Source organism: Hibiscus syriacus, unplaced genomic scaffold (genome assembly GCF_006381635.1).
Source record: "Hibiscus syriacus cultivar Baekdansim isolate YM2019G1 unplaced genomic scaffold, ASM638163v2 tig00110156_pilon, whole genome shotgun sequence".
Classification (NCBI taxonomy): domain Eukaryota; kingdom Viridiplantae; phylum Streptophyta; class Magnoliopsida; order Malvales; family Malvaceae; genus Hibiscus; species Hibiscus syriacus.
Window position 1 is genome coordinate 2,397,245 of NW_024062606.1, and position 72,089 is coordinate 2,469,333.

Here is a 72,089-nt window from a genome sequence, read left to right on the forward strand (position 1 = left end):
AGAAGACCTTATTTTCATGAAATTTCTAGTTAATTTGTCATTTATTAAGCTTAAATAAATATAAAATTCATTTAATTAGGAAATGACAATTTTACCGTTAATGAAACTTGATAATTACATCCATACCAAGCCACAAGTTGGTTACCATATTCCAAAGTTAAAGATGAACAAAATATTATACACTTGACAACTTTATCCATGCAACTTTCTAAGAATTTCAATCTTGCCATTTTCTTCCAATGGTTCTTAAGGGTAAAATATTCATTTTTGGGTCAAAATACCTAAATTTTGAAAATTACACTTTTGATCCCTAAACGTTTAAAGAATTACCCTTTTAGCCCCTAAATTTTTCCTAATTTATACTTTGGCCACTAAACTTTCAAAATTTATATTTTGGACACTAACCAAAATTTGGGTATTACACACGAACTAAGTTCTACCATTTTGAACTATCATTAGCTCTTACAGACCTTAATCGGGTCGAATCTGATCATCCAATGTAACATCCTCCATGCTGGGTTAGTGATTAATTTGTAAAGTTTCAGCATTTGGTGATTTAAAGTATAATGATGGAAAAGTTCAATGACTTATTTGAGTTATTTTGTGTAGGATTGAATTATAAAGAAGGAATATTAGAAGGACAAAATGGTCTTTTTTTATAGCAATATAATTATTTGGGGTTAGTATTATATTAACCACGTGGAAGTATAGGAAATTAAAAACAACCTTCTAGAGTCCTCTTCTTCTTTCTTCTTCTTCATACGTGAGACCCAAGCTAAGGTACGATTCTCTTGTTAGTGAATTTCTTGATGAATTTATGGTTGATTCATGACCATTGGGCAATAGTTAAGCTTAAAGGAAGTTTAAATTGTTTTAAAACCTCAAGATGAGAAGTATATGAAGAATTAAAGAAAGGAAGTAGAAAAGTGAAATCTTAGATTAGAGTTCATAATAAGAATTGGAAGTGAGATTTGACTTGTCATCAAGTTAATTAAGGGATAAGAAGTGTTAGAATAGGAATTTGAACATGTTGCAAAACTAGTATAATTTTTGCAACTACATAGGAATGACTAGATTTGGAGTTAAAGAAGTGATTATGGAGTAGAAATAAGTTTAAGTATGTGTATTAAAGTTATGAATATTAAAGGAAGTGAAATAGGAAGGTTTGAGCTGAAATAAGGTGATTTTCGAGCTCAAAATAGGATTTCTGGGCTAGGGTAATCGGTACCCATTCAAGGGGAATCGATCCCCCCTCAAACGAATATGAATTTCCAGAATGCTAGAGGGGAATCGATATCCCCATGGGAACCGATTCCCCCATAATAAAAAAAAGAAAAGAAAGAAGAGAGACTAAACTATCAATCCCTTAAATTGGTAGGCTATTAGAGGTTAATTTCAAGACTTAGGCATCTGATAATCATCTTGAAAAATTTGCTTATGTAGATATTGAGCCTAATCGAGTTCCGGAACCATCGACAAGTAGGATCAATCGAGGGAAAGACAAAGAAATCTAGGTGAGTGCATATGCATAGCATGAATATGTATTTTATTCAGTTCTAGACTTGTGATAAGTCTAGATTCAATATTTTGATACATAATCGTAGTTCATATGATGATATATGACATGAATCCATACCATATGCATTATGGGACATGAATATGAAAGAAAAAGTTATATGAGCTATATGATAAAGGTATGGAAATAATGTCAACGTGATATAAATTAGATAAATTGTGAAAGCCCATGTTATGTAAATGAGAACTATAGGTATAGTTGGCATGCCAAGGGTAAAGGGTTTATGTGGTCCTTCGGGACATATATGTATTCTTTGGAACATGTGTGAGGTCTGGTGAGACACATACTTGATCCTTGGTATATGTATATGATTCTTAAGGAATGATAGAATGATATGTGGTCCTTCGGGGACATATATGTATTCTTTGGAACATATGTGAGGTCTGGTGAGACACATACTTGATCCTTGGCATATGTATATGATTCTTAAGGAATGATATGTGGTCCTTATAGACATTATTAATGGCACTACGGTGCAATTCTACGCGGCACTCCGGTGCAATTCTACGTGGCACTTAGGTGCAATTATATGAGCTGTGGTAACAACATAGTGCACAACCTCACAATACTCACATACCTTAGGTTCTCTGTATGGTACCATGGGCTAATGAACTTACTAAGGCAAACTTATGAATGTGAATTTGATAAGTATATATGTAAGAAACATGGTTTTGGTTATTGCATTGTTTACATACATCTTATTATTGCAACCCATCTCATTTTGGCAATTACTTTATATTTATTGATATTATTATTATATTGCCTCACTAAGTCGATGACTTAGCGTGTGTGTTTCACACGTAGGATCTGATAAAGTAGACGATCGAGGTTAAGCAGCTGGACAACATTACTCTTACAACTATCATATCAGAAGCAACTTAATCAGTAGGTCATTTTGTTATGAAAATGGATGTTAGCATGTAATTAAAGAGTTAAGCTGTGTATACTCTGAATATTTTGGTAAACTTATATTACTATATGTATATTATTGTATTTTTCGTAATATAAGTTCAAGTATTTTACTATTATTTGTAATGAGTTGTGTTTTAAAAGTCAATGTAATATCTCTGACTCGTATCCGGGTTGGGATACGGGTTGGGGGTGTTACATTTAATGGTATCAAAGCTATGGTTTAGCCGATTCTAGGCATAAACCAGAGTCTATAGAGTCTTTAAATGGAATACATGCTAACAAATAGTGAGAACTTCTGATCTGGTATAGTATGAGTATGTTGTTTTGCTAATAGAACAATGTGTTTATTCTTATTAGATGTCCGGACATAATAGCTCCCGAAGTGAAGCGGGAGAAGATAAGCCTGTTGGAAGCAGTAATTCACCTGCCCTGGCCAGGCAAGGTGAAGAACAGACATCTCAAGGAGTGCCTGTGCAAGATCAAGATATGTTCTTCAGAACGTTAGACGATATTCTAACGCGTCTTCAACCTCCTGCTCTACCAACTCAAAGGATGAATGTAGCAAAAGAGTTGAGAGGTTTAGGAGCTCCCGAATTTAAGGGAGAAACCGAAGAAGGTCCGGTTGCGGCAGATTTTTGGTTAAATGATTTAAAAATCATGTTGGATGGTCTCCACTGTTCTGAAGTGGAGAAGTTAGATGGAGCTGTCTCGTTGTTGAGGGGTCAGGCGAGAATATGGTGGACGAACGTCACCATGAAGATGCCAGTGACCAATTGACTTGGTCTTTATTCTTAGATGAATTTAAAAATAAGTACATTATAGATCAATTTATTCGACAGATGAAGCAGGAGTTTTTGAATTTGAAATAGATGAACCGCTCTGTATATGAGTTCAACAAGTTGAGTAAGTTTGCATCCGAGCTTGTGCCTACTGAAAAAGAGGCTTGTGAATGGTTTGTGGAGGGTTTACGCCCTAGATTGAAAGAGATGTTGATAGTATTGAATTTGTCCTCGTTCCAAGAGGTGATCAATCGTGCCAAGGCTCTTGAAAGAGCTCAGAATGAGAGATTCAGAGATTTTAGAGTTCAGACATCAAAGAGAACGTGTGCTTCTTCTAGCTCAGTACCATCAAAAAGGGGAAGAGACTCAGGATTTCGATCACAAGCTAGATCATAATCAGTTGCATCATCTGCTAGGGGAGCAAGTCAGGCAAGACCTAGACAGACGCAGTCAGTGGGATCTGGTGTTGGGAGATCTACTCAGAGTCAAGCGAGACAGTGTCAGCACTGTGGGAAAAACCATTTTGGGGCTTGTCGGATGGCTGTTGGGACTTGTTTTCGATGCGGAGATGCCGGACATTTTATCCGGGATTGTCCATTGATGGTTGGTGAGTCTGCACCCTCTGAAAGAGTTGGTTCTTCCTCACAAAGAGGACGAGGAATAGGCAGAGGAAGGAACCCGTCTGAATTCTCTGCTCAACCTGAAGTTCGATCAACCGCACGGGTGTACAATCTAAAGACAAGTGAAGACCGTGATAACCCTAATATTATAGTAGGTACTTTTCAGTTGTACGATAAATTAGTATTGGTACTGATTGATCCGGGTTCTAATTATTCTTATATTACAAGTAAGTGAGTAAAGGAATTGAGGATTCCCTTGGAAGCTACGAGTAATGAGATTATAGTAACAACTCCGTTAGGCCATAGTGCTCGGGTGAATAAAGTCTGTAAGGGGTGTCCCATAAAGGTTCAGGGAATTGAATTCCCTGCTAATCTGATGGAATTACCCTTTGACGAGTTTGAAGTGATTCTGGGAATGGATTGGTTGTTCCGTTACTATGGAGATGTTAATTGCAGATTGAAAAATATAACCCTGAAAAGTCCAGAAGGAACAGAGATAAGTGTGAGCAGTGAAAAGTTTAATCCCTTAGAAAATGTAATGTCAGTAATGTCAGATAAGAAGATATTGCTACAGGGATGTCAAGGATTTCTTGCAAATGTGATAGATTTAAGAGCTATAGAGAAAGGGCTAGAGGAGATTCCAATAGTTCAAGAATTCCCTGAAGTTTTCCCGGCTGAGTTGCCAGGATTACCTCCAGATAGAGAGGTAGAATTTCAAATTGAAGTAATGCCAGGAACCGCTCCAATTGCAATGGCACCTTATCGGATGGCTCCGAAAGAATTGCAAGAGTTAAAGAATTAATTGCAAGAGTTGTTAGGAAAGGGATTTATTCGACCAAGTGTGTCACCTTGGGGAGCTCCGGTGTTATTTGTTAAGAAGAATGATTGATCAATGCGTCTCTATATTGATTATCGACAGCTTAATAAGGTGACCATCAAGAACAAGTATCCCCTTTCGCGCATTGATGACTTGTTTGATCAACTAAAAGGAGCTTCGGTATTTTCGAAGATCGATCTACGTTCAGGTTATCATCAATTGAAGATTCAGGAGAAAGATATTCCGAAGACGGCTTTCAGAACGAGATATGGTCATTATGAATTCATCGTAATGCCATTCGGAGTAACGAATGCATTAGCTGCTTTCATGGATCTCATGAACATGATTTTTCAGCCCTATTTGGACCAGTTTGTTGTTGTCTTTATTGATGACATATTGGTTTACTCAAAGTCCATTGAAGAGCACAGCGCACATCTGAGGCTAGTTTTGCAAATTCTCAGGGATAAAAATCTCTATGTGAAATTGTCAAAATGTGAATTTTGGCTAAACGAAGTAATTTTCTTGGGGCATGTGATCTTGACAGTTGGGATTAGAGTAGACCCTCAGAAGGTTAAAGCTATAATGGACTGGGAAGTTCCAAAGAATGTATCTGAAGTTCGAAGTTTCCTTTGACTTGCCGGTTATTATCGAAGATTCGTTAAGAATTTTTCGATGATAGTGCTGCCTTTAACAAAGATGATGAGAAAGAATGTACCTTTTGTTTGGACTTCTGAATGTCAAGAAAGTTTTGAAGCTTTAAAGAGAATTCTGACGGAAACTCCGATATTGGTTCAACCAGAATCTGGCAAGAATTTTGTAGTATACAGTGACGCATCCCATAACGGGTTGAGGTGTGTATTAATGCAAGAAGTGAAGGTGGTAGCGTATGCATCGAGACAGTTGAAACCACATGAAAAGAATTACCCCACTCATGATTTAGAAATGGCTGTTGTAGTATTCGCTCTCAGGATTTGGCGTCATTATCTTTATGGGGAGCGTTGTTACTTATATACGGATCATAAGAGCCTGAAGTACCTGATGACTCAAAAAGAGTTGAATTTGAGGCAACGTAGATGGGTAGAGTTCTTAAAATATTATGATGTGATAATTGACTATCATTCTGAAAAGGCTAACGTGGTAGCAGATGCTTTGAGTAGAAAGACGTTTGCAGCTTTACAAGCTATGGATGCAAGATTATCTTTAACGGGAGACGGTGGTCTTTGTGCAGAGTTAACCCTTAAACCAGCATAGTTGGAACGAATAGGAGAATTGCAAAGTAAAGATGAAACGTGTTTGAAAAGAATTGAGCAAGTAAAGAGCAAAGAGACTAAAGACTTTGAGATTAAGTCAGATGGAAATCTATATTGTAAAGGAAGAATTTTAATACCCGACAATGACGACTTGAAGAAAGAAATATTAACAGAGGCTCATTGCAGTCCGTTAACGATGCACCCGGGTGGAACCAAGATGTATATGGATTTGAAGGATCGATTTTGGTGGTCATGGATGAAACGAAGCATGACCGAATTTGTGTCTAAGTTTTTGATATGTCAACAAGTCAAAGCTGAGCATCAAGTTCCGTCAGGATTATTGCAACCACTTTTCATTCCTCAATGGAAATAGGAAAATGTTACGATGAATTTTGTTTCAGGGTTACCCTTGACTCCGAACAAAAGAGAATCAATCTGGGTAATTGTTGATCGATTAACTAAGTCAGCGCATTTCCTTCCGGTTAGAACGGATTTCTCTATGGAAAAGTATGCAGAGCTGTATATTAGAGAAGTTATTAGATTGCATGGAGTGCCTGTTTCCATAGTCTCTGATCGAGACCCTCGATTCACTTCTAGATTCTGGAAATCTTTGCATGGAGCGTTGGGGACTCGTTTAAACTTTAGTACGGCTTTTCATCCTCAGACTGATGGGCAATCAGATAGAACTATTCAGATATTGGAAGATATGTTTAGAGCATGCGTAATGGAATTCAAAGGATCATGGGAAAAGTATTTACCGCTGGTAGAGTTCGCTTATAACAATAGTTATCAGTCTAGTATAAAGATGGCCCCATATGAAGCATTATATGGAAGAAAATGGCGTACTTCATTAAATTGGTATGAACTCAAAGATCGAAGTGTTCTTAGTCCGGATTTAATTCAAGATGTAGAACAGAAAGTTCGAGAAATTTAGCATAACCTCAAAGTGGCCTCTGATCGGCAAAAGTCCTATTCTGATCTTAAAAGAAAGGAGATTTAATTTGAAGTTGGGGATAAAGTGTTTTTAAAGGTATCTTCATGGAAGAATGTGTTGAGGTTTGGTCGGAAAGGAAAGTTAGGTCCCCGGTTTATTGGACCATATGAGATTGTAAAAAGAGTGGGACCCGTAGCATACCAATTGACTTTAACACAAGAAATGAAAAAGATTCACAATGTATTCCATGTCTCAATGCTTCGGAGATATCGATCGGATCCCTCCCATATCATAAACCCAGAAGAGATCGAGGTACAATCGGATTTGACTTATGAGGAAGAACCGATTCAAATTTTAGCTCATGAGGCTAAGCAATTGAGGAACAAGACTATCCCATTGGTTAAAGTTTTATGGAAGAATCACAAAGTAGAGGAAGTAACATGAGAGCGTGAGGAGGATATGAGGAATCAGTATCCCCATGTATTTTCTTATTAAAAATTCGAGTATGAATTTTCTTAAGGGAGGGAGATTTGTAACATCCTCCATGACGGGTTAGTGATTAATTTGTAAAGTTTCAGCATTTGATGATTTAAAGTAGAATGATGGAAAAATTCAATGACTTATTTGAGTTATTTTGTGTAGGATTGAATTATAAAGAAGGAAGATTAGAAGGACAAAATGCTCTTTTTTTATAGTAATATAATTATTTGGGGTTAGTATTATATTAATCATGTAGAAGTATAGGAAATTAAAAATAAGCTTTCAGAGTCCTCTTCTTCTTTCTTCTTCTTTATACGTGAGACCCAAGCTAAGGTAAGATTATCTTGTTAGTGAATTTCTTGATGAATTTATGGTTGATTCATGACCATTAGGCAATAGTTAAGCTTAAAGGAAGTTTAAATTGTTTTAAAACCTCAAGATGAGAAGTATATGAAGAATTAAAGAAAAGAAGTAGAAAAGTGAAATATTAGATTAGAGTTCATAATAAGAATTGGAAGTGAGATTTGACTTGTCATCAAGTTAATTAAGGGATAGGAAGTGTTAGAATATGAATTTGAACATGTTGCAAAACTAGTATAATTTTTACAATTACATAGGAATGACTAGATTTGGAGTTAAAGAAGTGATTATGGAGTAGAAATAAGTTTAAGTATGTGTATTAAAGTCAGGAATATTAAAGGAAGTGAAATAGGAAGGTTTGGGCTGAAATAAGGTGATTTTCGAGCTCAAAATGGGATTTCTGGGCTAGGGGAATCGGTACCCATTCAAAGGGAATCGATCCCCCCTCAAACGAATATGAATTTCCAGAATGCTAGAGGGGAATCGATACCCCCAGGGGGGAACCGATTCCCCCATAATAAAAAAAGAAAGAAAGAAGAGAGACTAAACTATCAATCCCTTAAATTGGTAGGCTATTAGAGGTTAATTTCAAGACTTAGGCATCTGATAATCATCTTGAAAATTTTGCTTATGTAGATATTGAGCCTAATCGAGTTCCGGAACCATCGACAAGTAGGATCAATCGAGAGAAAGACAAAGAAATCTAGGTGAGTGCATATGCATAGCATGAATATGTATTTTATTCAGTTCTAGACTTGTGATAAGTCTAGATTCAATATTTTGATACATGGTCGTAGTTCATATGATGATATATGACATGAATCCATACCATATGCATTATGGGACATGAATATGAAAGAAAAAGTTATATGAGCTATATGATAAAGGTATGAAAATAATATGTCAACGTGATATAAATTAGATAAATTGTGAAAGCCCATGTTATGTAAATGAGAACTATAGGTATAGTTGGCATGCCAAGGATAGAGGGTTTATGTGGTCCTTCGGGACATATATGTATTCTTTTGAACATGTGTGAGGTCTGGTGAGACACATACTTGATCCTTGGTATATGTATATGATTCTTAATGAATGATATGTGGTCCTTCGGGACATATATGTATTCTTTGGAACATGTGTGAGGTCTGGTGAGACACATACTTGATCCTTGGCATATGTATATGATTCTTAAGGAATGATATGTGGTCCTTATGGACATTATTATATGGCACTACGGTGCAATTCTACGCGGCACTCCGGTGCAATTCTACGTGGCACTTAGGTGCAATTATATGAGCTGTGGTGACAAACATAGTGCACAACCTCACAATACTCACATACCTTAGGTTCTCTGTATGGTACCATGGGCTAATGAACTTACTAAGGAAAACTTATGAATGTGAATTTGATAAGTATATGTGTAAGAAATATGGTTTTGGTTATTGCATTGTTTACATACATCTTATTATTGCAACCCATCTCATTTTGGTAATTACTTTATATTTATTGATATTATTATTATATTGCCTCACTAAGTCGATGACTTAGCGTGTGAGTGTTTAACACGTAGGATCCGATAAAGTAGACGATCGAGGTTAAGCAGGCTGGACAACATTACTCTTGCAACTATCAGATCAGAAGCAACTTAATCAGTAGGTCATTTTGTTATGAAAATGGATGTTGGCATGTAATTAAAGAGTTAAGTTGTGTATGCTCTGAATATTTTGGTAAACTTATATTACCATATGTATATTATTGTATTTTTCGTAATATAAGTTCAAGTATTTTACTATTATTTGTAATGAGTTGTGTTTTAAAAGTCAATGTAATATCTCTGACTCGTATCCGGGTTGGGATACGGGTTGGGGGTGTTACATCCAAGGTGGGTAGAATCGATACTCTACGATACCATGGGGTTAAGTATCGATACTACTATGAGTATCGACACCAAATATGCATTCTGTTGCTGAAATTTAAGCCCAATATCAATAATGTTACCCTGAATATCGATATTGTAAGGGAAATATCGATATTCTCCCCAACAGTATTGATGCTCCTAGTTGGAAATCGCTAATTTTCATCCCAAATCAAGAAATGTCTTATTTAGGCTCGAGAAACACCTAAAAATCATCTCTAATGTCTTAGTTTGGTTCCTAATCATGTGCTAAACCTTTAGGGAGTTACTTAGGGTTATAAAGTTGCATAAAAATGTCTTATTTACACCTAAAATGTGATTTAATAATGAATTCAAAGATAAACCCTAAAATATTCAAATATCTAAATCTTAGCAAATTCTTTATATTTATGAAAGCCTTAACACTCCAAAGGATTAGAATAGTGGAGAAATGAAGAAGAAATGAAGGGAAGAGGATGAAATGAGAGATATAAAGCTCTTATATTTTAAAAAATGTAAAATTATGTTTTTGGTCCCTTCTCATCTCTCTACCATTCAAAAATCTCATTTTTGAGGTTAATTGGGCCCGATTCCAACCTAATTAAGCACAACGATTTTAATTTAGAATTTCACGAGGTCCACTTACCTATCGAGTAAATCCGAAAATACTAACCCGAAATTTGGGGTGTTACACGGGCAGTCACCCCCTGAAATTTTAAAATTACCTTATATTTTAGATTTTTTCTATGTATTTTCTATTGAAAATCAGTTTTCGCTCTCTGTAATTTTATAAGTTTAAGTGCGCTCCCTAAAATTTTATAAGTTTAAATTCGCCCCTATCATAAAATCTCTTGTTAGTCTCTACCATAAGGTAATGTCATGTTATCATTAAAAATAAAAATTATAACGTTAGTAGTTATGTTTATATTTTAGTGACAGGTGACCAAAACAGAATCAAAATGTAACGTCAGATTCAATTTTGAAAAAAAATAGTTAGGTAACCAAAACAAAATCAAAATATAATGTTATATATGATTTTAAAAAATAGTTATGTGACTAAAACATAATCGGGAAAATAAATGAATGACTAAATATATAGTTTATTCTATTTATTATATTTTAAGTACAAGGTAGTATTTGTTCGTAGATAACTCTTCATCAATTGACATCGAATGTTCACACCCTTACATTCCTAATACAACCCAAAAACCTTAAAGAATAACAACAATTCTTTTATCACTGAGGTGGCTTGATTCGTATCTACTTATTAGGTTAAAATCCTATGTAAAATCCTATAAATGGCACACATATTGCTACTTAAATTAACCATAACAACCACCTTCAAAAACAATAGGAAAAAAAACCATCCCTACCCACTTTTTCACTGCCTTTTTTCCTGCGTAAAAAAAAAACTCGTACTCTCACCATCATCATCTCTTTATCACTGTCTTTCGTCAAAGGAACAAAAATTAATTTTTGGATTGGGTTTGGCTTAATTTGAAAGAACATGAAGCAGAAGATGGGGTTGAAGAAAGGGCCTTGGACTCCAGAAGAAGACCAAAAACTCTTGTCATGCATTCGACAGCACGGCGATGGAAGCTGGCGTTCCTTGCCTGCAAAAGCCGGTCATTATTCATTCTTTACCTTATGTTTTGCTTGTTTTTCACTTTGATTTTATTATATATATATATATTTATATATATATATATATATTTTTTGTTTATGTATATGTATAGGGCTTCAAAGATGTGGAAAAAGTTGCAGACTTAGGTGGATTAACTACTTGAGACCAGATATCAAAAGAGGAAAGTTCAGTTTACAGGAAGAGCAAACCATCATTCAACTTCATGCCCTTCTTGGAAACAGGTGATTTGCCTTTAAAATTCCACCTTAAAAAGCATCAACCAATTATTTAACATATGCGTGTAGGTGGTCGGTTATCGCGTCTCATTTGCCTAAAAGAACCGACAACGAGATCAAGAACTACTGGAATACACGGTTGAAGAAGAGATTGTCGAGCATGGGGATCGATCCCTTGACTCACAAGCCGAAAACCGATAGTTCGAGCAGTGGTAACCCCAAGGATGCCTCTAATCTTATCCACATGACTCAATGGGAACGTACTCGGTTAGAAGCTGAAGCTAGATTAGTACGAGAGTCAAGACGACGGCTCGTCATCTCGACTTCCTCGGCTCCTCCACCACCACCACCACCGGTGAATAATGAAAATTTTTGTCATGTAACTAAGCCACCGTGTCTCGACGTGCTCAAAGCTTGGCAACGCGTAGTCAGTGGTTTGTTCACTTTCAACACAACCGAATACAACAACGACCTCCAATCTCCGACCTCGACGTTGAACTTCGTCGAGAACATATTGCCGGTCTCGTGCGTCGGATTCAAAAATGACGGGTTTGTTGGTAACACAAATGATGGGAAATGTGTGGATTCAACGACGGATTTGAACGTAGCGTTGGGCTGCTCCCCTGAAAATGCATGGTGGCCGGATATCGCCGTGGAATTGGAAGGGTATTCGGTGGATACGACAACTGTCTGTAATGCCGAGAACTTTGATGTGGGGACAGATTATGCTACTGATTTCGAAGAAAACAATAATTACTGGAACAGCATGCTTGATTTGGCGAATGTTTCACCATCTGGATCATTTTTTATATGAAAAGAAAAAAATATTAAGAGATCCAAACCTTTCTTGTATAATAACGCACGCACCTTAATAAAAAAATATGCATAATTTTAAAATCTGTCTTGTCTACGTACTTCTATATAATAATAATCTATTGATGGGGTGTCAGTTTGCCATATACATATACATGCACAAAGTCAGATAAAAAACCCGATCTGGATCGGATAAAAATCAATCCGGTTTATTCACCTAATCAAAAAATCGGTTCGGATCCTAACCGGTTTGGAGGGTCGGATGGTTTAACCGGTTTCGGTTTGAAAAAATCAGTTTTTAAAAAAACTGGATATAAAAATCGGTTTAAGTGTTGTATAATAAGATTTGAGAAAGTTGTAATCAACCAAATACATTTTCAACCTATTTATACATGTTTAGGGTGGTAAAATTGTGACTTACTAGGAAAAAAAAGGTCAAAAAAAGGGTAACAAAACCCCCCAACAGCTATATTAACGGTTAGTTTTTTAAAACCTCATACCGGATTTTTTTCGGATAAAAACCGGTTTTTTATCCGTTTTTTTTCTAACCGGTTTTTAATCCTGCAAAAAAATCGATCGTCCAATTTTTTTCAAAACCGGTTATACTATACGATTTTTAAATATCCGATCCGGTTTAAAAAAATCGATTTTTCCCAAATTCAATTTCGGATTTTTTTTTTACAAAAATCGAATATTCAAATTTTTTTTACACCTCTACATGTACCTAACCTTCTTTTTGACACACAAGCAGCCCTTGCTCTAGGGTTTCTTTACTATTATTCATTTTAGTTTTTGTTTAAAAAACGATTTTAAATTTTCATTATTATGTCAAACTTTTTAAAATATCAATTCATTACTTCCAATAATCATTTATACATGAACTAAGTTAGTGAATTTAATCGAGCACGAGAACTTAACGATTAAATATGAATTTTTTAGTCAACTTTAATTATTTTACTTTTAAATTTGAAGATTTAATTGATATTTTTAAAAAAATATATATATCTTAATTGATTAGTTTTTCTTGTTTGATACCGGCTTAATTGGTTATATTAAAAAAATTCAAATTCGAGTCTTTATGAATGCAGAAAATCTTCCTTGGGAGACTCACCCACTAAAATCATGTGTACGATCCGGATCAGTCCGGATTAATCAAGGCGAAGCCTTGAAAACCAAAAAGGCAACTAGAAAAAATTCATTAGAGTTTTATAAGTTATAAAATAGTTATAAAGATAAAATTAAATTTTATCAATCTATACTAAATAGTTATTAAATTGTTAAAAAATAATTTTTAAATTTATCATTATTTAATAACGTATAATAAATAATTCCAACGAAACAAGGTTTATAACTTCAGTTATTGTAAACATCATTCATATTTTACGTTAAAATTTTCAAACATTTATAATTTGTAATCAATATAAAAATATGATTGGAAGCATTATATGGAATAAAATGATCCCATAGTGTCATTTTCCATGGAAAATGAGTTGAGTTAATTGAGGGGACAAGAGATTGCAGTTTGGATAGTCCCTGGCATGCATTCTTCAGCCCTATCACTGCCGAGATCAATGCTATAAATAACCTAACCCTCCCTAGCCTACTATTATACGCACCATGTCAACAAATATCTTAATATTCGTTTTTTTAATTAATCATTGATATCTGATTTATTGACCGACTAATCGATATCTAGTACTATAGAAGCGAGGGCGACCCTCCCAACCCAGTTTTCTCCATTCGCAAACGTCATGACTCGAATCCCTGACCTTGCTTAAGGGACTTAGTACCTCGTCCCACTAGACTAACTGATTGTTGATAAAATTCTTAGATTGTTACACTTTATAGAATAAAAGCTATAACTATATCAGTTATTAGATATTATATTTTTTCAATTAACTCCTACTCAATTAATGAACAAATCTACATCAAATCACTGAATAAAATATTTAGAATATTCAAATAAATTGAGAATTATTTTTAATATTTCATATAATTATAAGATATATATTCAGTGTATTTCTAATTATTGAAATCTTTAGGAGAATAATACATTCTTTTATTGCTGAAACCGTTCAATAAATTATTGAATTGATTTATAATAGGAAAATTTTACGACGCTCGACGAACACCGTTGAGCACCACTAATGAATGAGCACCGTGAGCACCATTAATTTAATTTATAAAAATTTAAAAGTCTAAATGACTCAACGTATAATTATAAATTAATTAAAAATATATAGATAAATTATTTAAACAAAGCAAAAAATATTTAGGGTTTTTTAATTTAGGATTGATATTTGACCCAATTATTGTTAAAAAATATGAAACATAATGTAATTAATATTTCATTTTTAACTAATTTATAATTATATATTGAGTCCTTTAAAATTTTAATTTTTTATAAATTAAATTAATAGTATTCAACAATGTTCATAGCTAGTAATACTCAACTATACTCGTGGATGTCTTTACCTACCATGAGCTTACATTTAAAGAATTAGGTTGAGTTAATTCAATATCAATGTGATCACTTATTTTCATCTACTCCCTTGTATATGATACTTTAGCTGCTTGGATTTGACAGTCTAATCTCCATATTTTGAATTTATTCATATCGATAAAGTAATTTTAGACTCTATAATGTATTAATAATAAACATCATTTTAATTTTAAATGATATTAAATTTCGACTTTGATTTTAGATAATCTCTCACCCTCTTATTAAAAAGAAAAAAGAAAAAAATATGTCACCCACCCAAGGTGAAATTTTATAATCGAGAAGCTAATTTATAATTTTACTAGTATCTTAATTTTATAACTTCACATTTTAAAGGGTTGAAATTGAAATTTTTCCATTTAAGGCACCAACACACAAAAGGTAAAATAATTTAACAGTAAAGGTTGAACACCGGTAAAACAAAATTACTCAACCTAAAATGGTAATGTTCGAGACGATAGAATTTCGTGCTAAAACGACTAATCAGCACGGTGGCAATGAAATGAATGAGTTATGGTAAATGAATTTCACCATCGATAAGATCTAAAATAGACTCAATTTATCTATTAATGGTTAATTATATTCAATTGATATACTATTGATTAATTATTAAAATAATAAAATATTACAACTGGTGAAATATAAAGAGATTAATCATGTGTTACAATCATGTCATTCTGCCATGAAATGATTTGATTATTAATCATGTAACAATCAATTAAGTGATATGTTTGTAACTTTTTGAAATTCGATGATCCATTTGTAATCATACTAATAACCGAGTTACACATGGTGTAATTTATCCAATGTTTTATTTATTAAAAAAATTAAATTTTAAATAGTTACAATTAAGTCACTCAATTAATTGATGTAACGATCAAGTAACTTAATTAATTGATTGTAAAAATCAAGTTACGTGTAATCACGCTGACTATAGTCGGTTATCATATACAATGACTGATGAACATAAAAATTCACCATAAGATTCACTTCGATTTCACATGGCTTCGACTCGGGATATGTTCTTCCTCTCATCAGTGGAAGCCTCTCCACTAGTCAAAATTGTGGAATAGGATTCCAAGCCCAAAACCTGAAATGGATTTATCTTCAATTCTTTTGGTTAAATTGAGTGAGTTATTTATGACTTTTTGAAATTGGATGACTTATTTATGATCTTGTTAATAATTAGATGATCGATTTGTAGTTTAGCTAATAATTAAATGACTTGACGTATAATTTATCTAATAAAGAATCATTGAAAATGTTTTCTAAGATATCTTCTTAAGTTCTGTTTTTAACGGTCTATTTTCTCATTTCTGACGATCGGTTAATTGCGTAATTTACTTATGACATTTTGAAATTATGTAACTCATTTATAATTTTACTAATAATTGAAAGATGTGTGGTCTAATTTACCCAAACTTTATTTTGTGTTTGTTGTATGCAAGGAATGTGATAAGAAAAGTCTCGATGTGACCTTTCGACTGTCGATGCTAAGTACATGGACATATTAAGGTGCGTTTAGTTCATAAATTGTAGTATTATTTTTGAGAATAAGATTATTAGAATATAATATTATTTAATATATTATGGAATGTTGTATTGTTGTATTTAGTTTTTTTAGCCGTAATGTAAGATTATTATTTTTGTTAAAATAATAAAATATTACTGAAATTTATATTTTATCAAAATTTTATTGTTATATATTTGTTTTTTAAACAAGTTGAATTCTAAATATTCAAAAGAAATACTTGTATAAAATATCATAGAAAATATATTATTTTATTATTTTTAATTTATATATTTTCTTTAAAAACTTTAAATTCATAAAATTTATATAATTTTTTTATAAAATTTAAAAGATAAATTACTTTAATGAAAGATTTACTTTTATTTTAACTCCTGAACTTCATATAAAATTTTAATTGTGGATTTTTTGTGGATCTCAAATAGTTTAAGGATAAATTTGTAATTTACTTTTCGTAGAATTTTTTTATTCAATGGTTACGAGAAGGATAATTTTGGGGAAAAATTATTTTAAAGGTATTTTAGTCCAAAGTCATGGAAAAAGATTAATATCTAAGGGATTGGGGGAATGACATTCCCGGTAATAAACTCTCAAAATGTCACTGTTGGGAATGTCTTATTACCCCTTATTAGGAATTTTTGCAATCCGAACATGGGTATCACATTCTGGAAATAACTTCCACCCCCGATAATCTTATTTTCCCCCATCCAAACGCACCCTTAAGGTAGGAGGGGGATTATAAATGGTCAGAGGAGGTTAAAATGTAATCGTTAATTTATGCACGAATCGAATAATCTCAGTGATAAAAGAATTGTTGTTATTCCTTAAAATCCAAGGTTCAAACATCATAAATATTAACAATGTGAGCATTTAATGTAAAATGAATGAGAGTTATATTTGAATAGATATAACCTTACACTTAAGTGATGTATCGTAATCAAAATCAATTGACAATTGATCATATCACTCAAGTTCATCAAATTCATTAATCTACGAGTAAACATAATAACTTTATATTTAAAGCTAATATTAAAAGTTATTATAGAGTTTCTCAATAAAACTAAAAAAAGGGACTAAAACTACTTTTATGGTTCATTTCTATTCTATCTATTTACGAAGATAAAAGATTAAAATATAGATTAATAATATCTTGATTATATATTTTTTAATTAAACACCGGTGTTTGATCTATTGATCGATTAATCCAGATTAGGTACGGCAGAGGAAAAGGTGACCCTCCCAACTCAATTTACTCCCTTTATAATTATGAGGACCATATAGTATATTAAAATGTAAACTTCACACATCTTTTTCATACTGTTTTATAACGGGGCATTTACTTTTCGTAATGTCTACGGTTTACTCAAACCGTTATGTATAACTTCATAAATTGTGATTTATTTCAACGGGCCTGTCTGGACCAAAATATTCAATCTGCTGGGACCAATTATACATATTTGATTATGATTTATAAATATTAGTGAGATATCCACGACATAAATTGTTTAAGAAAAAATGGACAGTGTAACTCGAATTGTCTCAATCAATAAAGCCATAATTTTAGGAAAATTAAATGTTTATGTTTGTAGAAGAGCTATCCTATCCTATGAGATCGATCGATTAAATTAGAGTTGCAGTGAATTGTTGTGAAGATATGAAAAATTAGAAATGAGACTTAAAAATGAATGGTTAAACCTTATGATTATGTCCTTCTGAATGATTCAATCTATTGATTTGATCGTTATTAATTTTATCATCGACTAAATCTATTATATGATTGTTATGTCTACTCATCAGTGACCTTGTTGACCAATAAATAATCATCATCATCCTAAGTCTTACACCATTATTCAAGACCGTATATAAATCCCATGCAAAATAGAAGGGATCTCTCTTTCCTTAGAGGCAGAAAATTCTCTAATATTTATCATTTCTTCTTCAGATTATCATCTTTATTCTCCCATCATAAAAACATTGGTCACTCTCTGTCCAAATCAGGAGGGATGACCGCCTACAACCGTCACAAGTCACATTCTCCCATCAACAAGGTTCTAATCCCACATAATATCAAACATTAACTTAAATACTAATAACAAAATCACACATGAATATACGTTGTATCCGTAAATCTTAGATGTGAAAATTTGTGTAATACATACAATGAAACTGTAAAAAGTTTAAAAAGATAAGAGTTAAATTAGACTGTTTTTCTTTAAACTATTCCATATCAAAGCAAAATTTAAAGTAGTTACTGTTGTAGTGGTGGTTGTGATAGTTATGATTGCTGCATGGGCAGGGCCCTTGCTTTTCGCCCCATCATCCCAAAGTTCCACGAGTATAAGAATAGTACTCATTAGAACCTCACTAAATGTTTACCCACTTCGACATTAAACTCTCTCTACCATATCTAATTGTTAAGTATCCATGCAACTGTACAATCACAATGATAATTGTATACAAATAGAAACCGATATAAAATTTTATGTTACGAGTAAATTTTTAAAATTTTAGGAGAGATAAATCTATAAAAAAATATATAAAAATATAAAATATATGATAGTTTTAAAGTTTTTGGTAGGGTGACTGTCCCATCATGCTCCCTCGGTTCATCCCTACAAACAAAAATAGATTTATTTGAAATTATCATATGTTTTATATTTATTAATAGGAGCTGAAACCCTGTTCGTGCATGCATGCGTGCATTGAATTCTTTGAAGGAACGAGCTTTGATCGAACGGAAAGCCGGTTCGGTTTGCATGCGTTAATGGAGAAATTGGCGAAGATGACAAGTTGATGTCGGTGAACGACGGATCATAAAAATAGCAAAGTACCTGCAGGATTTTACCAAAGGTTCGGTGACTTGGTACTACGATGCAGAGACGGACGTAGAATTTTAAATTAGGGACTGGAAACTTATATTAAAAATTTTAGAGGGTATAGAGTTATAAAATTTTAAGAGGTGCAAAATTAGATAATCAATCAAATTATAAAAGAAAAATATAAAATATAAAAGAATCTGAAAATTCTAGAGTGTATAACCGCACCCGAGCACCTCCTTAGTCCATCCCTATTACGATGTATCATTGGAGTTAATTTTGACGTCGATATCGCATAATTGCACAATAGAGCACAGAGCGATAGCCTTTGAACGAAGATCCAGCATTTATATAGGAATTTATAAAATGGGTATCAATTTACGTACGAGGAGACCAATGTTTAAAGGCAAAATAACCTTTCTAGCCCTTCAATATTATCATTTTAGCGCTTACACTTTCATTAAATCTCGTTTGGCTCTCAAACTTGTATTCTTTTTGTCATATTGACCCATATATGACAAAAATGTACGAGTTGTTCAGTTGACAGTTCTTTTTTCATTTATATCATTTCATCAAAAATTAGAAAAATAACAATTTAAATAATTATCTATGTTAATATTTTAATAAGGATAAAATCATGGGCGGAGCCGGGATCAAATATTGGGAGGGACAAAGTGCTTAATTTCAAAATAAAAAGGACTTATTATGTATTTAATATAAGAATTTAGAGACAAAAGTCTAATTTTACTTAAATTTAAAATTGATAATGACCTAAAATGCTATTAAACCAAAAATTTTAAGAGAAACAAGAACCCCTCCCACTCTCTATATAGCCCGATCCCTGAATAAAATATATTTCTATGATAAAAAGATAAAATAACTAAAATTATTTTGATAATTATTTTGACACGAAAAAATAAGGTTGAAATGATATATTTTTACCTTTCATTCCAAAAAATTATAATTATTTTATTAATATGGGTGAATTTATAACACTTAAATTATGACAATAAATATAGTCCCAATATATACAACAGATGTTGACCTCTCATATTTATGGTGAGGGAGGAAGGGAACTTATTTTGAGGGGAAATAGGACTTTGGATAGTTATTTTAGATCGAGGCATGGGGTAGGATTATTTAATGAAACTTATGTATTCCAACCAATGGGGATCATATTTTTTTTAATTTAATTGATTTTAAAATTTTAAATAAATTACACGAATTAAGTGACCTCCGTGGTAAAAAGAATTGTTATTATTCCTTGAGGACTCGAGTTTTAGCATAATATATGCCAGGAGAGTGAGCATTAAACGTAAAAAAAAATTAAGAGTTATATTTAAACAGATAATGCCTATACGAGTTACAATTTTTTTAATTCAAATGATATATCTAATAACAATTATTAACTCAGAATTTATATATTTAAAATCATTTATTATATATGATCTTTTACCGAGTTTTAACAATATTTTGTGTTCAAATTTTATAATGTGTAAATTTTATATGAACTTTTACCTAGTTCCGAGTTAATTAATTTAATTTTATTTAGCTGTTGAATTAGTTATATAGTTTATTATTAATAAAGATAGATTTTAATATATTGTGATTGTCACTATACTTTTGCATAATTATCGTTTGTATTATTGATTTACTCATTTTTTTTATTTTACTAAAAAGTTTAGGTAAATGGTGGCTTCGTCGGGTCATGGTCAGAGTATATTATAGATTATCCACTAAGACTGATGATTATAGGATTCGAACTAGGCTTTACAATCTCAAAATTATGAATCTCAACCACTTGTGTCACACTAGTTGGCTTTGATTGACTAATTCACGTAAAGAACTTTGAATATCGAGAGAAAATATTAAAGGATAGAATACGCGTTTAGTACCTAAACTTAGGTACTATCAGTTTTGGTTCGTTTTAACACCTGAACTTTCAATTCTTTTCAAAATCATACCTAAGTTTAGTTTTTGTTTCATTTTAGTACCCCGTTCAAAATTTAACATTAAGTTTTGATTTTTTTTTTAAAGTTCAGGTATTAAAATGGACCAAAAATGATAATTTAAGTGTTAAACGCGTTAAGTTTTTAACAACAGAATACTAAAATGAAATGAAAACTAAATATTAGGTATGATTTTGAACAATTTGAAAATTTAAATACTAAAACGGATCATTTAGGTACTAAATACGTAGTTTACCCAAATATTAAAATGAAGGGTAAACTAAATATTTTGTAATCTACCTATTCCCATGATTATGTTTCGGTCACTTAATTATTTTATTTTCTCAAAGCCATACCAAATGTTATATTTTTGTGTTATCTTAATCATTCACTGTTAAAAAATAAACATATCTACTAACGTTACAATTTTTTTTTTTTACACATTAACATCACTGTTAGTTTTTGAACGATGGGTAATTAAAATGAATATATATTTTACGAAACGTTTAGATTCTTAAAAATGAATAGTAAAAGTTTTCTTTAAAGATTTAATTAACAGAGGCATTGATTCAAAGATTATTCTAAATTATATTAAAAAACACATTAATTACATTTTTTTAAAGTATAATATTAACTAATATCTATTGAAAGTAGGACCATGCGATTTGTCATGTTTTTTTTAAATCACTAATTAATAAAATTAAACTTAAATCATGGCTTCTAAAATTTTAAAACTAAGTATATTTGATAATTATTTATGTATTTAATTACTATCTAAATTAAAATCAAATATATTTTGACGGAATCTGAGAAAGATTTTTACTGTTGAATTTTATTTTTCATCACCTCTAGGGTTTAACTAACCAAGTTTTCCATGCGTGAAACTTAAGTTATCCGGAAAATGATCACGTGCGGCAATCTTAATATACGACTAAAAAAAGGCTACCGATTTTATTATTATTATTTTTAAAAAAAACCTGTAAAAATTACCATAAACATTATTATTTCTACCGGTTTTGTTATTTTTTCTATCGGTTTTGTTATTATTAGATATTTTACCGGAAATATTAAGAACATTAATGTTTTAGGTAGAAATAATAACAATCCAGGAAATGATCACGTGCGACACCCTTAATATACTGAATTTTAGGTCCTTTGTTTCAGGCAATTGATTCTGGTACCGTTGCCAACTGGCTTTGAAATCGAAGAAAAAAACTGAGCATCATCTTTAATGTTAATGCAAGATTCCTTGGGTAGATATTATTCGAAAAAAATCAGAAATTATTTCAATTTGATTCGATTCATAATTTCATAAATTTAAATAGATCAAAATTTTAATAATTTATCTGTTGAATTTTAAGTTCGAGTCGAATCCTTCAACTGTACATGCTATATGCATATCATATAAAACCGTTAAATTGAAATCAAATAACATCATAATAATATAAATATTTATAATTAAATTTAAACAGAAATTGGTTCAAAATTTTTGAACCCAACTCGATGAAATACTCACTCAAGTGACATTTATAACAAACTTCGGCAATCAGAATTTGCTTCCGTCCAACATTTTCCAAACAGAAAATACTCCATTATTACATCTCATAACCAAAAGTGAGTGAGGATTTAAGAATCTGAATTTGCACACCTAGTTCATAATTGAATTCGGAACAAATACACGAAATCTATTATCGGAAAGCTTGCTTACGTATTCACATTATCGTCCGTACCAACAGTCGGGCCGGTGGTGACGGGAAGGACCGAGGAGTCCATCATCGGTTTCATCGAATCTTTTCAATGTCATGTGTTGAATATATTCCAATGATGATCGAAGGTGCGGTTTACTTGATCTTTTCCAGCGTTTTGAGTATATCCAAGAAGGAAGGCCTTTGGTTCATGTCAGCAGCCCAACACTTCTCTGTTAATCTAAGAAAGATTCAACAAAGAAAACAACCAGAAAAGGGGTCACTAAACATCTTCGAAATCAAAGGCAAAAGGCCAAGGTATAGGTCCGACATGGATACGATCATTTTCGTACGTATTTCAAGGGTTTTACCCCGGTAACTACGTCCGAAAGAATGCAGAGTTGGAGCAACATAGGGCAGTATTAACATGAGTCGAGATGCTAATTAGTAATAAATAAATAGCAACCATATGGAAATCTTCATGCAGACAGAGAATTGTGTGGACGGCTTACTCTCTCAGTTCAGGGAGGTACGATTTTGATCGAAAAGTAGGTCGGCGTCCATCAGCGACGTACTTAGCTGCTTCATAAGGTTCATAATTTGACAATGGTGGTTCTCCTTCAAGCATCTGCTCCAAGTAAGAATAACGTGCATTAGTATTAGTCTGAAAAAATACTATATGACCAACTTCATTTCGAGAGAGGAGGAAGATTACCTGATAAAGTATCATCGCGAAAGAGAAAACATCAACCTTTTTATCATATTTCCGGTGCTTGAAAACTTCAGGAGCCATATAACGATCTATTCCGAATCAAAGTGAAGAAAGTAAGTATCCGAGGATCATATTTTATCATAAAGGAAATATATAAGATACTCACAACTCCCGGTCTCGCCAGTCATTTTGTACACATCATGAGAATTTCGAACTCTGACGAGCTTGCTCAGTCCGAAGTCTCCAACTTTCAAATGGTCTGCACTTGAGTTGACCAAAAGCACATTCCTGATAAAAAGAAATAAAGTTTCACGTGAAAAGGTCAATGCAATTCAAAGTTTTCGATTATGGAAGCAAAAAAGAAAAATAAATCAATTAGAGAAATGGAGAAATTATTTTGTATTTTCAGAGAAAAGCAGAAGTGCATTAAACATTTGAAATTCAAGAGGTAATTTTTACACCATAGGCGTGCAGTCACTGTAAATGCATAGAGCCTCGAACCAATAGCTAGTAGAACAAGAACAGGATTGTTTGCACAAGAAAACTGAAATAGCAACCGACTCACCTGGGTTTCAGATCTCGATGAACAATGACATTTGGCTCAGTGTGAAGATAAGCCATACCCCTGGCAACAAATTTTGCAAAATCCCGATTAGCGAAATGGCATACATATGAGAGAAAATTCAATTTTGTCAAGTAGCTAATACATATTCTGTAGAGTAGCTCGGAGGAGTTGTTCAAAACCAAAGAAAACTACAGATTTTATCGTAATTAAGAAAAAGATGTGATTTATGGTATGCTCCTACATTTTTCAATCTCTTTCTCCAGGTTTTATAATAGACATCAAGAGCATGATACGAAGAGCTGCACAGACTATACAACTTAAAATAGAATCTTTATCATATACCTAGCAATATCCAATGCAAAGTTGATGGCTGTTACTGGCGGAAGTGCACCCTTTTCCCTGAGATGCTGATGAAGATCACCCTATGATAGCACATAATATAATTAAAGTAAAATTTAAGATTTCTTATAGAATATTGGGTAAACTACGTGTTTAGTACCTAAATTATTAGTTTTAGTACCTAAACTTCCAAAATTTTCAAAACCATACTAACGTTTAATTTTTGTTTCATTTTAGTACCCGCTAAAAAATTAACGTTAAGTTTTGAAAAAAAATTGAAAGTTTAGGTACTAAAACGGACCAAAATTGATAGTTTAGGTACTAAAATGGACCGAAACTGATAGTTTAGGTACTAAATATGTTAAGGTTTCACGGCGGGGTACTAAAATGAAACAAAAACTAAACGTTATGTATGGTTTTGAAAAAAATTGAAAGTTTAGGTACTAAAACGACCAAACCTGATAGTTTAGATACTAAACGCGTAGTCTACCTAGAATATTCTACAGAGAGAACTGAACTATTGGGAAAAAGAAAAAAAAGACTGCATTCACATACCCCTCTTAAGTACTCAGTAATTAGCATAAGAGGCTTCCTGTCAGTTACAGCTCCAAGGAATTGAACTATATTAGGATGGCGGAGCTTTACAAGTAAATTCACTTCATGTCGGAAATCCTGACTGAATCAGAACAGAACGCACACAAATGCATTCTTAATACAATAAAAAAAAAAACAGGATAGTGAGGAAATTAAGCATAGCTATGACAAGCACCAAAACCCTGTAAAGTGAACTTCAAAGTTGAAGCTAATTACACCAAGGAGAGGTATGATTCATCAAAGTAAATGCTTCATGCATTGTTGAATGAACTCAAGTGAAATATTTATATTTCTTCAGGTCACTATTCGTCGTCAATGAGAACATAGGTTTGAGCATACGATATAGACTAAAAAAAAGGTAACCATTCATCAAAAAGGGTCTCGATGCAAACTATAGAGATTATATATCTGAAACATAGAGGCCTTACATCACCAATCTGTCATCTGAGAGTGATGGAAGAATGCGTTTGACAGCTACAGGCGTTCCTCGCCAACTGGCTTTCAAAATCTCACCAAATGAACCCTGGCAGTATGAAATATAATCAGTAAAAGCACATATACCAGAAAATACAAGGAAAATGAATGAATGCTACTAGCATGCTGAATTGCTGACAACCAGAGTATAAGCAGCTCATATATAAATTCAAGTTCCAAGCTGACAGATGGAACTTACATGTCAACGAGTCACATTGACTACTAAAACTCTTAGACATATAACAGCTAATTTAAACTTAGATTAGCCCAAAGAAACATATTCTGAAGTATCAATTTAATAATAATCAACCTTTCTAAGAAGTAGAAAAGGGTGTACCCAATAGATTATCTCCAACTACCGAGACATAGTATCATGCTTCTATGGAGCATGTCCTGCTAGGGACAGTGTTGATGTAATTGCCCATGATGATTATTGATTGGCAAATTCAGACAGATTAAATCTCCATTTCATCAAATGATCACGAGAGCTGCTTCTTAATATGCTAGTCATAAGAGAATATTTATTATATTCTTTAGGAAAACACCACATATCTACACCCGCAACAAGCACTCTCTGGTTTGACTAAAAACCACTTGCACTCTTGACAAAATGATAGAAGACAACAGATCCTAGTTATGACAAGTGATTAAGGCTCTGCTAGGTTGGGAGGACTGAAAGGTGGAAGAAAAAAAGTTTAAACCGATGGTTAAGCACATTGGAAGGCAGTTATGAAACCTAAAAATTGGATAAAAAAAATATTTTAGGCCTCTCCTTTTCCATCCTCCGTACCAGGCAAACCTAAAATCAATATACATCATATGCTAAAATTGAAGCAAGAAGTTTCCAAAATAGGGTTTTGCACTTAAAACAGTTTGTAGGCAAGCTATGCTCTGCATGTTAGTAACATTAAGAAATTGAAAGCATACCTTCCCTATGATATTTGAATTTGAAAAGTCCAGCTCAGAAGGGTCAATTTCCCAGTCGCACTTGTTTGTTAGAGGGGGTGGAACCGGCTTTGGTTCAAAATGGCTTCCATTTTGGCCCTGAAAGCAATGAAAACTTTAACTTTCAGCCCATAAATGCAGTTAAAAGGAAAATTAACAAGGTCCAAAAGTGTTTCCATCAATTGAACCTGTTTAACTAGCTCCAGTAAAACCAGATCAAAAAGGGTAATGAGGAAGAACTGAGAGCCAAAATCAGTGTGCATTTACGTCTTAAGAAAATTGTTCATGAATTACCGTGAAGTGTAAACATCATCGGGTATGGATGTGGAAACACATATACAAGCATATATGATAGACAACTTCAGCAAACTTAAAGTTACTGACACCAAGGATGTATTTTTAGGCGTTCAAACAAATAATGCTTAAAGATGGATAACTAGAAAAATAGGGAACGCTATTGGAAAGTTAAAAGCTCCTCCACAATTTCAAGTAAGCCCCCTATATCTAAAACTTTGATTCCTTCCTTAGACAAACAACCAAGTTTGAAAAGTATAATTATTATGATCAAATATGATTCAAAGAGCGAAGTGGTATTCCTGGAACTAATCATTCATCATGCTGTTAAGGCCCATTACAATGATGGAATGCAAATTAGAGAACATGCATTTTAAGAACTCTAAAATTAGACCAAGTGTTGAAAGAGAATAGCTAAAATAATCTCAATAAATGAAAAATTGCAAAGTAAAAAAAATGTTGAACTTACGAAAGATAATCCACCATTCGATTTCAATAGCTGGACCATGTCACGTTTCTTAGCTCCTTCAGCATCAGCTAAAGGCTACAATTAACGGAAAGGAAAAAGAAAGAAACAAAGCTTCAAGTTAAAGAGAAAAAAGCTGCGGAAACAGTAAAAGCCTAAGAATAAGAGAAAAATAAACAAAAATGAAAAGTTGAATTGACACCGTATTCTTCCATCGATCTTGGGCGTTAACATCGGCGCCATAATCGATAAGGCACTTGGCGACTTCGACCCAACCGTGGAGTGAAGCGACGTGGAGAGGCGTACGGTTATCATAGTCCCTAGCGTGAACCAAAGATTGATCTTCCTCGAGAAGCTTATGGACGGCGCCTGCATCGTTCTGATGAGCGTGCCATAGGATCTGCGAAGTCCTACTCACTCTCGCCTTCTCCTTTTGCTTGTCCGCCGGCGATGCCGAGCAATCTTTCCCACTCGATCCCTGCGCCGGGGACTCCCCGCCGTTTGCGTGTGAGTTCATAGTCAAGATCTGCTCTCTTGTTGATGAACTGCGAAGTATATTTACTTTGTTATTGTTTTTTATTTTTTATATTTATCCAAATTTCGATTTTCCCGAAAAATCACCATAGGGAACTATAATTCCTTGTCAGACACCGTTCATATATTATTTCTCGATTTAACACCCTTTGCAGAAAGACGTACCTTTACGTTGGGCTTTACGTTGATATGACGTCACGTGGGGTAAGACGCACTCCTGAAGCGCGTATTATGCTGAGTTGGATATACGTGGCTAAAGCACGGGACAGAGAGCCTTTCAATTATTTACCTGAATTTCTCGGCTTTTAAGCATCGTCTCTCGGCTATAAATAGCCCCCTCCCCGTGAACTCTCTCACAACTCACTCTCAACCGAAAAATTAATACAATAATCCTTTCAGCCAGTAAATAACACCCAACAATCCTCTTATATTTAATTCAGAAGTTCATTCGATCTTTCATTATAAGGTAATTTTGTTATAATATTTTTTTATAATTATATATTATTATTTGAAAAAAAATATTATACTAATTGTTTTCAATTAATTTTTGTGTTTGTAAAATTAGAAAGCTGGAGAATACATCGAAATATTTTTGCAGTGCAGATAATAATATTAAATTATATTATTTAAATTATTTACGTTTATGTGTAAGAGTTTTATTGTGTTATATTTTCGTTAACATATTATTTATTTAAGAGAAAATCGCCTCAGTGACAAAAAATGCCTTATAATATACGATTTTAACCAACTTTTTCCGAATTTGCCAAAATGACCAACAAAATCGTAATGCGATCGCTAATTCGCAACGCGATCTCCATTATCGCAAATTCGCGTTGCATTTCGCGTTGCGATAGTTGGAAATCGCGTTGCGATGGTCTACGGTGTCGTTGCGATTTTCCCAATTCGCAATGCGAATAAGTAAATCGCAACGCGAATTGGTAAAATCGCAATGCGATACTGACTATCGCAACGCGATAATACAAAATCGCAACGCGATACTGACTTTCGCAACGCGATACTGACTTTCGCAACGCGATTCTGACTTTCGCAACGAGATAATACAGAATCGCAATGCGATTTTCAAAGTTCGCAACAGGTTTTAGTTTCGCAACACAAATTTTTTGGGTATATATCTACGCAGCAGCAACAACTCATAACCTAAATCCCTAAATCGCAACTCATTCCATCTCCATCTTTCACTCTCTCTGGCGACATCCGTTCCTATATCCGTTCCTACATCCTTCCCCATCCGGCAACAGGTCTTAGTTTCGCAGCTCGTTTGTTTAGTAAATTAATTTACAACCATGAAATCATCTAATGTTGATCATGTTTGGATAAATTTGTGTTTTGGAGGGTCATGAGAGAATGTTCATGGTGTTTTACAATATATGCCTTTACCCATGAATCTTCAACTAAAACTGTCATTAAAAAAGTTAACTTATGAAACTCTAATGTTACGTGTTTCAAAGAAATTGAATTTAGAGCCCCTAAGTGGATTTAGGCTATCTTATCAGAGAAATGGTAAAGTTTATTTGTTAACCGACAATGAAGATGTTGAACGATTCATTGCTTACATTAGTGTTTCAAGTGATGATGTTACATTGTATGTTGTTGAACCTAGAAGTAGTATTGTTGGGCCAGTAGCGGGTAGTAATCAACTAAGTTTTTCTCAAAACCCACAACCTTTCTCTAATCCAAATCCCAATCAACTTTCAGCACCAAATTCCAATCATTAAAAAAGCAGTTGATTGTTACACAAAAGTTATTCGTATCAAGAAAGATGATTGTTTTGATACAAAGGAAGACTTGAAGATAGCTTTGTATACGAAATGTGTGGAAGATAGCTATCAACTAAAAGTTAACAAATCAAGCAAAGATCGTTTCGAAACAAGGTGTATGATTGACAAAAACTGTACGTGGCGTATGATTGCAAAGAGGATAAAAGATTGCGAAATGTTTCAAGTTAGGACTTTTATTGATAAACATATATGTTCAAGAACCCAAGTTTTTCCTCACCATAGACAGGCAAACACCACAAAGATGGTCAAGAGTACATCAACTTGGAGCAAGATATGGTTTCATGACGTCTAATAGTACAGAATCAATCAACGCTCTAAGTCGTCATTCCCGGAAATTACCCATTACTATGTTAATGGAGTTTTTTCGAGCCTCTATTCAATAGTGGTACTACAAGAAAAGAAACCATGCAGGTATTATTTCTTTGAATTCGTAACTTATCATATATTTTACTAAGTTTTATTTATTTAAATTTATAGGAACATTAGAACATCGTGTTATACCATGGACTGAAAAAAAGATAACGAAACGTGTTGTGAAGTCAACGTCATGGAGAGTTAAACCATGTTCAAACACTTTGTTTGAAGTACTGGATAATAACTTAAATGGGCTTGTCGATCTAAATGCAAGGACGTGTAGTTGTATGAAATGGCAAACATTTGGTTATCCGTGTGGCCATGTTATAAAAGTTGCTTTTCATCTAAACCAAGATGATTCAAGCACATACGTTATGGATTGCTACACTACAAAAGTATATCGACAGACTTATGTCGAGATTGTCTACCCTATTCCACATCCTTCTGAGTGGGACATACCAGATGACTTACAAACAGTTTTGCCACCAGCCATGGACAGAAGGCTACCTGGCCGACCAAAAAGTCACGATCGTATACCGTCTAAGGGTGAAGAGAAGAAGAGATTGACATGTAGTCGGTGTAAGGAAAGTGGTCATACAAGGTTGACATGTGGATCACCAGTGCCATCACAATCATCTTTTCCTCTACCAAAATATGGATCATCATCAAAATCCAAAGCTCATATGGTGTCAAGAAAAAGGCAATCAAAATCGCAATCATCTTTAAAATCCCAATCACAACTGGCTTCACCTTTTGGGACTGTTAACTTAGGTGATTTTTAAATGCAAACGTTGTATTATGTAGATTTTATGTGTGAACTTTTAATATTTTCAGTTAGGCATGTATTAGTAACTTGAGTTTGAAAATTGCTATGATCTGTTCAGTTGTTATCACTTAATAGGCAATCATCTTAATGTCTATCGCAACGCAGAAATTACTATCGCAATGCGAAATGAAAATCGCAACGAGAGAATCGCAATGTGAAATGAAAATCGCAACGCGAATTTCGCAATGCGAAATGAAAATCGCAACGAGGGAATCGCAATACGAAATAAAAATCACAACGCGAATTTAATTTCGCGTTGCGATTCTCTCGTTGCGATTTTTATTTCGCATTGCGATAGTACTTTTTGCCTTCAACATAATGCAGATTGAAATCAACAAAATCAACCATTACATTTCAATCAATTAAACAAGCACAAATAAGAATTATGTTAACATCAATTAAACAAATCAACTTTTACAAATCACCTTTTACAAATCAATTAAACAATCAAAAAATAAGCAATAATTCTTATTTCCTCATCTACTATTGAATCAACTTTTGCAGCCATACATCATTTTCACGCAGCTCACTTCTGAGATTAACCTGCATAAACCAAACATTTGCTCAAACAACACTTTCTACACATCTAAAACCTACAAACAGCATATTATTGAATTCTAGGTACTTAACCAAACATTTTCAAACCACAAGCCTATAAACATACCAATTGTTTATGGACATTTTTATAACGCGGATGCAGGTAGGCAGCGTCTCGTATATATCGATCTAGCCATATAATACCAAAACCACAAGCCTACTGCAGCTCTATCTTTATCGGTGGGAGGTAGATACTTTATACTTCCTATGATCAAACGGTCCAACACCAAGCATACGAGAGGACCACAATCTCCTCTGGGTCCTTTCGTTTGTTGTGGTGCGGTCTCGTCTCTGCTAACTGTAATATTGAGCTTCTTTGGCTTCTTGTTTCCAGAACGAGTCCAATAATTTATCGCATCCAAGAATTTAGCCAAATAAGAGCTCCATCCCTTAATAATATCTCTTAAATCAGCCAATGATATGTAATTTATCATGCTGTCATATACTATTGCCTTAAGGGATGGGATCTGAAGCTCGACGAGAAGCCAATGTTTACGTTCCAAAACAGGGATAAACACCTGCAATCATAAGTAATAATTCATTCATTTGCGCACTTATTTATGAATACCTTTAAACTCAATCTAAAATAAACACTAACCTTATCGACCTCCCACCATGCAGGATAAAGTTTAGCTTGTCCATTGCCCAACGCAAATGATTCATCTCGTTGATTCTTCAAGTGAGCGGCGTTAAAAGACGTCGGCATAATTGTATATCGTGTATTTCTTTTATTTTCCTTAAGTTTCCTAATTATTAGAAGATGTGACACCCACGCATCGATATGATGTTTTACAAAAAAAGACATATATTAGTAACTTACATAAATTTAAAAAAAATAATCAAATTAAAATATAAGAAAAATATAAGACTTACCCCTCCATCGAAATAGCCATTGTCTTCGACCCCTAATAATACTCCCCACCAAGACCGATCAAGCAACAAATAGATATCATCGTTGAGCTTGCATATGTCAGTGAAACACCCCTGGCTCCGCTCATGTAGATAAAAATCAACTGTGGTCTTAGCCCAAAGGGTGTTATCCAGAATTGTGTCTGGTAGTTGTTTCCTCTCCACTTCAGATACTGGTATGGTACTAGCCGGTAACTCATACGAGAGCCAACTTGAATCCATCATGTCCGGAACGTCAGAGGGTTTCTCAAGAATCCTATATATGACGCCATGTGAATCAGGATCTTGAATGGTGGGAGGGACCTCTTCAACGATGACAGTGGCCTCTTGAACGGTGGGAGGGGACTCTCGAGGAATGATAGGGGCCTCTTCAATGATAGGAGTGGACTCTTGAGGGATGACAGGCGAGTCGGGCTTCTTCTTGCGGTGTCTTCGCACTATTGGGGTATACGGAGACTTAATAGCACGTGCACGCCGTCTGATGCGTGAACTCTGTCGTGCAAGAAAAACCCGACGTAAAGCATCCACCTTATCGGTCCGCTAAATAATTAAATACAAATATCAGTAAATAAATAGACATGATATTTAAACAATGAAAACAAAGACAAATATATTTCAAACTTTCAACCAAAAGACAAAACAAAGACAAATACTAACTTCACAGTGTTAAAGAATACACAGTTTAGCAGAATTGGCAGCAACCGAATAAATTTACTTCAACCAAAAGACAAAACAAAAAGACAAATACTAACTTCACAGTGTTAATAAACAGTTTAGCAGTATTGGCAGCAACCGAATAAATTTACTAAGCAATCTAAGTGAAATGGTTAATTTAAGTGAAATTACGAGTAAATTTATCATCAAGTTAAATATGGAAAATCTTAAACTTACCTCATTGCGTAGAGTATGAACCTCATTCTGCAACGATACTACCATCTCACGTAGAGCGGTAACCTCACCACGTAAAGTAGACACCTCCACACGCCATGCACCATCGTTATCGCGTAGAGTACCGATCTCCTCACGCAAGGCATTGACCTCATCACGTAACTCCCTTGACTCATCCCGTGGAGGTGGAGAACAGGGAGATAGAAGTCGTGGCATCTTTGCCGGTCGCCTATCATGTGGTGATGGTGGAGAAGAGGCTCGATGATGTGACGAGATAGGTGATGGCTCTCGTTGTAGAGGTGTATAGTCGGGTCGATCAGGTGATGGCTCTGGGTGAGGTGATGGCTCTCGAAGTGGAGGAAGTGGAGGCTGCTCATCATTCGTGCCATCAAGAAAACGCTGACTAGCTTGCCACCAATCAGTGGCAAGCTCAGCCTCCGTATGTGTCAGTCTCATTAATGGAATGTTGGCCTCCTAAAAATATAAAAACTCAAACAAAGTTAAACGTCTACTATTAATAACTTGTTTATATATGATAGTATTTGTGTTAACTTACATTATTTATTGTCGCATATGGTATTAGGTCTTCCCAATCCAACAGACGTTTCCTCTTCCAGGAAATAGCCCTGGGAATATCATTTGAAGTTTTTATTGCATATGTCTTCATGACGGGAAAGGCCTCGAATATCCAAATCTACAAACAATATAATAACAAACATTAGTAATTGTTAAATAATTAATTATAATTTTGAAAACATTATATAGAAATTCTTACCTTAAAGGCCCAAACAAAGCCTGAAAAAGTGTATTTCGACCCATCGCCCCGCAAACTTTTGCGGTCATCAAAGGCAGACGACAACTTAGTCCATGTAGCTTTCCATATATACGAACCCCACGGAAACAGATTCCATGCATTTAGGTCCTCTACCAATAATATTAGCTCCTGAGGAATACGTTGTCTGGCCTCTCTGCATAAAAAGCCTGCATACAAAAGTAGTAGAAGGCATACTCGGACAACATCGACGTCATTCATCCGAGTAAAACCATCTTTCTTATTAAACAATTTCTTCATGTCATCGACATGTAAGTTCGGCTTCTCTATTGACTCATCAGGAAAAACCCTAGATAACCATGATGGGCGGGTGATATGACGAGTGTACCGGCCTACATCATCGTGTCCGAATCGTAGACCAGTGATTAAGCAGAACTCCTTCCGCCCAAAACAAGTATACGCCAGTGGAAAATGAAACCATATCTCTTCCTCACCACGTTGTATACTGTCGGGTAGATCGCTAGTCATGATCTGAAGCCACAAATGGGTCAAATTAGCATCTCCACCCGGATGCTGTACTCTCAGCCATGGCCCGAAGCAGGTTTCCTCAAATAATTTTCTTTGTGCAGGTGAAAGCTTCAAAGCAATTGTAGTGGCTAGGCTAACTTTATTCCTTAATGTCAATGAAGCCGAAAAAAATTTCTACAAAAACAATAAACATACCAAGTTAGATATACCAAAAACTACACTGTAAAGATATACCAAAAACAATAAACATAAATAGTAGTTTATTCTTGAAACAAAAATTTGCAACATTGTTTTGTCTTTTGGTTGAAATGAAAAGCGCAACGAGATAATGAGAATCGCAACGCGGAAATGACTATCGCAACGAGAGAATCGCAACGCGAAATGACTATCGCGACGAGAGAATCGCAACGCGAAATGAAAATCGCAACGCGAAATGAGAATCGCAATGCGATTTTGGTTTCGCGTTGCGATAGTTATTTCTGCGTTGCGATTTTCATTCTCGAAACTATTCTTCTTCTGCATTACTTCAACCAAAAGACAAAACAAAGACAAATACTAACTTCACAGGCTAAACAGTTTAGCAGTATTGGCAGCAATCGAATGAATTTAATAAGAAATCTAAGTGAAATGGTTAATCTATTATTGAAATTACCAGTAAACTTATCATCAATCTCAATATGAAAAACCTAAAATAATGCAAAATTTTCAAAAAAAAAACCAAAAAAAAACTAACCCTTGGAGGTTGATTTTCCATTTCTGAATGATTGTGAGGGATTTTTGACTGTGAATGGTTGTGAGGGATTTCGCCGGCGATGGGGACGAAAATCTTTGGAGATGGGGACGGATTTCGCCGTAGAGAGTGAGAGATGGAGATGGGACTGAGTGTTGTGATTTTGGGTTTGAGGTTATGAGTTGCGATTACTGTGGACGGTTCAGTTTCCGACTTATTAAGAAAAAATTCGTGTTTGGAATTTGAAAAAAAAATACGCGTTAATACGAAAGGCACTATGTAAATCGCGTTGCGAAAGTCAGAATCGCGTTACGAAAGTCAGTATCTCGTTGCGATTTTGTATTATCGCATTGCGATTTTCCCAATTCGCGTTGCGATTTACTTATTCGCATTGCGAATTGGGAAAATCGCAACGATACTGTAGACCATCGCAACGCGATTTTCAACTATCGCAACGCGAAATACAATGCGAATTTGCGATAATGGAGATCGCGTTGCGAATTAGCGATCGCATTGCGATTTTGTTGGTCATTTTGGCAAATCCGGAAAAAGTTGGTTAAAATCGTATATTATAAGGCATTTTTGGTCACTGAGGCGATTTTCTCTTTATTTAATTAGGTTTGTTTAAGTTATTTTTTTTTTGCAGATATAATATTGTCGCACTTTTAAACTCTAAGAATGGCGCGACTTTCATTTATTGTTTATTATGATGGAGAAATTCGAGAAGATGAAACCGACGTTATTTTCGTATCAAATGAGCGTGTGAAAATATCATTTAAGAGAAACATAACTCTTGAGGAGCTGATAACGAAGATTTCGAGGAAGGTTCATGTTGGAAATAACAGAAGAATGTCGTCATTGCAGTACAGATTTCCAACATCATCGTTGCCATTAACTTATACAACGTTCGAACCATCGAACAATGATGATGTTGAAATGATGGTTGATTCTCAAAGTAATTATTCAGACGGCGATATTCAGATGTATGCAAAGTTTGTTCAGATGCGTGCTAGTCGGGGTCAGTCACTAAGCTCCCACTATGTACCGAGGTGGGTCCACGAACAATCCATATGGTAACATCGCGTCCAGTTCAAGGGGAAGGCATTCATCTGTAAATTTCTTTGAGCTTAATATGGAGATGTTATCGACGCAATAATCTGTGAAGTTCCCATTTGACACGATGACTTCAAGCTCCAGGGGGAGGCATTCGACTGCGAGCTTTTTCGATCTCAATGTCGATATGCCTTCTAGTTCAAGGGGAAGGCGTGCAAGCAGTAGGTTCTTCGACCTAAATGTGGAGAGCATAGAGGAACCATCATCTCCACCAGAAGAACCGCTTCGTGAGCCTGGTACGGATGGTGCTGAGACTGGACTATTTATTCACCCAGAATTACCGCAATTCAAATCCGATGATGATGATGATGTAGATGAAGTTCCCTCAAATGTGGCACAAGCTGACCCTCCAGCACACATGTATGAAGCTGATTATGGTACAATGTACGGGCCAGAATTTGAGGATATGCTTCATCTCGATGACTATGGATATTACTCATCAATAAATAATGGTGAGTTATCTTTAGGCATGAAGTTTTCAAGCAAAGAAGAAGCGATGATGGCTATAAAAAATTTCAATATCCGTAATTTTGTTCAATCCAGAGTCGACCGCTCCACGACAAAAAAATATGTATGTCACTGTGCCCGACGCGAAAACGGATGCAATTGGATGGTTCGCGTAACGAAGAGGAAGAGGAAAAATAATATATGAGAACTAACAGTATACAACGGTCCTCACACATGTTGTGCTGGAGGGATCAACCAAGATCATCCCAACTTGGACTATGAAGTGATCTGCCAAGCCATCATGCCCATGGTAAAAGCAAGCTCCCATATAGCTATTTTTGTGTTGATTTCAGCTATACAATCGCAGTATAGGCATACTGTCTCCTACAAAAAGTTTGGTTGGCAAAACAAAATGTCATTGTTAAACTTCATGGTAAATGGGATACATCTTACAACGAACTTCCAAGTTGGTTTAGGCTGGTGCAAAGGTTGAATCCTGGGACAATTGTGGACTTTGAAACCTCCTATGCATACTATAATGATCGAGTTTTTCGTGATCGATGCCAAGTCTACCAGGCTTTTTGGACTTACCCACAATGCGTTAATGTTGTCAAATACAGCAAGCATGTGGTCCAGATCGACGGGACTTTCTTGTATGGTAAATACAAGCAAGTTTTATTATTGGCAGTTGTCCATTATGGTAATCGCAATATTCTTCCAGTTGCTTTTGCTCTTGTTGAAGGAGAAGATACAGATTCTTGGGTTTTTTTCCTCCGAAACTTACGTGCACATGTTATCACGAGGGAAAAAATATGTGTCATTTCATATCGCGGAGCTGGGATCAAAGCAACAATGGAGTCTTTGGGTCCAATGTGGCAACCACCCTTTGTCCAACATAGGTATTGTATCCGACACATTGCTACAAACTACCATGGAAGGTACAAGAAGAATGATGAGCGTCAATTACTTGTACGCATGGGTAAGTGAAACATTCTCAAGTTGTTTTCTTTCGATCATTTTAATTTTGCAAAGAAACAAAGTTAGTAAGTTCTACATTTTTTATCAGGTTACGAACTACTTCCTCGAACATTTGAATCCATGCTTCAAGAATTGCTGGCGAAGAACGAGGAAGGATACGATTACATTAGCCTCATCGATAAAGAAATGTGGACAAATGCATATGATGGTGGATATCGATATAGACACATGACGACTAACTTGGCTAAGGCATTCAATTCGACCTTAAAGAGTGCACGTCACTTACCTGTAGCGGCTTTGGTAAAAATAACATATTTTCATTTTGGGGCGTTTTTTGCAAAGCTCGGGGGACAAGCTCAAACCTGGATGCAAGGCGGTCATGTCTATCACCATAGATTAGTTGCATATCTACAAAAAAAAATTGATGCATCAAATGGAATGTCTGTAACAAGCTTCTCTAGTAGAACACATTCATTGTTTCGTGTCACAGAGTTGCCGCGACCTCTTCAAGGGATTGAAGTTGTGTCGTTAAGAGTAAATCTACGAGACAGAACGTGTGACTACGAGTTTTTTAAAGCTCTGAAGTATCCATGCTCTCATGTGATAGCAACTTGCTCGCATACCCGTCAAGACTATAACAGTTTTGTGGATCCTGTATATATACTATCAGAAGTTTTTAAGGTATACGAATATGAGTTCTCCCATAGGTAATGACAAATACCCTGATGAGGTTCAGAATTGGCTTCCGATTGTACCAAATCCGAGTTTATTGAGGGATGGTGGTCATCCAAAATCCACTCGAACTCATTGTGATATGGATATTCGAGAAACAAGTAGACACAACAAAAAATGTGGGTATTGTAGGAACTCATGACACACTAGGAGAACATGTCCACTTCTGTTGTCATTAAGTAACAATTGATGAGGAACTGATGTATTTGTTTATCAAATAATAATTTTTGTACTTTAATTTGCATTTATTTAAAGTTAATGTCATTCGATAACCGCTGACGTTATAATTTGCATGTACTTTAATTGGTATCGAACACAATTATTAATTTTATCAAATTAATAATTATTAATTGGTATCGAACACAATTATTAATTTTATAAAACTAATAATAATTTGGTATTTGAATATACTTCTAAATACAACAAACTTAAAATAAGTATTAATTGATAAATAATAATCAAATTACAATAACCGATATTAAATGGTAATAAACAAAATTATCAAAATAAATTGAGAAAAAATCCAACAAAATAAACAACATAAATTAAAAAAAATCTAATCAAATTAACAAAATAAAGTAAGTATTTAATGATAAATAATAAAAAAACTACAATAAAAAAATCCAATAAACAACTAAATACAAATATAATAAAAAAAACAAAATCTATCGATGTCTGCGGTGCGAATGTGTTTCGCAGGGCGGTGACTGTCGGTCTCGAGGAGGATTTCTTCGTATAACTGGTTCTGAGTCCTTGCTCTCATCATCATCACCATCATCATCGTCGTTGTCGTCATGAGCAGATACATTTTGTTGATGAGGAGCTGATGACGATGTAGCACCTCCATAGAATAAGGATCCTAGAGGTGTATCACTGACTATCCCACCGGCATGTGAAAACTGGGAAAACTCATAAAACCCATACATCGCTGAGTGTGAAAACTATACATGAGGTGTTTTTGCTACGACCATGGGTGATGAGGTTGCACCCGCCAAATAACTAGCATATGAACCCCAAGCCAGATCTGCAAACATAAACCTATAATATCCTCTAGGAGGGGTCATATAACTCTGTGACGGTGGCGACGGTGAGGTCATAAAACCAGGTGAAGACGGCGGCGGTGACATCTGGCAAGGGAAAGGCGGTGGTGACATCATATATAGTTGCAGTATGTAATTCGCTAGAGACGGTGGTTGCTGTGAAGGTCCTGATGGTGCAGCTGAGGACGAATAGGAAGCATCTGCTCTCCGTCCACAAGTCGGCGTCTCTGTCGACGACGCTGAAAGATCTGCCCTCGTCTTCGGAAAGTATAAACGATTTCCCATTACTGTTGAACCACTCATAATAATCATCACCAACCATCAAGTGGTCAACATAAATGGGCTCTCTACGGGGAAGGCGCCGATGTCGATCTTCCCACTGCACGACCCACTCATGATGCTTCACCAGCCAATCTGTATCCGACTTACCGTATCAATATGTGCTATGAAACTCGTCCATATTGCGAGGTGCTTCTGGAATTGGTTGAACACAACCAAATTGCCGAAGCACGCGATTAGTGGAATACCACTCGACGATCGCATAACAGATCAAAGGGATCATCGCCATCCAAACATCTGATGGGCCTTAAACTCATGTGGGATCGCCATCCTCACACCATCATTAGAATATGGCACCCATTCAAACTAAAACAAATATATATAATTTTTATCAAAATAATAATATAATTATATAACTATAATATAAAATCAATTTATAAAAATTAAAATGCATACCTGTGTGCCAGCCTTCTGATCGATTAGCACCCTAACTTTTTCTAAATCATCATGTAGCTCCTGATGATTTTTCCTGTCAGTAGATCACCTATTCAAGGAAAAAAATTATAATACACTATATAAAATGATTAATATACGAAATTAGTTTTATAATTACATCAATAGTAGCGGAAATACGAATGGATTCTTTACAACGGAACATAAAAAGGGCAATTGATACCATGCCCATGACTGCAGCAGAATGAGATATCTACTGATAGCATTTTTCTTGTAATCAGTCGCTCGACACATCTCCCTATACAGGAAAGCCAAAACTGCCGAGCCCCAACTGAGTGATTCGGCCAGATAAAAGTCGCCAAGATGTTGCAACCACATACAGTGAACTTGGCTGCGAGATTTGTCTGGCATCAACAACCCTCCTACCAGCTGCAGTATGCATGTCTGTGCATACATTTTAACTTCATCTTCAGAGGCGTCTGCGCTTAACTCCCGAAAATTGGCATCTAACCAATTTAACGGTATCCGACCACCGTTAAAATTTTTCGGAACACTTCATAGATTTTCCTGGCATAAAGTAGTACAGGAACCATGCACAATCCTTGATATCACACCTCCATCCACCGGAAGCCCCAGGTGCATAGAAATATCCTCAAGTGTAATCGTTCACTCACCGCACGGAAGATGGAATGTGTGGGTCTGGCCTCCACCGCTACACTAAGGCAGAAATAAGGTCTGGTTCTATCTTATAGTGACCTTCATATCTACTTATGTGACCGAATCCAGTCTCTGCTAAATATGGCCAGACACGGGTAAGTATCGTATCTCTAACTTAAGGTTCCTAATAAAATGATCTAATATATGGTCTCTCTCCTAAAATATAAATAATTACAAAAAGTAATTCTTAAACTAATAATCAAGCATTAAATATATAAATAAATTATTACTAATAATTTAAATTATATTAAAACATTAAAATATTATCGTATCAATAAAATGTCGAGATATATGATTTCAATCCAAGCGAAGTAGACCGCCTTCCATTTTATATCTGCAAAAAAATTAATTAAATCAAATATTAAAAATTTAAATTTAAATAAATTACTAACAAAATACTAAATATAATAAAATATACCTTAAACAATTATAAGAGATAATAAAAGTATTTGAGAGAAGTTGAGAGGATTTGATGTGATGAAAGTGATTGAGGATGGAGGCATTTATAGGGTGGGATGGGGGTGTGAACGACCGGGGTAGTTGGGTCATTAAAGCTAAGGTATGCTACAGGGGGCGCGCCTTTCTGACGCGTGTAAGAATTAAAAATAAGGCGAGCCCTAGGGGCCGCGCTTTAGTCACGTGTATTCAAATCAGCATAAGGCGCGCTTCAGGGGAGCGTCTTACCCCACGTGGCGCCATATCAGCGTAAAGTGCGCCGCAGGGGACGCGCCTTTCTGCAACGGGTGTTAGATCGGGAAATAATGTCTGAATGGTGCCTGACATGGAATTAAAGTTCCCTAGGGTGATTTCTCGAGAAAATCACCAATTTCGGAGATATAAAAAATGAAATGAAATGCAATTGGGATATAAAGGTTAAATTATGCGTTTAGTATTTAAATTATTAGTTTTAATCCGTTTTAGTACTTAAATTTTTAATTCAAAATCATACCTTAAGTTTAGTTTTTATTTCATTTTAGTACCTCATTCAAAATTTAACATTAATTTTTGAAAAATTGAAAGTTTAGGTACTAAAACGAATCAAAATTGTAGTTTAGATATTAAACGCATTAAGTTTATAACGGCAGATACTAAAATGAAACAAAAACTAAATATTAAGTATTATTTTTAAAAAATTAAAAAATTAAATACTTAACCAGATTAAAAATAATAGTTTAAGTACTAAATACTTAGTTTACCCGGAATATAAATTGTAGGAGAAGACTAGGGATGAACATGGGACCAAAAACCGATTGGGTCAGTTTTTTTATTAAAAAAATCTGGTTCGGGTCGGATTCGAGTTTAGGGTGAAAAATACCCGATCCAAAAATATATAATTTTACCTTATATATTCAGGAATAATTACAATAATACCCTTATAGATATTATTATTATTTAATTAAATCTCTGTTTTTATTGAATAAAATAAAAATTTTTATTATTTCCGATAAGGTCGGGTTCGGATTTTATTTCAAAAAGTTGGATCAGCTTCAGATCAGGTGGAAAGTATATATTATGCGGATCGAATTGGATTTCGGATGGAGGAGTCATTATTATCCGATTGAGTCAAGTGAACCAAAAATCTAACACATCCCGACTTATGCTTATCCATAGAGAAGACTACTAGTCTACTACTTCGTAGGAGAGGCTGTGGGTGAGTGAGCCGCGTTGGCGTCGGCTTATTTACGGTGTTTTCAAGGAGTTTTATGGATTTAATCCCTATAGTATACTGAAATTTAAAATTCGATCCTCTACTTTAATTTTAGTACTATAATTTAATTCTTTTACTTTTATGATACTATATATATATAGGATAATGATATGATTGTCTTTTGTACTTTAACGAAATCGATAATATCTTGTATGAACTATCAAAATATTTAATATGTCTCTATATTTTATTTTAATATATTCATAATTTGATATATTCACAGTTTATTCTCATAGTGATTACTTAAATATTCAATCAATGATGTTCGACCAAAAATAAAGTTATTGGTAAGCTAAATAGTTAAGATTGTACTAAAAGAATAGGTCTTCCATTTCACAGTAACAATTAATGATGTTATCAATTTGGATCAACTAACAAAATTATTATAGAGGGATCAAATTATGTCAAACTAGAATAAAAGATTAAATTTCACAAGAGCACAATGGACAGGGGGTCAAAACGGAATTAGACCTTTTTTTACTTATTCACTGCAAGGATTGAAATAAAATTATTATAGAGGGATCAACTGAAAGTTTTATTTAAAAAAAATGTTTCTAAAAATCATTAAACATTTAACCATCCTGACCGAGACCATAACTGATTACACCATTAAAACTAACATAAATAACATCGACTTAACCGGGGATGGACCGAGGAGGAGGGGCGAGTGAGGTAATCGTCCCTAAAAATTTAAAATTATCATATATTTTAGATTTTTTAATGTATTTTTTATTAAAAAAACTATTTTAACCCCCGAAATTTTAGTTCGTCCCCTTAACATAAAATCATGCATCCGTTGACTTAACCGAATCAATAAATTCGATATAATCAAACCACACATTGATAAATAACACTCATACTCGAATTCGAAGTGACCAAGACTTTTAAGTTGATGTATTTACATAGAACAAACAGAAACGTCGAGTACATATATATAGCATAATAATCAGTTCAAAGTGTCAAAACATTACTGTAGATACCCGTTTTTGTACGGGTCTACAAAAATATTTTATTATATTATATATATATTTATTATTATTATTATTTTTTTTTTGCAAGCCCCAAACTCAATAATCTCGATTTAGTATGATTCAGAAAATAAACCAACATATTTAAGTCCTATTAAAACACTAAAATCAACGTATTTGATTCTTATTAAAACACTAAAATCGAAGCATTTTGAGTTAAAGTATGACTCTAAATCTGAGCTAAATATAGGTTTATTTAGACTATAAATAGACTCAAGCATCAAGAGGAAATGACACAGAGAAAAACTGAAACGGCAACGATTTAGAAAAACTGAGGGAAGAAACGGACAAAAAAACAAGCGTGGATGATCCAAAGGTAGTATCTAAAAGGACAAGGAGTGGCAGAACATTTTCATTGCAAATCTAATTTCTCTACACGCAAAACATAAGAGATGTAACAACTTTTGACTTTTTTATTTCATTTTTTATTTATTTACTTTATATATATATTTTTCATTTTCTCCTAATTTTATTTTATTTTTATTTCTTTTTATATTGTTTTATATATATATATATATTTATTTATTTATTTATTTTATTAATATTTTTTATTATTTTTTTTCATGTTTATTTTTATTTTTAAAATCCAACACTTTTGACTTTTTAGGGATACTTTCAATCGATCAAAGATAATTAATTCGAATTGAATTTTTAAATTTCAATTTAAATTTTGATTTTCGCGATTAAGACAACCAATTAATTAATTGGTACCGAAAGAGCGGTTCAAGGGTGTTAATCCTTCCTTGACCGTAACCGACTCCCGAACCCGACACGTTTCTGGTACAATGCAGATCAGGTAAGATGGTGTCCGACCTACCTAAATTCGTTTTAAATGGTCGGTCAATTCATTTAATCCAAGTCGAAGCCCAATTCAGATTCCAACCGAAATACGGCCGCGACAATTACATAATGACAGAAGTCTGGAATGCTTGGATGAACCTATACAAATTGCAGAACAATGGTTCGAAAGATTTCATCAGCGACGTGAAATCTTGAAATAAAGGATTACGATGATTGCAAGGACAAGAGCTACGATTACCGAACCAGCGATCCATTTGTTCTTCGTAATCCTTCGTGACATGGTTGTTAACACTTTCTTGCTCTTGTCGATGGCGCTATCCACATCATAAAGCTGCAAAACAACAACAAAGAAGTAAAACCAGTAAGCTGATATGCATCGACATGACATATATAATCCAAATTCGATATATTTCAACTTGCGTGTGCTGTTGGAGTATTTTGTTGAAGTTTTTGGGTTCGGGTTAGGGAGTTTTAGATAAAAACTACGTGCTCCGAAGTATTTACTGAATCAGTAGTCAATTTTTTTAAAATGGAGCTTAAGTTTTTAAGCAAGATGATTCAGGGTATTGGCGATTTCTTCATTCCAGGGTCGGGTTTGGATGTCAGAGCTCAAAGTTCAAGTTCAAAATGGTATCAAGTGAAATATTCGAATGTTGAGTCGGGAGTGGGACAAGCCAAAAATCCACCCACCCCGACTGGCTAAACATGTCCCGAGCTGACAGAAAACGAGACAAAAAAGAAATCAAGAATCCGGTGATGAACAACAATATGTTAACAAAGTTATGTTGGAGGACCTTGTTATGGGCATGCAGGAGAGTCTGTCGCTGTTGATGCCAATCTTCAAGGGTAGATATACCGAGCTCTTCTGTTTCCAGAACAGTTCTTCTACTCTCCTTAATTCTGTCACTCGACTGATTTAGTCTCTCCACCAACATCGACAACCGAACCCTTTGCTCGGCAGAAACCTGTACCAATGGTCGCAATTCAATAGAAAAATCTTCACCAGGTCACTGAATGGTTAATAACAAGTACGCATGCCATTAAGACCTAGGCTTAATCGTTCCAGGACTTCAGTTAGCAAGTCAAGCCCCGCACATCGGAGTTACCTTGTTGTTTTGGGATTTTTTTTGTTTGGTTTATTCAATGTTATATATAATAAAAAAACATAAAAAAATGTTTAGTTTACCCAAACTAAAATGAGATTCATGAATTGATCGAGGGACCAAAGAAGTGATATTTTGGGTGGATTTGAATTCAAACTTTTCTTTGAAAATGTAATAGAAGTCTCTGCTATCGGTAATATAAAAGAAAACACTAATTGAAAAGTCGAACGATAGGAAAGCTTATGGTGAGCAAACACAAGATTGTCAGAATCAAATCCACATTTTGCATCAAATAATCTACCGCAACGCCACTAAAAAACGCTGAAACATTAGAACATGTGAATACCAAGCGTGACCGAACACTTGTTTTCTGCTGGAACCGCACAGCAAGCTATATAAAAGCGTCGGTAAGTCTCGAATCTTATGCCATTATCTTAGCAGACCTCACATAGAGACTATCTACCACCTTGCCAATGTTGGAGATGGTTTCCAGCGTTGCCGGGTATATGGCATCGGTCTTTGGATCATCGAAGATAACGAGACACCCAGCACCCTGATCCAGGGTCCCTGCGAACTTCTTATCAAGTATCATCTGAGAGAGTTTCTTCTCTACATGATCTATTGGCAACTCGATCAGTTCAGCAATATGATTAATCTCGACCCTCGAGTAAGGCTCAATCAATCTGCAGAGGTTCTGCTCCAATAGTGTGTCGTATAGCGAAGAAAGGTGCCTGTGAACAATGGGGTCTTCCTCTAGTTGGGGCTTGAAATCACGAAGGGCAATCTCGAAAAGCTTCAGGGAACGTTTTGCATGGGCATCCGCTACAGCTTTCATGGCATCAAGTTCAGGCCCCACATACTGTAGCCCTGCCTTAGATGATATTATACTGGCGACGTCATCGGCCTGGCTCACCATTATCTTGCACAATAACATATACTTCAGGCTAAATACAGCGCGGGGATCTTCGAGAGCGTTAAAAGCTTCAAATGCTTCAAAGAAATAGCTGTAAGCAGTTTTGTAATCCTTTTCCTCGGCATGGAGGATTCCACTTTGCAGATCTATATTACCCTGTTGAGCGGGTGGCACGTAAATTGCATTAGCTGCAGTCCTTGCAGCCGTTAGAGATGCCTTGGCTTTGGGCAGGTTTCGAAGAGAGAAATGAAGCTTACTCTCCAACAAGTCTATGTCGACAAGAAGCAGCTTGTCATCCAACCTTCTGACCTCCTTGATTAGGCTGGAAAGAAGATTCAGTGCTTCTGGGTACTCCTTGTTCTCCATTAAAAGTGCTGCAAGCTTCGCTTCAACTCGTTGGCGAAGGAAAGTTCGCTTCTCAGCACGAGTCCACTGCACCACTTCTTTGCAAAGAGAAATTTGGAGATCTGATGTTCCTGGAATTTTAGCCACGTCATCAATTATACCACGGACAATTTTAGCAGTTTTTGCCTTTGGAATCAGTGCAAAAAAGGGCCTCAACTGGGTCAGAAGGCTTCTGAGCTCCTCCGCCCGGTTCTCTTGTCTAAGAAGATCAGATAGATTTGTTATAGCCTGCTCTTTAATCCGTACAGCATCGGGAGCAGATGAAGGATTTTCCAGTACACGGTAGAGGGTTGAGATAGCTTCAGATGGTGTTTTGGCTTCTAAGGCCTGAGCAATTGAATCAGTGGTTGCTGGGAGATATGATGAAGACATTGTAAATGCTTAAAAATCCAAAACCTGCAAATTAAAAATCGATTTGACATGGATGAACTTTCATAAATGATTAAATTCCAGTACAAATCGGAATACAAAGGTTAAAATCCAAGAAGTTTATAGCTACTTCGGCAACATGAATTGCAGTCATCCGAGCTCGTAAATCTTATATTGGACAAACTCAACAAACAACATCAACGGAATTTAAAAGCACCTAATAAATTACCATCACTGAATAAAAGGAATAGCATATCCAAACAACTCGTTTGTTTTTCCAAAACCATAACTATTCTTATAAGCCAAATCCGACCTTCACAGGTCATACAACACTTCATCCAAATTAAAAAAAAAAATGTTCGGTTGTTCAGTCTCCTTGAAAACATGTTCTACCACAAATCATTGTATCATTGGTATTAGCAACTCTACTAGAAAATAGTGTGGTATTAGCAACTCTTTGGAGAATAACACACTATGAGATCTACGTATCCCCGCAACTACAAGGCTTGTTATTTCTATATGGTTCAAAATATTGTGAAAGAACATCAACAAAAATGGCATTAGGTTTCTGTTTCCAGATCTCCAGTTACCCACTCAGGTCCCATTTCAGTAAACCTCAAATAACTAATATAATGTCAATGCAATTTCTCACAGAAGAAACAGCCATGTGAGATCAAAACCAAGTGATAATAAACGTTCCCAATCTAATATTTAAACCCTAATAATTTTCAATCTTGTGATAAAAATGTCAAAATTACTATGAGAAATGCGGATAACTAACCCTATTTGAAATTTCAAACATGAGCTATTCAGGTTCTATTTCTCGCTGACAAAGAAAGAAAAAAGCTAAGCCGTCTAATATTAGTGATTTCAAAATCTAAAGGGACTAAAAGTTGGAACTCAGATGATCTGATGAGAAATCGACGGTGGAGGCAGCAGGAGGACGCCGGCAACTCCACGAACACATAACAAATCAAAATCAAACAACAAGAGAGTATATAGAAGAACAATCATACAAAGAACTAAATCGCAGCTAAAATTACGTGGTCAAAGAAAATTTGCAGACAAATCCGACGGAGGAAAAGGAAACAAATCAAAGGTTACCCTCGAAAAATTCAAATCCCTAAAGTAAACTGTAAAAATCATACCTCTGCAAAGAGAAGAAGATTTGATGAATCGATCTTTTCCCGAGTTACACGCTTCCTGTTTAACTCAGAATCTGCCCTTTAGACTTAACTAGTTCTTCTTTGCTCCAAACCGACCCGATTCAAAAGATTTTTTATGCAGCAATAAACTTCAGATACCGTCGATTAAACTAGGCCTTGTAGAACTTCGGCTTTTAAGTGATTTGGGCCATTTCCTGGGACTTACAGAATTGAAAGCTTTATTAGTTTTCTGGGTAAAGTATACAAATAGTCACTAAATTAGGCTAAAATGATCCCTTTTACCATTAAAGCTTCAGAAGTTATTAAATAATTATTAAATTTGTCAAGTTATTACAAAATGATCATTAAAATTTGTTATTAAAACCTATTCGATTGTTATAAAGTAGTCCTTGAACTTATCAAAAATTTTCATTTTTAAAAAAAATATAGAGTTAGTTTGTAATAATTCAATAAATTTAATAATCATTTTATAACTTTGAAACCTTCAATAGCTAAAAGATTATATTGGTACAATTTAATGATCATTTGTATACCTTACCTAGACTTATGAATCTATATTGTTTATTGGTGTTTGAATTTCAATAGAAAAATGAATGATATTCTCCGTAGAGAATTTGAGTTATAGTAGTTACGTTTATAGAAAGGTGTGCGTGTGTTGTTAACAGATTAAGAAAAAATTATAAATAAGTACTATATTTTAATCAACTGATACTATTCAAAAATCTAATAATATATTTCAATGTTATAAGGTTAAAATTTGACTTAAATTTAATGGGTTTTTGAAATGATCTTATAAGGTCAATTTTTTTATAAAAAAATGTGTTTAGAGTGAAAAATCTCTTACCGACTCGAGTTGGGATAATAATAGAAGTTTCTTCAATATATTTAAAGATAATTATTATAATATATCTCTAGGTATATTTTTAATTTAAGTATCCGTTTTGATGAATAAACATAAATTATATATATATTGGTATTGAATTGGATCGTATGCATATTTTTATCTTAAAATTTGAATTGATTTTTAGGTCAATTATGATCTCCTTAAAATAAGATCATATCAAATTTGAGTCAAGTATGTATGTTTTCTTGAGTCGATTCGACAAAAAACTGATCCCCACTATTATTCATACAAAACAATATTTTGAAGGGTAAAGTACATAAATGATCCCCACTATATGATATTACTTTATTAAGTCTCCTGACTATTAAAATTTATAAAATGATCTTTCGACTATGTAGTGTTGCTTTGTTGAGTCATTTGACTATTAAAAGAAACAAAATGATCACCTGACTATTCATTATTTTTCAAACTCGTCAGTTTCTATTAAGAAATTGTCGGTCGTCTAAATTGGATATTAACATAATGACTGAGATAATGAATAGTCATATAAGAATATGTGATAAGATTTTATCATGTTAACGTTCAGCTCAGAATACTGTCAACTTTTTAACGAAATATGACAAATTTATAACATAATGAATAGTCAGATAATGATTTTGTAACTTTTAATAGTCGAATGACTAAACAAAATAATACTCCCTAGTCAAAGGAGAATTGTATAATTTTTAATAGTCGAGAAATTATTATTTGCATATTTTACCTATTTACCATAAAAGGAAATCACAAATTAAAACGGTTGACATTATTATTTTCACAAGAAAGCTGTGGTTTTGAATACATGTAAGTCTATATTAATTTTCGATTTCGAAATGAAGCCGGAGGGAAATTGAGGTGAATCAGCTGACTCGAAGCACTGGAACCCTGCGTCGTGCAGATATCACTTCTTTCATATGAGCTATTTGAAACAACAGCTGCTTGATCCTCTGCATCATAAAATTTGAGCAAACAAAAGAAAATAAATCTCAAATTATATAACAGTCAAGTAAAATTTTTCTGAAAGATGAAATTAAAAGCATTAGAAATCGACCTGGTCTTTCTCTTGAACCAAGACAATCAACCGCTCCTTGCTTTCTTCCTTGACCCTCGCACGCCATTTGCTCGTCTTAGCATACACAAAAGACACCACCAGAGCAGCCAAAGCGCCGCCGATCGCCCCAAAAGGCCAAATCCCGAACCCTAAACAACACCGAACCCTAGCGGCAACATTCACGATCCCATTTCTCAGGATCCGACCGAGCTCGTTCGCTTTCTTCAAAGGCCCCGAACAATCATTCGCCTCCACCCCATTGTTGGAGGCTACCGAAGAATTCGCCTCGGATTCATCGGCGGATGACATTTCGACCGCTTCGTGAACCGTCTCCGGTTCAGGTGATGGGGTTGAGCTCGGAAGCGCTGTGTCTGGGATTTGTTCCCAGTCGTTGAAGTCTTCGTCCATGGGTCTATCCGTAAGGAGTGATGGTGCGGGGATTTGGGTTATAATGGACTAAAAATATCTGGGTTTGGATAATGAAGAAAATATCTTTGGAGGGCTTTTCACAAAACTTGGAATCGATTGGGATTTGTTCGTTTTGGTTTCATTTAACAGTCTACTTCTTGCTGGGTCTTTCGTTTAGAGATTGTTCTGGGAGTGTGGGCCAACCCTCTTTCCATGACGATTTGCCCGTAGATATTTTTAGAGTTAATTATATCATATGTATTTAAACTATGATTTTTATTTTAAATTCTTCCATAAACTTATTAATGTTTCAATTTAATCACTAAACTTTGTCTATCATTCTAAATTAGTCCCCAAGCTTTTGAAACTTTCAATTTCATCCTCTAACTACGACCCTATTTATAAATTAGTCCCTAAACTTTTTGAGTATTTCAATTTCATCCCAAACCATACGTATATACTAATCACATTTATTGTTAATAAATCGTTAGACCTTACGTTTTTTAAGAAAAACAAAATTTAGGTTAGATTATGATTGAAACTAATTATATATTTGGATGAATTTGGGGATGAAATTAAAATATTCAAAAGTTTAGGGACTAATTTAGAACGAGAGCCACAGTTTTGGGATTAAATTAAAATATCTAGAAGTCTAGAGACCAATTTAAAATGAGAGTCATAGTTTGAATACATATGATGCAATTAACTCTTTTTTATAAACCACGTGTATAGTCATTTCACTTTGACTAAATTTTCATTTTAATAGTTGTTATTTGAAAAGTTAAATTATAGTCATTATTATTATTATTTTATCATATTATTACACGTAAAAATATAAATATTTAATATAATTTATAAATTATAGTTATAAATATTGACTGAATAATTTTATAAATATCCTTAATTGTTATGGGTGCCCATTTATAATATTATTTTCTTCCAAATATAATTGGAAAAATGAGAAAAAGAAGGGGAAGGAGACAAGAGAGTAGAAGGAGAACAGAGAGAAGAAACGAACTCAACGAAGGCAGCTAACATTGTCGAAAAATATGATCGGAGCATTATTGATGTAAGTTAAAACAGAAATTGGGTTTAGAGATTAAATTAATGTTTGTTTAAAGTTTAGAAGTTAATTTATAAATTATTTTTTAACGTGTCATGTAAATAAACTAACGGGAGTTAAAGACTTGGTAAAAAAATGTAACGAATTGATAACACAAGTAACTAAAACGTAGTAATTATTTTTAAAACTGGTGATCAAAATAAAATAGACTAAGAATAGAACTGAATTTGGGTGTATTTTACCCATAATTAATTTATTCTTTTGAAATAAAAAAAAACATATGAAATAACTCAATCTATTTTTTAATTGATTACATGTAAATATTTATTTTAAGAATGGTGTTTTTATTTTATACAAAATCTTTAAAAATATTAATTTAAAGAAAATATTTTGAGTTGGTTATAAATAAATTTAACTAAATTATTTTAGTTACGACAATTAATCAATTATATTTATTTAATATATTCATTTAATATATTCGATTATTATGTAAAAACTGAAACAATTGTATGCACAAGTCTAACTATAAAAACAACCCTGTACACTTAAGAAAGGATTATAGTCATAACATTTCTTAGCTTCATTACAATTTTTTCAATAAATTTTATTTCTAAACATTATAAATTCTCTCAAAAATAAAATAAAAAGGAGACTATTAAACGAACTAGACCAATAACAATTTTATCACTTCAATTATAATTTTATTTTATTTTTACTTTTTTAAATTTTTTTAGGTTAAATTGATTAATTTAGGGTAAATACAAAATAATATATGTTTAAAGATAACTATCAACCACTTGATATTGAATGCACACATGACCTCTGACATTCATGTTGTGATGATGTTAGACAAGTACAATTTCATGGATTTCGCATCGCACCCGCTTCATTTGGGATGGTATAAGTTTAGTGGGTAATGTGCGGGTGTAGATGTAAAAGATCATATCTGCCGTGGGTAGTGGGTAAGTGATGGGTTTGAGACATTATCCGTACCGCATGTGCCCGTCCCACATCCACCCGTATACTAACTATTCACCATATACATTTTGGACTGTTATGAATTTAAATATAATTTCAGAGATTATTATATAAATCTTAAAAAATTTATAAGACTTAACTTGTAATTTAACCAAATGTTAGGGTATTAACATTTTTAAAATCGAAGATCGTCGCTTATGTAATATGTGAGATTGCTTTTGGACTGGTATGGGTGGGTAAAAGCGAGTACGAGATGGGTAGTGAGTATCTAGTTGAGTAGTGGGTGTACGGATGGATTTAAGAATGTACTTGTATGGGCGGGTATGAATTTAAAAAAATTACCCGTCGTGAGTTGTGGGTAAGTGATAGATATGAAAATATTAGGTGTATGGGGATGAAGGAAGGGGTATCCGCACCAACCCCGCCTATTTATCATCCTTATCATGGTTTTTGTATCCAATAACTTAAGAATAACAACAATTTCTTTACTGTTAAGATTGTTCGGTTTATATATATATATAGATATACAGAAATTAATCGTAAAATTTGATCGTAAAATTTATGGAAACAAAGCGTAAATAACGCCCGTATTTAACTGGATTTGTGCTTATATATTTAGTGTGTTAAATCATGGGCGGTAATTCCCAAGAAAAATAAAAACAACACAAAAACCGTAAGCCACCAATATTACTCTATCTGCATGCATTCACAAATCTCTTTTGGGAATTTGCCCTCCTTCCCGTCGTTTATGATACATTCTCCAGCCTCGTCTCTTCTATTGTTTTTCCTCATGTTTTAATTTTATAGGTTATTCAAATAATAAAAATGACATTTTACTTGCAGAAATCAAGTTGTTATTATATGACCCGGATTCGAACATCATAAATGCTAGGGATGCGAGCGTTCTCCGTCGTAAAATTAAAATTTTTCTTTAAATAGATATTGTGTTATTCTTATTCCAGATTAATAAAAACATTTCTTAAAAAAACACTTTGAATTTTAACGTAAATATGTATTACATGTTATTGCGATTAGCAAACGAATTTCGATATTATCCATAATATTTTTTTAATAAAAACTTGTTAATTTTCAAGATAAAATACTAAATAAAATTGTTTTCTGTACATTAAACATAATCTCAGATAAAAGAAGGGGGGAAATGTTGGCGTTAAAATCAAACGAGATGTTAGGAGTAATGATGTTAGCAGGCCAAAAATCTAAGTGCACGCATACTTAATTAAGATACCAATGATAAAGAATATTGGAATATACCAAAAAGAGAGAAGCTTATTGGATAGCAGACAATTCCTCGATTAGATATTTATATAAATTTTTACAATATTAATGTGTATATATAATATTATGTAAAGATTGGTAGATTTAAGATATATGAAGCATCAGGTTTGTTCCTTGGTCCTTAGAATTATTACATGCACATTAAAATTCATAGAAAAGGTTTCGAATAATAAAAGAAAGGTAAAAAAATATCAAACTCAAAAAATAAGTACAATATATCCATTTGATTACACATATAAATAAAAATCAACATGATTATCGTATTATTTTTTCTCTTAATGTGATCATTCAACTCAGAAAATAAGTACAATATGATATTTTGACTAACGTTTTTCGTCGTTGATCAGTGTAGTATTGACGTGACAGTCTATTGTGGTTGATCACATGACGAATAATATGATAGATTGGTTAAATTTATAACTCAACAAGACAGATGAAATGTCACGTCAATATCATGAATTATCACGTCAGTACCGTAACAATTAAACGACGAAAAATATTGACCAAAATACCACATTGAGTTTGTTTTATGATTGGAGGGCCACATTGGAGGACCACTTTGATTTTTTTAAAGTACATAGACATCTATTGTATTTTAGTCTAAAAGAAAATATTTTTTTTAAATTACGTTCAAATAATTATACAGGTATAGTGTATTGTTAATAAAATAAAATACACATATATTATCTCATAATTATTTTGTATTATTTAAAAAATTAGAAGCTGATTATTGAGATAAAAGATTTCACTACGAGTTAAAAGATTTCACTTCAATGAACACTTGAATTTCCTTGTAATCTCCTCCTTGCATGAAAGTGAAAGAATTGCAGAAATTTCACATAACAAATGAAAAGCCGAATTAAGGATGCAAACAAAGAAATAGTTACAACAAGACCCTCACAATGTATTAATCAAACCCAATGAACACCTCTCTTTCTCTCCCCCTATAAATATATATTCCATTACAGTGTCGATGAACTGGGAAGGAAAACTGAGCATGAAAATGGGGAAGAGAAAAGCGGAGATCAGTGATGTTGATGAGGAAGAGAAAAGAAACTACGGTGTCGAAGAAACGACGGCGAACGATTCTAATGTCGTGGAAGTGGCGGCGGCATCGAGCAGGGTCCGCCGAGAGAGGAAACGGTTCGTCGGGGTAAGGCAAAGGCCGTCGGGGAGATGGGTGGCGGAGATAAAAGACACGATACAGAAGATACGGGTTTGGTTGGGCACTTACGACACCGCCGAAGAAGCGGCGAGAGCTTACGACGAAGCCGCTTATCTGCTTCGTGGAGCCAACACTCGGACCAATTTCTGGCCTTTTTCGCCGTCGTCATCGATCTCTAAACCAGCCCTTCCTTCGAAGATCGTTAATCTTCTCTTGCTCAGGCTAAAAGAAAGAAACGACACTGCTTCTTCTCCAGCTCCGATGTCTTCAATGGCTTCGAATTCGCTCGTCAACGAAGGAGACACGATTTGCTTCGACGATTTATTGAATGTTCCTGAAGAATATTGTAGTGCTTCTTCTTCTAGTGATTTCATGCCGGAGAGTTTCCGGTCGAATTCGGCTGATCCGATATCGATTCCGAATGAAGAGATCGATAAGGACGGTATAATGGATTTCCAGTTTATGGATTCTTTCGGATTATCGATATGTGACACCATTTCTCCATTCGAGATAGCGGAAGAACTGGTGGAGCCGATGGTGGAGCAGCAGCAAGAAGACATCAACGGCGATGATACTACGTGCATGCTGAGCGAGACGATGAAGAGAATGCAATACGAACGTAAATTCTCGGCGTCTCTCTACGCCTTCAATGGCATACCCGAATGTTTAAGGCTCAAACAGCTCGAACAACAATGCCATAAATCTTGTCTCGGAAACAGTAACTCCAGAAACGAACAAGAAACCGATGAGGGATTCGAGGTTAAAGAAGAGCATGATCGAGAAACGGGATTTTCATCGGCTTGTGAAATGTGGAGCTCACTTGATCTACTTCCCCCTACCAGCTTCACGAATTAGTTTTGATATTCGTTTACTGCTGCATTTTTATAAACAATAAACAAAAAAGAATAATGCAGTTTTTCAACATTCAGCCGTCCAATAACAATTATTGATTTTAATAATGTTTTTGGAGATTTCGTGCCTTACGTTACTCTTCCTTCTACTTTAAATATTTATGTCGATATAATTCGAAGCTGCATACTTATATCAAATTATGGCATATAAAAATTAATAGCATTGGAACTCATCAAGTCATTTCACGACTTCATGCATACAAGGCAACTATGCGTTAAATTTACATTTAAAAAAGCTAAGATGAAAGGCCCATAAACAGCCTATAGCATTACTGTAGGGCTTATAGCCCAAACAAAGGACAAACCTAAGCTATCTATCTAACTCCTAGGCCCTTGCTAATGTGCCTAAAATTTAGTCCAAGTATTTATGAAGTTGAGGCCTTCCAATGAGTAGTTGGTACTCGGTAGAATTAATAGGGTTAGGTAGTATTAATAGGGTTAGGGGATGGCCTTCAATTTTTTTTATTAATTTATAATAAGTAAGTTAATATTTGTTCAAAGATAAATTATAATCTACTTGGTTGATATTTTTTATATAATGCACGAATCAACTTACTTCAGTAGTTAAAGGAATCATTGTTGTTCCTAGGGGTCATGGGTTTGAGCACCAATGACCCCAACAGGGTGATTGAGCGGTCAATATCAAATAATTGAGAATATTTAAAAATGATATTATTTTGTAATCACCTTAACTTAATAAAAAAAGATAAATTAAAATTTTGAGTAGTTAGACTAAAATTTTAATTTGTATGTATTATGTAAAAACTTATCATTTATAACTTTTAGAGGAATTAAAGAATGAATTTATCATTTTGATGGGAATATATTGATATCTAATTTATTAATTTAATAATCCATATAAAATAATATAAAGTATTATAATCCTAATTCAGTTTATTTTATTATAATATCATAATTCAATTTTTTTTGATAAAATAAAGTTTATGTCAGGGATGGCTCCCCAGTTCAGAATTACGGTATACCAAAGATCCAATTAAAGATTTATATAGGAATTTATAGATTGCCCACCAAGAGTGATAGTAGTATGATTCAAACTTGACTTTACAAGCTCAAAATCCAAAATCTCAACCACCTTAGACCAACTCTTATTAACATTATAACTCAAATTTTGATTTTATTAAAAAATCAATATTGAATCTCATTAAAAAAATTAATTATGGATAAAGCAAATCACCAATTTCAAAACAAATGTGGTATCATCAGAGTCATATCTGGGTCTGGACAGGAGGGTACCTGCTCGAGGCTAAGTGTAACACCACAACCCGTATCTGACTCGGATATGAGTCCGAGATGTCGCATTGACTTTTTAAAACGATGTTCTTCCAAAATAACCAAATATTTGAACTCATTTTAAGAAAATATGATGATATATTATTGAATTATGCTTCATTATAAAAATTTAAGGCAAAACGTATTTATGAACAGTATTATACGGTATGAATTATACCGTAAACAGTATCATGAACAATATTACAGTGCACTGATGCATTGCTACAGTGCACCGATGCATTGCTACAGTGCACCGATGCATTACTACAGTGCACCGATGTACTAAAATTTCGAAGCAAAATTATGCGTCGATGCACTGTTACAGTGACTTTCGTAAAACGTTCATAAAACTTGTAAAAATTTAACCGTTCATTACTATACATTTACATTTACATAAATACGTTTATGTTAGGATTTTCGGAAGCTCGAATCAACAACCAGAACGGTTTGTAAAGAGGGGTTGGAACGGTTTTATGTTTAGGGAGTAAGGAGATTGAAAGATAGAGAATTGCACAGCGATTTATAGTGGTTCGACTTTCTCAATCAAAGTCTACGTCCACTACCTTAGCTCTTCACCAAGGATTTTCCAACAAATTCACTAATTTGTTCTTTCTTTTGAGGATAAAGAGTAACCTTACAAACTCCCTAGTTTTTCCGGGCTAAACTAGAACATTTCTCTAGCTTTTACACGGGCTAAGCTAGAACCTTTCCCCTTTACAAAAGGATAAAAGATGTAAACAAGAAAATCTCTCTAAGGTAGGTGTTTATAAGATTGAGCTCACAAGAACAAAATATTTACAAGAAAAAGATGAAATAAGATTGAAAAACTCTTCTCGTGTGTTTGATTGCTTGGATAGTTGTTTTCTTACTTCTTCAAGTGTCTTTAGCTTGTATTTATAGCTTGGAATGTGTTTGAAGTCATATCTAGCCGTTGGGGATGTTTTGGAGCCGTTTGGGAATGATTTTTATGTAAAAATGGGCTGCCCAGAATGGGGGGAATCGGTACCCCTTCATAGGGAATCGATACCCCTTTATAATATTCAAATATTATGACCGTTGGGCTGATGAACAGTGAGGGAATCGGTACCCTCAAGGGGGGAATTGGTTCCCTCCGAGTAATATGTTATTTCTCGGAGCCAAACCATGTAGGGGGAATCTGTACCCCCTAGGGGAAAATCTGTTCCTGGGGAATCGATACCCCCTGGGGGGAATCTGTACCCCCTGGACAATCTGATTTTTCTTGAAACCCTTTAAAAAGAAAGAATTTTTGGCTCGATTAAGACTCGAAATATTTTGTAAAATTGTTTTAAAATAGTTTAAGTATAAAACATAATTTTACACTTTAGTAAGGATTAAAGTGAACTTTGAAAGACTTGGAGTAATATTTTGATATTCGGATAATTATATCGAATATACTTAGAAAATCATTTGCAAAATCTTAAAATTCATTTGTTATATCAAAACATCAAAATGTTTTCAACAGTTAAAACATTACAAAACTTGATCAGAGCATAAATACTTAATTTACCAACTTTGTTTACATGCCAACCTATTTTCACATAATAAAACATACTATTTAATCTACTTCTGATCTGACCTTCAAGTGGAGTTATGTTGTTCTGTTAAGCTTAGCTTTGATCTTCATGCTTCTTAGTACCTACGTGTAAATCGCTTACACTCTAAGTCATAGACTTAGTGAGATATATAAATATAATAATAATGCATTCTATGTGAATATGAACATGAAATCTATCCATTCAATCATGTCATATGCAATTCAATATAAACAATAATAATATGGTAACATATAACTATAATAATGCACTTACCTTTGATAACCTTTTATAGGTCCATGTACATTTTTGAGAACTCAAGGTATTCGAGTACATTGAGGTTGTGCACTATTGCTATCACCATAGCTCGTATGGGGTCCCACTAGGGGCATATGAATTTTGTCCCGAAGGACCTATGTACTGTATTTGTCCCGAATGACCACTCCTTAAGAATCATATACATATTCCAATGGATCAAATATGTCTCAAAAGACCCTGCTAATGTTCCAAAGGATACATATACGTCCCGGATGACCACGTAAAACCCTCAACTCTTGGCATGTCAACTATACCTATAGCTCTCATATCGTATACCATGGGCATTATTCTTATGTTTCATATGTTCATGTATTCATGTCATTTCTCTTGTGATCACATAGCTCATATCACTTATCATATCACATGTGCATTTGGATCTTTTCACATATATCATTTATCAAATCATATGAACATATATACTTTATGCATGTATCATAATAATTATCATGTATGCATGTTCATAACTATTGTACTATGAAAATCAACATAGGAATTGGACTTATGACAAGTCTTATTCCATTGTACCATACTTATAGTATGCACTCACCTATATCCCTTTGTCTTTTCCTCAATCGATCTTACTTGTCACTTGTTCCGGAACTTGTTTAGGCTCAATATCTACATAAATATAATTTTCAAAACAATTATAAGAAGCCTAAACCTTATAATTCTATACTAATAACTTGAGCTAATTTAATGAACCCAAAAATTCAGTTTTCCTTTAGGGGTGTACCGATGCACTATGGATGTATCGATACACAAATTAGGTTCGAAATTTTCATGCATCGATGCACCCCTTAATGCATCGATGCACTTTCAAAATTTATCTTAGTACATCGATACATACTCATCGTGCATCGATGCACCTGCCCAGAATAAACTATTTCATCCGAAAATCATCAAAACTTCACCCAAATTTTCATGTATAAAATCCTTATTATGATACTAAATTCATTTATAACAACTTTAACCAATTCCTATCATTCCAACACCTTATAATCTTCCATATTTCATCCAAATTCTTAAGGCTAAGAATCATACCAAATTTTACATGTTATCCAAACTTAATTCTAACACTTCTAACTTCTTATTCTCATAGATGACAAGTCAAATTTAGTTTTAAATTCAACTTATCAACTCTATTCCAAAAACTCACTTAAAAACCCATTTTCTTTAATCTTTCATAACTTCTTCATCATTTGATTATAAGATAACTTAAGCTTTTCTTAAGCTTAGTTATCATCTAATGATCAAAACCCAATCTTAAAATTAACAAATAATTATCTAAACCAAAAACTTACCTTTAATGGAGACCTACGGGGAGAAGAAGATAAGCTTCATGATGCTTAGTCAACCCCCATGCTTATCTCTTAAATAAGAGATATTTTTCATGAAAAGGCCATCTTACCCTTCATACTTTCATTCCTCACAATTTAATCCAATACCATAATTTATCATTTTAAAATTCTAAACTTTTCAATAAATTTTACTTTAATCACTAAGTTTTGAACTTTTACGATTTGGTCACTAACTCATAATTTGGGATGTTACACTAAGGGTGTTGTCGTAACCGTTTTCCGGCGGGACAATCTTTTAAATCGTTTTAAAAACAGTTTCGACTTTAATTTTGGAAAATCCGGTGATTTGGAATTAAATTGGATAAAATTGGATAGAGTCGCCATCAACCTTTGGGTTAGGTAGGTCGAATACCTAAAAATGTCTTTTAAAAATAATTTTAAGAAAAATCATTTTTTAAGACAAAAGTTGGTCTGCGTTTTACCAAAGATTCTATTAAAATAGGTTCGGGAGTCGGTTACGCGTGGGGAAGGATTAGCACCCCCACAGCGCCCAAAATTGGTACTGTGTCGCTTACACATTGTCGTAATGGTGGAAATCCTGAATCAAATATAAACTTAAAATATGATCTTTTTATCAAATATTGATTAATTTGCTTCAATAAAATTAATTAGAGAAAATCCCTTTTCAATTGACATTAATAAACTTAAAATACCAACATAGTAAAATAGAAACCTATGGATTAAATAACAAAAATAAAAATTTAAAATACCAAAATATCGCAAACAAAAACTTAATGTACTAAAATGATAAAAATAGATAGTTAAAAGATTAAAATAGTAAAAATAATAACTTTAATGAATAAAAATAACAAAAATCAACATTTAAGGGACTAAATGAAATTAAATTCTTAGAATTGAAAATACTAAATAATACAAGTATTAAAAATGAAAATTAGGATTAAAATGTAATAAATAAAAAACGTGAGGGTTGAATCATGCACATGAGGTTAACATGCATAGAAATTAAAATAAAACCTAGTCCTATATGCATCAAATTACACATTTACACGCTGCCAAGCAATCAGATTTTACGAACACACAAAAATATAATAAAATCCAATTATTAGTAACCTTTACATGTTAACACATCATTGACGAAACTAGATAAGGGATAAGGATCAAAATAAACTAAACAACTAACATTCAAACTAAATCCTAAATAAGACTTTAAATAGCTACCAAGATTTTAAAGTAGTAATAAAGGTAAAGTCAAACCTCCCTGGTGAACCCAACATGATTATTATTATTATAAACATATTTATACGATAAAAGTAAAAAAATAAAGGTGAACACTATTCAAAATAAATAACATAAATCAAAGAAAGAATTATTGAACATGACAATTGTGTAAAAAATCCTCAAAAAGATACATTCTCTTGTAGTTGGGATATATCTTCATAGATTTACCTCACATTGAAATTTCTTTTTATTTTTGTATATTAATTACCATAATGATTTACAAACAAAGTGGAAATAAAATTTCACAATTACATAGTTTATACAACATATATAAAATTATAATTATCGATGAACAAAACATGGCAATAATAAAAAGTTAAAAGACTAAAACAGTAAAAATAGATATTCAAGAGACTAAGATGATATTAACAAAACTAATATGGCTAAACATTATTTACAAAATAAACCAAAGTCTAAATAAAAATGTTGAATAATATAAGTATTATAAATGTAAATAACATTTTTTTAAAGTAGCAACTTACCTAACGCATGAAATGGTGAAAAGCTAGTATTATAATAACAAATAATTATTTTTTATTAAAAGTAGCATAAACACAATACTAATATCATATAATAATGCAACAAGACCTTTACCTAATACATCAATGATATGATGAAAAGCTGGAAAGTTATGAAATCAATTAATTAAATCCAATATTCACACATTTTATAAAACAACGATAATTTATAGCAAATAGATTTAAACATATGTTTGGACCTTACATATGATACGAGTGAATACCTAACATTAAAAATATGTACATAGGGGCCGAAATAAAATATTAGTAATAATAAGTCAATGACTAAAATAAAGAAAAAAATAAAGTAAATGCCGAAATCTAAAATAAATAAACATGGGATGTAACATATTAATGACTAAATTAGAAATAATGGAACTAAAGTATTGAAAATAAAATAAATTAAAAAGGAGAGGATTTGGGTATCCAAATGTAAAAATACAGTAACATTACGAGAGGTTAACACAATTTTACACACGAATTTGGTGACCGTTTTGTAAAAACATTCTAAATGTTAAAGGGTTTAAGCATGATTTTACAAGAAGGTTTGATGGCCAGAATATAAAACACGGCAAAGGTTAAATGGCCTTAGTGAAATTTACCCAACTATTAGCTTATATATCATATATCATATAACATATTTTGGCTAACAATTCTAACCCTAGCCGTTTTACATTTCTCTTCCTTCACTCTTTCTCTCTTTTCCTTCAACCTTCCTTCATAACCCCCCTCGGCTGCACCACCTCTTCACACCAGAACAACCGGACGGCCACCGCACCTTGGTGGCCGGATCTTATTCCAACGAAACCTCAAGTCTCCTCTATTTTCCTAGTCCCTAAACCGAGATCTAGAATAAAAAAATATACCAAAAGCCTCCTAAAATAACTCTCGAACCATCCAATTGTCACTGTGAACCGACGATCCCTTCTCCGATCGGCCACCACTCACCGAAGGTAAAACAAGTTTTTTTTATCCTATATTTCGAATGAAATCAAAATAAATAAATAAATAAAATTGCATGCAATGTAAAGATACCTTTGAGAAAAATGCTGCTTATGAATCTGATTTTTTTTTTTTTTGCTGTGTATTGATGATTTTCGGATGATTACATGATTTTTTCAATGATTACAAGATATTACTTTTTTCTGATCTTCACATGAATCTTTCTCTCTGGTTTTTTTTATTTCCCTTGATAATTTTTTTTGTTCTCACCGAATGTTCCTCCTCCTCTAATCCTCTGCCTATTTTATGGTTGATATCTCCACCTAATCTTAATGGATGCATCTGCATTTTCTTCATTTTTGGTAGGATATTGACAGGTTAGGTATCATTTAGGTGATATGCTTTTGACTTTGCTGATATTGTTTGTTTGTTTTTGCTGTTCAGTGGCCGACATGGTGAAGATGATGTTTCAACTTGCTCAGAGGTGACTAGCCTTAGTGACTCGTCGGTGGAGAGGCTTTGTATTGTGGGTCTGTTGGGTTCCTTATAATTGGGTCACATTTGACCTGCACAAAATATAAACACTTAATAATACTAATAATAATACTAATAATAATAATAATAACCCTGACAAAAAAAATGGGTGTCTACAGCTGCCCCTCTTTGTACATTCTTGTGTAAACAAGAATAGGGCAAAGACGAAAAAGATAACCATTTTTTTTTATTCTTCCTTTGTCGTTAGATTAAACAAATTCTTCTCATCATGAACTTCTCCTTTAGGACGAGTTCTTCTCATTATGAACTCTTCAGGAAATGTTGGTTCACCTCCATCTGTGGTGAATTTGAAAGGAACAAGTTCTTCTCATTATGAACTTTCTCCTTTATGATGAGTTCTTCTCATTATGAACTCTTCATGGAAATGTCGATCCCTCAAGCGAGGCATCACTGATTCGAAATGTCGTGAATCAAGTGATAGGTCAAAAAAGCTCTTCTCATTATGAACTTCTTCTCCCTCTATCGGATGAACTCTCCATTGAAAATATTGATGCGAAGTTGAACAAGTTCTTCTCATTACGAACTTCTTCTCTCACATTGGATGAGTTCTTCTTATTATGAACTCTCCATTGGAAATGTTGATCCATCTCTTTCTGTGATGGACTTGAAAGAAACAAGTTCTTCTCATTATAAACTTTCTCCTTTAGGATGAGTTCTTCTCATTATGAACTCTTCTGAAAATATCAATCCCTCAAGCGAGGTGTCACTAATTCGAAATGTCATGAATCGAGTGATAGGTCGAACAAGCTCTTCTCATTATGAACTTCTTCTCCCTCTTTCGGACGAGTTCTTCTCATTATGAGCTCTCCATTGAAAATGTTGATGCGAAGTTGAACAAGTTCTTCTCATTATGAACTTCTTCTTCCTCGTTTGATGAGTTCTTCTCATTATGAACTCTTCACTGGAAATGTTGATCCCTCAAGCGAGGTGTCACTGATTTGAAATGTTATGAATCGAGTGATAGGTCGAACAAGCTTCTCATTATGAACTCTTCTCCCTGTCGGATGAGTTCTTCTCATTATGAACTCTCCATTGGAAATGCTGGTTCACCTCCTTTTGCGATGAATCTTAATTGTTATTGACTTTCTCTGAATTTCTGTCAAAACATTCAAAGCATTTCAATGAATATGAATGAATGAGCATGCTCCTATTCATAGATGCTTACTGATGTATGCATGATGTCATTTTAATATTATGAACTTTGTGGTCCTGCAAATCTTCATTTTAAATGTGTCATTTGTCCTTTCGTTTGCACTCCACATTTTGCTTGGGCTATTTTATGCAAATTCTCATTTCTCTTGTTCCCATGCAAATCCTTTTATGTTTCTTTTTTAACTGCTCATCTTTATCAGCGTACCAAAATATCAGTGTTTTCAATGTGCTTTCTTTTCTCAACTCATATGCATTTTCTTGGCCATGTCTTACCCTAATCTTTTCGATCATTAGGGTTAGAATCTCTGCTATGGAAGTATTTATTCAGAGTAATACCAAAAATCTTTTTATTTTTTAATGCCATGTCAATCTACTTATAAGAAGAATGAATAAAATTGGAACTTGAAATAACAAACTTCGAATTTACTGACAAGAAATTGAATTTACAAAGTTATGGCAATCACATGAATAATGGAAATTTAAAACCATAAGTCAAATGTCCTTATGGATCATTAGCACGAATGTTCCTGAATCAATCCACTTGATATAACTATTGAGTTGAGCTTCTGTCTGGAGGACTTCGAGAATTGCCAAAATGTCTATAGATGTGAAGCTTCTCTCAAAATATCAGACCCTCAAGAAGATTTAGTTGTCTGATGCCTAATCTCAAAATGCTTTTGAGCCGCCTTTTCAGGTTTTCAACTCAAAGTCTTCCTTTGGTTTCAAAATGTCCTTTGCGGATTTTCATCTCAAACCCTCCTTTTTCTCTTTTTATTTTTTCATTTCTTTTTTCATTTTTCATTTTTTTCTTTTTTTCATTTTTTTTCATTTTCATCTTTTTATTTGTTCCTTTTTTTTCTTCAAGCATAGTACTTCTTGACAGAGTCTGAGTTTACTGGATTTCTCAATTTTTCTCCATCCATCTCTGCCAAGATCAACGCTCCCCCAGAGAAGGCCTTATTGACAACATATGGACCTTCCCAATTAGGCATCCATTTCCCTCGGAAATCTTTATGAATTGGCAGGATCTTTTTTAGCACTAGATCACCCTTTCGAAATTCTCTTGGATGAACTTTCTTATCATGAGCTCTCATCATCCGTTTCTGATACATCTGACCATGGCAAATAGCTTTTAATCTCTTTTCTTCAATGAGATTCAATTGGTCAAACCGAGCCTGAACCCATTCAGCTTCATCCAATTTCACCTCTTTCAAAATTCGAAGTGATGGGATTTCTACTTCCACTGGCAAGACTGCTTCCATCCCATATACTAAAGAGAAAGGTGTTGCCCCTGTCGAAGTTCGCTGTAGTTCGATATGCATACAAGGCAAAAGGTAATTTATCATGCCAATCTCTGTAAGTATCAGTGGTCTTTGTGATAATCCTTTTAATATTTTTATTTGCTGCTTCCACTGCTCCATTCATCATTGGACGGTAGGTCACTGAATTAGAATGTTTTATCTTGAACTGAGTACAAAGTTCTACCATCATCTTGTTATTCAAATTAGTGGCATTATCTGTGACAATTCTTTCTGGCAATCCATACCGACAAATTATCTCTTTCTTTATGAATTTGCAAACTGTAGATCTCGTGATATTTGCATACGAGGCAGCCTCAACCCACTTAGTAAAGTAATCAATTGCCACAAATATGAAACGATGTCCATTCGAAGCCTTTGGTGTAATTGTCCCAATGACATCCATGCCCCACATAGAAAACGGCCATGGTGTGGTCATCACTTGCAAAGGTGACGGAGATGTATGGATCTTATCCCATAGATTTGACATTTGTGACATTTTCTTGCATAATCAACACAATCTGAATGCATAGTGGCCCAATAGTATCCATATCTCATGATCTTCCTGGCCATAGAAAGCCCATTTGCATGTGTTCCACATATCCCTTCATGCACTTCTTCAAGTATACCTTTTGCTTCTCGGGCATCCACACATCTCATCAAAACTTGATCACTACCTTTTTGTACAGAACTTCCCCATCTAATACATCCCGGCAGCCATTCTCCTTATTGTCTTTTATCTATCTCAGTCGCACATTGTGGGTAAGTTTGATGCTTGATGTATTGCAAAATATCATAATACCATGGACGACCATCTACCTCTTCTTCGATATCATAACAGTGTGCCGGGGTATTATACATTTGCATATTAATTGGCATCATGTCAACTCTTCTATTTGCTTGGAACATTGCAGCAAGTGTGGCCAAAGCATCAGCCATTTGATTATCTTCTCGAGGGAGATAATTGAAAGTGACATCTTCAAATTCTTTTACCATTCAAGGATCAATCTTCGGTATTCCACTAACTTTAGATCCTTCGTCTCCCATTCTCCTCGCAATTGATACACCACTAGTGAGGAGTCTCCATATACTTGGAGCACTTTGATTTTTCTTTCTATAGCTGCTCTTAACCCCATGACACAAGCCTCATACTCTGCCATATTATTGGTGCAAAAGAACTCCAATCTGCTTGTAAAAGGATAATAGACATTTTCTGGGGAAATCAGACTGCTCCAATTCCTTGTCCTAAAGCATTAGATGCTCCATCAAAATACAACCTCCAAGATTATCATCTGAATTTGTTTCCTCCTTGGTTGTGAGCACATCAGATCCTCGTCTGGAAAATTAAAATTTAAGGACTCATAATCATTTGAGGACGACTTGTAAGGAAATCTGCTATGGCACTCCCTTTGATTGCTTTTGGTTCACATATACAATGTCAAATTCTGATAACAACATCTGCCATCTAGCCAATCTACCAGCTAAAGCTGGTGATCCATTAAAATTTCAAAGGGTCAAGCTTAGATATCAACCAAGTAGTATGGTATAACATGTATTGTCTGAGCTTCGAGTAGTCCATACCAAAGCACAACATAGCTTTGAATTGGCGGGTATCGACTCTCCAATCAGGAACTTTTTGCTTAGATAATAGATAGCTCTCTCTTTCTTTCCAGATTCGTCATGTTGCCCCAATACACATCCCATTGAATTTTCAAAGACCGTTAGATAAAGGATCAATGGTTTACCAGGGACTGGTGATACCAGAATTGGAGTTTTTTAGACAAATATCTCTTGATTATCTCCAAAGCCTTTTGGCACTCGTTTTCCAAACTTCGGGGTTGTTCTTTCGAAGCAATTGAAAACTGGGTCACATTTTTCAGTTAATTGTGAAATGAATCGAGATATATATTTAATTCCTAAGAATCCTCGAACTTCTTTCTGTGTACGAGGCGGCGGAAGATCTTGAATGGCCTTTACTTATCTGGATCAATCTCAATTCCTTTTTTACTAACCACGAAACCCAAGAGTTTCCCTGACGTTACCCCGAATATGCATTTAGTTGGATTGAGTTTCAATTGATATTTCCTCAACCTTTGGAAAAAGCTTCCTCAAGTTTTGAATGTGTTCACCTTCAGTCTTGGACTTGGAAATCATGTCATCCACATACACTTCAATTTCTTTGTGCATCATGTCATGGAAAAGAGTCACCATAGCTCTTTGGTAAGTTGCCCCAGCATTTTTCAAACCAAATGGCATCACTTTATACAAAATATTCCCCACATAGTCACAAATGTGGTTTTTTCCATGTCTTCAATGTTCATTTTTATTTGGTTATACCCGAGAAGCCATCCATAAAAGAAAACCACGAATGACCAGCAGTGTATCCACTAAAGTATCTATATGAGGCAATGGAAAATTGTCCTTCGGGCTTGCTTTATTAAGATCTCGTAATCCACACACATGCGAACTTTACCATTTTTCTTTGGCACAGGGACTATGTTGGCAACCCATTGGATACTTTGCCGCTTGAAGAAACCCTGCATCAATCTGTTCATCACTTCCTCTTTAATTTTCAATAACATTTTGGCTTAATTCTTCTGAGCTTTTGCTGAACTGGCTTACACTCAGGCTTATCGGAAGCTTGTGCACCACTGTCTGTACTCAGTTCTGGCATATCTTGATAAGACCATGCAAAGATATCCTTGAATTCTCGGAGCAGATCTATCAATTCTTGCCTTATCTCGACAGAAAGTGTGCTGCCGATTTTAACCTCTCTCTGTCATCATCAGTTCCCAAGTTTATAACCTCAGTTTCTTCCTGGTGAGGTAAGATCTGTTTGTCCTCCTTTTCTACCAGTTTAGTTCGTTAGGAAATCACATTCTACCTCATCCTGACATTCATTGATTTCTTCCATATGGGCTGCTCAAAGTTTATCTCAGTATTAATTCAGAAACATTCATGCTATTGATATTGTGACACCTGCAAATGGAAAAAATGAATCGACTATATTTGAAAGGAGACCAAAATTTATGAAATGAATATAAAGAATGAAAATGAAAATGTAAATAATGATAGCCATTTAAGAAACAAAAGACTGTCTTTTATTGAAAGCAAGTAGAGTTAACATAGCTGCCCTTATGAAAATTCCTTAATACTTGCGGGCACAAGTATAAGGATTAGTATTGGGTATTACTCTGAATTAATCTTAAAAACTACAGGGAGATCCTCTGCAGTCCAATTTTCAGTGTTTCCCTGGGAAGCAAGGACGGATTCCAGCCAAATATCTTCCCGCTATATCATCCCCAGTTATCATGTTAATGACCAAACCCTCCATAGCTTCATTGAACAAGCTCTGTCTTTCATCTGCTCTTCTTCATCAATTGATCTGGCTAACTGTTGCTCCATATCAAACACTCCTCCAAACTTGAAAGAGCTCATTAGAGGAGGAAAAGACATATGCTCCCATGGAATGTCCTCTCCTTTTAGTCTAGCTCTTCTTATTTCACATCTCTTTTTCATTTCTTTCTTTCTTTGCTGAAAATCAGGCTTAAATCCCAGCCCAAAGCGATCGCTCTCATCATGACAAATTTGGGATATAAAGTCCCTTGCAGGCATCTACCAAGACCCCTTCCTATCTTGGCTCCTTTTCCTAGAGTCTCTCGCACATCATCTTAGTACAATCAGATAAACGTGGGCGAGGAATCTTGTTTCCTTCAGCAACAAAAGTAGCATTGATAAATTCTAAGGCTCTGAAGGAACACTCTAGAGCATTCTCATCTGTCTCAATATATGGGGCGTCAGTCGTCACAGAAGCAATAATTTTCCTCTGCCCCAATACTAATCAACTGACCATCTGACACTAATTTCAATTTTTGGTGTAAGGATGAAGGGACTGCCCCTGCAGAATGAATCCATGGCCTCCCAAGCAAGCAATTATATGAAGGGTTGATGTCCATCACCACAAAATCAATATTGTAGATAGTTGGTCCAATCAACAGTGGTACCTCTATCTTTCCAAGCACATCCCGAGTTCCATCAAAGGCTCTGACAATGTTTTGATAGGCCCTCATATGTGAGTTGTCACCGGTAACCTTCGTAATGTGGCCATAGGCATAAATTAAGTGCAGACCCATTGTCAATCAAAACACCTGGTAAGACATGACCATGACAGTGAGTTGTGATATTGAGGGCTTTTACCGATCCCATTCCTCCATCAGGAATTTCATCATCAGTGAAAGTTATGTAGTTGTCAGCAGCTATGTGCCCTACAATTCGATCCAACTTGTTCACTGGTAATCCTCAGGCACAAACGTTTGATTTAGCACTCTCAGTAAAGCATTCCGATGTACCTCTGAATTTATTAACAAATCCAGAATCGAAATCCGTGCTTGTTGCTTGTGTAGCTGCTCAACTACACTATACTCACTATGTTTTAGAAACTTCAAGAATTCTTGAGCTTGTGTTTCTGTTACCGGCTTATTGATCATTGGTGGGAGTTCATCGTTGAATATCTTCTGCGGTACCACTACAACTTTTCCTTTTGCTTTCACTTTGTCTACTTCTTTCGATACCTCGGGAGAATAGCACCTCCCACTCTTGTGAAGTGACCAACTTCATTCACTATTTCAGTTATCAAGTTGCCTCCTGGTGCTTCACATTCAACTACCTTTATTTTCTCTAGCGAACCAGATTCCCTTATTAATGAAACATTGGCAGTGTAGTTCCAAGGCACCTTGCGGGTGTCTTTAAATGGGAATGGTGAAGGAGCTGTGATTATAACTTTTGGTGTGACGACCCAGAATTCATTGCTGATGGTTTCACAGTAATGACCACTGGCTTACTTGTTCTGTGAACGGGCTCAGAATTTTCTGTCATGAAGACATCTTCTTCTCTTTTTTCCTTATCTTCCTCAAAGAACTCTACCTCCTTATGATCCATCAATCTTTGTAATAACCCCCTGAATTCAGGGCAAAGCTGAATTTCATGTCCTTCTTCTTGGTGATATTTGCAATAGTGTCCACACTCATTGGTCTTCGGCTTAGGATCTTGTCGAATTATGCCAGCCTGACAGAGTTGTTGGAATACCCAACTGAAGGGAGATTTAATTTCATGAACGTCTTTCTTTGCCTTCCTCCTATTCTCCTTTGGATTGCATTTATCCCTTTGCCTCCATGATTCGGTAGTGGGTGTTTTTTACATCTGTTGAGTCAAACTGTAATCCTCCTGTGTTAATCAGATTTTGCACTATCTTTTTGAAGGCAAAACAATTCTCAATAGAATGGCCAGTAATTCCATCGTGGAAATCACAATGTGCATTTGCGTCATACCAATGAGGGTACGGTGGTTGAAGAGGAGTCAAACGGTAGGGGCGTACCACATCTGCTTTAATAACGAAGCGTATATCTGAATAGGGTACGGGTAGTGGTGTGAATGATACTTTTTCTCTCTCCTTGCGAGGTCCCTTGAAATCATTTCTGACGGTGTTCATGTCATTTTCTCGCCTTTGATTGTGTTATTGTGACACTATTTGCAGTATTCTTGTGGTATACACTTGCAACTTCATTCTCCTTTTTCCGGTATATGGGTTTTTTGGAGCTAGACCCTTCAGCTACTTCAATCTTGCCACTTTTTATAGCATTTTCGATGAGCTCACCAGAGATGATCAAATCAGCAAAATTTTTGGTGGCATTTCCAAGCAAGTGCCCCAAGTATGGAGCTTTCAAAGTGTTGACAAAAATTACAGTAGCTTCCTTTTCGAGTAAA

At 34.4% G+C, this 72,089-nt stretch overlaps 5 protein-coding genes across 5 annotated transcripts; 2 read left to right on the plus strand and 3 right to left on the minus strand.

Annotated features, from left to right (window-relative positions):
* The first annotated feature begins 11,129 nt into the window (after positions 1–11,129).
* Positions 11,130–12,296, plus strand: LOC120215788 (transcription factor MYB106-like). Its single transcript, XM_039213356.1, has 3 exons — positions 11,130–11,247; positions 11,359–11,488; positions 11,552–12,296. The coding sequence occupies exons 1-3, from the start codon at positions 11,130–11,132 to the stop codon at positions 12,294–12,296; spliced, it is 993 nt and encodes a 330-aa protein (XP_039069287.1).
* A 10,624-nt stretch (positions 12,297–22,920) lies between these two features.
* On the minus strand, positions 22,921–27,725 carry LOC120216035 (integrin-linked protein kinase 1-like). Its single transcript, XM_039213551.1, has 11 exons — positions 27,365–27,725; positions 27,166–27,240; positions 26,385–26,501; positions 25,412–25,506; positions 24,945–25,065; positions 24,393–24,472; positions 24,051–24,110; positions 23,652–23,773; positions 23,489–23,574; positions 23,286–23,401; positions 22,921–23,014 (listed from the first exon to the last, which is right to left on the minus strand). Exons 1-11 carry the CDS (start codon positions 27,677–27,679, stop codon positions 22,930–22,932), a joined length of 1,272 nt encoding a protein of 423 aa, XP_039069482.1. The 5' UTR covers positions 27,680–27,725; the 3' UTR covers positions 22,921–22,929.
* A 17,970-nt stretch (positions 27,726–45,695) lies between these two features.
* On the minus strand, positions 45,696–48,479 carry LOC120216036 (26S proteasome non-ATPase regulatory subunit 11 homolog). Its single transcript, XM_039213552.1, has 2 exons — positions 48,334–48,479; positions 45,696–47,212 (listed from the first exon to the last, which is right to left on the minus strand). The coding sequence occupies exon 2, from the start codon at positions 47,186–47,188 to the stop codon at positions 45,920–45,922; it is 1,269 nt and encodes a 422-aa protein (XP_039069483.1). The 5' UTR covers positions 47,189–47,212; positions 48,334–48,479; the 3' UTR covers positions 45,696–45,919.
* A 1,601-nt stretch (positions 48,480–50,080) lies between these two features.
* LOC120216037 lies at positions 50,081–50,745 on the minus strand. Its single transcript, XM_039213554.1, has 2 exons — positions 50,283–50,745; positions 50,081–50,178 (listed from the first exon to the last, which is right to left on the minus strand). The coding sequence occupies exons 1-2, from the start codon at positions 50,688–50,690 to the stop codon at positions 50,092–50,094; spliced, it is 495 nt and encodes a 164-aa protein (XP_039069485.1). The 5' UTR covers positions 50,691–50,745; the 3' UTR covers positions 50,081–50,091.
* Positions 50,746–55,000: 4,255 nt separating this feature from the next.
* On the plus strand, positions 55,001–56,047 carry LOC120215789 (ethylene-responsive transcription factor ERN1-like). The gene has a single exon (XM_039213357.1). It carries the CDS (start codon positions 55,001–55,003, stop codon positions 56,045–56,047), a length of 1,047 nt encoding a protein of 348 aa, XP_039069288.1.
* The last annotated feature ends 16,042 nt before the right edge of the window (positions 56,048–72,089 follow it).

Excerpts from the sequence above, each read along its gene's own strand:
- LOC120216036 (XM_039213552.1), bottom strand. The coding sequence starts at position 47,188 with ATGTCTTCATCATATCTCCCAGCAACCACTGATTCAATTGCTCAGGCC.
- LOC120215788 (XM_039213356.1), top strand. The coding sequence starts at position 11,130 with ATGAAGCAGAAGATGGGGTTGAAGAAAGGGCCTTGGACTCCAGAAGAA. Across the intron at positions 11,248-11,358 it reads TTCCTTGCCTGCAAAAGCCG|GGCTTCAAAGATGTGGAAAA; the intron begins GTCATTATTCAT and ends GTATATGTATAG. Across the intron at positions 11,489-11,551 it reads CATGCCCTTCTTGGAAACAG|GTGGTCGGTTATCGCGTCTC; the intron begins GTGATTTGCCTT and ends ATATGCGTGTAG.
- LOC120215789 (XM_039213357.1), top strand. The coding sequence starts at position 55,001 with ATGAACTGGGAAGGAAAACTGAGCATGAAAATGGGGAAGAGAAAAGCG.
- LOC120216035 (XM_039213551.1), bottom strand. The coding sequence starts at position 27,679 with ATGAACTCACACGCAAACGGCGGGGAGTCCCCGGCGCAGGGATCGAGT. Across the intron at positions 26,502-27,165 it reads CGAATGGTGGATTATCTTTC|GGCCAAAATGGAAGCCATTT; the intron begins GTAAGTTCAACA and ends CATTGCTTTCAG. Across the intron at positions 24,473-24,944 it reads TTACTGAGTACTTAAGAGGG|GGTGATCTTCATCAGCATCT; the intron begins GTATGTGAATGC and ends GTGCTATCATAG.
- LOC120216037 (XM_039213554.1), bottom strand. The coding sequence starts at position 50,690 with ATGGACGAAGACTTCAACGACTGGGAACAAATCCCAGACACAGCGCTT. Across the intron at positions 50,179-50,282 it reads TGGTTCAAGAGAAAGACCAG|AGGATCAAGCAGCTGTTGTT; the intron begins GTCGATTTCTAA and ends TTTATGATGCAG.